Source organism: Trachypithecus francoisi, unplaced genomic scaffold, assembly GCF_009764315.1.
Source record: "Trachypithecus francoisi isolate TF-2019V2 unplaced genomic scaffold, Tfra_2.0 Lachesis_group16, whole genome shotgun sequence".
Taxonomy (NCBI): Eukaryota; Metazoa; Chordata; class Mammalia; order Primates; family Cercopithecidae; genus Trachypithecus; species Trachypithecus francoisi.
In genome coordinates, this window is record NW_022681461.1 from 24214254 (window position 1) to 24286342 (window position 72089).

The following is a 72089-nucleotide window of genomic DNA, read 5'->3' on the forward strand; positions in this document are numbered from 1 at the left end:
TATTTAACTTATTTCACATTTTCTTTTAACATTGTGAATTATATCAATTTATTTTACAAGGTTAAACTGAGATGATCACAATCATTCAATATATATCCTTTTATATATTGCTGGATTTATTTTTTAAAACTTACAATTTATGAGCTTTGCATCTACCTTCATCACTGACATTGATTTAACATTTTCTTTCTTCAATCTTTTTCATGTTGCATTATCTGTGTTATATTTGCATCATAACACAATTCAAGAAGCATTTACTGTCTATGTAAGAGTTACTTTTGTTCTTCCTCAAGCATTTAATAGAATATATTATTTAAATCATCTGAGAATAAAATTTTGTACATGAGATTTTAAAATGGTGATTAAATTTTTTAACAGATAAAAGGCTGTTAAGATATTTTATCACATTTTGTTCAATCTAAGAAAGTTACACATTTCAAGGAATTTATGCATTTTCTCTAATTCATTAAATTTTTGGCAAAAATTTGTTTATTATGTTGACTTATTTTTCTCTTAATATATGCATGAACTGTAATTGTGTTTCTTTTTTCACTTCTTCTGTCATCAAATTCCACTTTCATGTGTTTAGTTTTAGTAGACATTTATCAATTTTCTTATTTTTTTTAGAAAAGCAAATTGTTATTGCTCACTTTTTCTATTACTTATTAGCTTTTTATTTCATTGATTTCTAGTAATATTTTATTACTTATTTTTGTTTTATATTTTTTAGCTTTAAGTTGCTCTTCTGATGTGAAAGCTGTTTATTGATTTTAAATGTGTTTTCTTTTGTGATACATGTATCTAGAGTATACACTTCTTTCGGTACGATTTTAGATGCATCCAACATAAACTTATATGCTGTATTTTTATTAATATTTGGCTATAAGTATTTTCTATATTCATTGTATGTTTTTCTTTTATCCTTGGCTAATGCAGAACTATATTGTTTAGTTTCCAAATACAGGCATACCTCAGAATAATTGTGGGTTTTGTTCCAGACCACTGCAATAGAGTAAATAAATATCACAACAAAGTGAGTCACAGAAATTTTTTGGCTTCCCAGTGCATATAAGAGTTACGTTTACATTATACTGTAGTCTGTTAGGTGTGCAATAGCATTATGTCTACAAAAACAATTCACATACCTTAATTTAAACAACATTGTTTTAAAAGAATCTTATAATCTGAGCCTTCAGCAAGTTGTAATCTTCATGCTGGTGGAGGGTCTTGCTTTGATGTTGATGCCTGCTGACTTACCAGGGTGGTGATTGCTGAAGGCTGAAGTGACCGTGGCAGTTTCCTAAGACAACAAAGAAGTTTGTTGCATTGATTGACTTTTTGTAAAAGATTTCTCTGTAGCGTGTAATGCTGTTTGATAGCGTTTTACTCACCCACCATAGAATTTCCTTGAAATTTAGAATCACTTTGCTCAAACCTTGTACTGCCTTATCAACTAAATTTATGTAATTTTTTTTTTTTTTTTGAGATGGAGTCTTACTCTGTCACCTAGGCTGGAGTTCAGTGGCACAATCTTTGTCTGCTGCAATTTCCACTTCCCAGGTTCAAGGTATTCTCCTGCCTCAGCCTCCCAAGTAGTTGGGACTACAGGTGTGCACCACGATGCCCAGCTAATTTTTGTATTTTTAGTAGTGATGGGATTTCACCAGGTTGCCAGGCTGGTCTCAAACTCCAGACCTCAGGTGATCTATCCACCTAGGCCTCTCAGTTGCTGGGATTACAGGCGTAAGCTACTGCACCCAGTCAATTTATGTAATATTCTAAGTCCTTTATTGTCATTACAACAATGTTTATAGCATCTTCACCAGGAGTAGATTCCATTTCAATAATAAAACCATTCTTTGGCTCATTAATAAAAAGCACCTCCTCATTTATTTAAGTTTTATCAAGAGATTGGAACAATTCAATAACATCTTCAAGGTCACTTCAAGTTATCTTGCTGTTTCCACTATACCTGCAATTGCTTTCTCCACTGAAGTTTTGAATGCCTAAAATCATCCATGAAGGTTGAAATCAATTTCTCCCAAACTCCTATTAATGTTGATATTTTGACCTCCCATGAATCACAAATGTTCTTAATGACATATAGAATGCTGAATACTTTCCAGAGATTTTAACTTTCTTTTCCCAGATCCAGTAGAGGAATTACTATGACAGCTATAGCCTTATAACACATATTTCTTAAGTAATGAGACTTGACAGTCAAAATTAGCTGACCCATGAGCTGCAGATTGTTAGAAGCCATTAGAATACATTGATCTCCTTGTATATCTCCATCAGAGCTACTGGGTGACCAGGTGCATTGTCTATGAGCAGTAATATTTTGAAAGAAATTTTTTTTTTCTGAACAGTAGGTCTCAACAGTAGGCTTCAAATAGTCAGTAAACAATGCTGTAACATATTATATCATCTAGGCTTCCTTGTTCCATTTATAGAGCATAAGCAGAGTAGATTTAGCATAAATTTTAAGGGCTCTAGGACTTTTGGAATGGTAAATGAGCACTAGCTTCCACTTACAGTCACCATCTACATTAGTCCGTAATAAGAGTCAACTAGTCCTTTGAAGCTTTGAAGCCAGCCATTGACTTCTCTTTAGCTATGAAAGTCCTAGATAGCATCTTCTTCCAAAGTAAGCCTCTTTTGTTTACAACTAAAGTCTATTGTTTAGTATAGCCAGCTTCTTCAATCATCTTAGCTAGATCTGGATAACTCTGCAGCTTCTACATCAGCACTTGCTGCTTCATGTTGCACTTTTTTGTTATGGAGATAGCTTCTTTCCCTGAACTTTATGAGTTAACCTCTGCTAGATGCAAACTTTTCTTCTGCAGCTTCCTTACATCTCTCAGCCTTCACAGAATTGAAGAGAGTTAGGGCCTTGCTCTGACTTAGGCTTTGGTTTAAGGAAATGTGGTGCCTGGTTTGATCTTCTCTCTTGACCACTAGAACTTTCTTGCTGTCAGCAACAGGCTGTTTTTCTTTCCCATCATTCATGTCTTTACTGGAGTAGCACTGTCAATTTCCTTCAAGAACTTCTTTTTGCATTCACAACTAGGCTAGCTACTTTTCAATTTATGTCAGCTTTTGATGTGCCCTCTTAACTAAGCTTAATCACTTTTAGCTTTTGATTTAAAGTGAGAGATGTATGACTTTTTCACTTGAACACTTAAAGGACATTGTAGGGTTATTAATTGATCTAATTTCAATATTGTTGTGTCTCAAGGAATAGGAATGCCTGAGAAGTCAGCAAGAGATGGGGAATGGTCAGCAAGTGAAGCAGGCAGAACACATATAACATTTATTGATTAAATTCAGCATCTTATATGGGTTCAGTTTGTGGTGCCCCAGACAATTACAATAGCAACACCAAAGATCACTGACCACAGATCACCATAACAAATATGAGTAATTAAAATGTTTGCAATATTGAGATCATTACCAAAATTTGACACAGAGACATAATAGGAGCACATGTGATGTGTGAAATGGTGCCAACAGACTTGCTTGATGCAGAATTGCCACAAGCGCTCAATTTCTAAAAAATGCATTATCTATGATGCACAATAAAGTGAAGTGTAATAACATGAGGTGCGCCTATAGTTGGAGATGGCTTAAGTTGTTTTCTTGTCATTAAATACTAGTTAAAATGTATCATTATCATAGAATATACTTTAAAAATCATTTTCAATTTATTGAGATTCATTTTATGACAAAACATATGGTCTATTTTGATAAAAATACTATGTGAACATTAAAGTAATATATACTTTGAAGTTATTTGCCATAGTGTTTTATATATCTGAAGTTGGTTAATTTAGTTAATAGTCTTTTCTCATATTATATTTTATATGATAAAATAAATTATATAATTTATAATATATAATAACATATCTGTATTATTGGGGCTTGGAACACAGCACCCTAAAATATCGCACTTTGGCATACTGAACTAAAGAAGCTGCCTCAAGCTTTTCTGATACTCTGTCTCTCCCAAAGCACAGAATGTCGCTGTTCTTTAGAAACTAGATATGCCCCACAGCAACACAATTGCCTTCAATCACTTCCATGAAATTTTATTAACCAGAGAATATTAAAACTAATATCAGAAAGGAAGAAACTGAAAGTTAAACTCTATACCTAGAGCACAAAGAAACTTTGTCCAAAGGTACTATTTGTCCTCCAGTCCCATTCAGTTTACAAAGAGAATTATTAATATTGACAAGCAAATTTCTGTCTCTAAGGTGCATATATCTCTTTTAAAATCAGTTATTGCCCCTCCAAAATTGCTTACTTCCCCTTTCTTCTCTCCTTGTTATTAAGAGGGTATTTAAGCTTCAACTATCTGGCCCTTCTTTGAGTCTTATACATTGTATATGACTCCCATGTTTATGCACGTTAGTCAATTTGTATGCTATTTTGTTCCTGTTAATCTGTCTATTGTCAGTTTGTTTTAGAGACTTAAATTATTAAGCTTTCAGAAGGGAAAGGGAAAGAGATCCTCTTCATTTCTACAACTTCATGATAATATTGTTAATATTTCTCTTATTTTGATTTGTATCTTCTGTCACCAAAAAGTCATTTAAAATTCCAAGGGATAAAAGTCATTTTTTAATTTTCTTAATATCTACCTTGATTATATTATGAAATATAGCTTTGTTTGCATAACTATATAATTTTTACTAGATGGTAATTAATATTTTTTCTTTGTGACTAATACGTAGATGACTTTTGTGAATGTCATCACGCATTTTAAGAAAGGTATATTTTCTATCAAATGGTTAGAGTTCAAAATACTATAAGTCGACATTACTGTGTATCTTTTGTTTGTTTTTTTATTTACTCACCTATTTTTGGTCTTATGCCTTTTCCAGATCTGTCTTGTTTTGTTGTTACTGAAAAACTAGGGGTTTGGTATAGGTCCTGCTGCTCACTGCACAGAAAGCCAATCACTGAGACAATGAGTATTGCCAAGAAAGAAGGTTTTAATCGAGAAGGCTTTAATTGGGTGCTGCAGTTGAGGAGATGGTAGTTCAGTCTCAAATTCATCTCCCTGATAGACTAAAACTCAGGGTTTATATAGCAGGGAAGAACTGTAACATTGTGTAAGAAGACAGGAACTAAGAAGGGGCAAGGAAGCAGTCAGGATGAATGAGGACCCTGACATCTCATTGTCTGAATGTGGTGATCTGGTGAGTTTGTTCTTTGATAGTTTCTTTGAGAGTCCTGAAGGTCGATTTTTTGAGGAAGAAACTCAGATAAAACAAAAGTAAGGTTTAAGACTTAAGACTAGAAAGGTCAATTTCTATGTTTTTCCAAAAAAAAAAAAAAAAAAAAACTATCTATGGGACTGTTGGGTCGGTTTCAGTGTTAGAATTTACTATTACTAGTGTACTGCCTTTAATTTTTTCTTGTATCTCCTACCCTGCTGCTCACTTCACAGAAAGCCAATCACTGAGACAATGAATATTGCCAAGAAAGAAGGTTTTAATAGAGAAGGCTTTAGTTGGGTGCTGCAGCTAAGGAGATGGGAGTTCAGTCTCAAATTCATCTCCCTGATGACTAAAACTTGGGTTTATATAGCAGGAAGAACTGTAACATTGTGTAAGAAGACAGGAACTAAGAAGGGGCAAGGAAGCAGTCAGGATGAATGAGGACCCTGACATCTCATTGTCTGAATGTGGTGATCTGGTGAGTTTGTTCTTTGATAGTTTCTTTGAGAGTCCTGAAGGTCGATTTTTTGAGGAAGAAACTCAGATAAAACAAAAGTAAGGTTTAAGACTTAAGACTAGAAAGGTCAATTTCTATGTTTTTCCAAAAAAAAAAAAAAAAAAAAAACTATCTATGGGACTGTTGGGTCGGTTTCAGTGTTAGAATTTACTATTACTAGTGTACTGCCTTTAATTTTTTCTTGTATCTCCTACCCTGCTGCTCACTTCACAGAAAGCCAATCACTGAGACAATGAATATTGCCAAGAAAGAAGGTTTTAATAGAGAAGGCTTTAGTTGGGTGCTGCAGCTAAGGAGATGGGAGTTCAGTCTCAAATTCATCTCCCTGATAGACTAAAACTCAGGGTTTATATAGCAGGGAAGAACTGTAACATGTGTAAGAAGACAGGAACTAAGAAGGGGCAAGGAAGCAGTCATGATGAATGAGGAATCTAGCATCTCATTGTCTGGATGTGGCAATCTGGTGAGTTTCAGTTCTTTGATACTTTTTTTGAGAGTCCTGAAGGTTGATTTTTTGAGGAAGAAACTCAGATAAAACAAAAGTAAAGTTCAAGATTTAAGACCAGAAAGGTCAATTTCTATGTTTTTCCAAAATAAATAAATAAATAAAACTATCTATGGGATTATTGGGTTGGTTACAGTGTCAGAATTTAATATTGTTAGTACACTTCTTTTAATTGCTTCTTGTATCTCCTGCAGGTGTGTGCTGTGCACTCACTTTTCCTAGCATAATGAACTGCAGTTTCTTTAATCTACAATGCTATTTTTCATGAATTAAAGATTATAGCATCTTCTGATTATTTGACAGTCTTTTATTTCTGTAGCATCATTAACTTTCACTTTTTGCTCCTCATCCACATCCCATCCCCTGCTTTACCAGCAAGTGTCCAAGAAGTACATCTGCTTTCTACAAAAACATTTGTCTCTCAATACCATGCCTCTCCAAGAGCTATTTCTGTCCCATGCCCTGTCAAGCTTGTTTATTTCAATTCACAAGTAGCTAGTGATCTCATATGAATATTTTGTCGCTAGATTCCCATTCTCCCCTTCTTGAAACATTTGCCTACTTATTTCATCATGCATAACCTATCTGCTTTCCTGACTTCTTTGCTGCATCATCTTCCAACTCTATATGTCAATGTGGGTTGTGAAGTTAGTTCTACTGGAATGAGTGTTCATTTTTCTACTTAGATAAAATTTGGCATTTGTGCTATTTCTTGATTCTTAGTTACAAACATAGGTTATGCATGGTCTTATTTCATCTCTTTGTTAATCTGTATGTTGGGTTTTATTTTTTCTTCCTTTGAGAATGTATGAACAAATTTTACTCTAAGGGTCACTGTTATCTTACGGGTACTCAGAATTCCTGATTTAATTATTGTATTAAAGTATAAAAAATTACTACATTTTTCTATAGTCTGTATGTAATCCAAGTGCCACTTGATAACTCTGACTTAAGGTCTCTCCCAACATTATAGTAGAGTTGTCAGCCAGAACTGCAATCTTAACTAAAGGTTTGACTGTGAGAGAATCTGCCTCAAAGCTCACCCTTGTGCCTCATCACAGGCTATTATCCTCAAGTTCTCAGTTACTCACTGGTCGTTGGCTGAAGTTCCGCCTTGCTTCCTTGTCATGTGAGCCTTTCCATGAAATAGTTCACAATGTGGCAGCTAGTTTACCTCAGTGTGAGCAAGGTAAGAGAGTAAGAGAGAGCACCCAAGACAGAAGCCATGGTCTTTTCCTAACCTGCTCTCTTAGAAGTGGCATAGCATCACCTTTGCCACGCTCTATTTCCTAGAAGTGAATCACTAAATCAAGCTCATACTCAAGAGGAAAGGTTTAAACAAAGGTATAAATATCAATGGGCAGAGATTATTGGACGCCATCTTAAAAGACACTCACCCCAAATAATTTATTTTTCAAAATTCCTGCTCTTCCCAACTAAAGGGTTTAGAAGTAGTGATACACAAATACAATGTATTTGTTTCTAAATACCACTTGTTTACTTTTTATTATACTTTAAGTTCTAGGGCACATGTGCATAACATGCAGGTTTGTTACATGTGTATACATGTGCCATGTTGGTGTGCTGCACCTATTAACTCGTCATTTACATTAGGTATATCTCCTAATGCTATCCCTCCCCCCTTCCCCCACCCCACGACTGGCCCCAGCGTGTGATGTTCCCCTTCCTGTGTCCAAGTGTTCTCATTGTTCAATTCCCACCTATGAGTGAGAACATGCAGTGTTTGGCTTTCTGTTCTTGCGATAGTTTGCTGAGAATGATGGTTTCCAGCTACATCCATGTCCCTGCAAAGGACATGAACTCATCATTTTTTATGGCTGCATAGTATTCCATGGTGCATATGTGCTACATTTTCTTAATCCAGTCTGTCATTGATGGCCATTTGGGTTGGTTCCAAGTCTTTGCTATTGTGAATAGTGCCACAATAAACATATGGGTGCATGTGTCTTTATAGCAGCATGATTTATAATTCTTTGGGTATATACCCAGTAATGGGATGGCTGGGTCAAATGGTATTTCTAGTTCTAGATCCTTGAGGAATTGCCACACTGTCTTCCACAATGGTTGAACTAGTTTGCAGTCCCACCAACAATGTAAAAGTGTTCCTATTTCTCCACATCCTCTCCAACACCTGTTGTTCCCTGACTTTTTGATGATCACCATTCTAATTGGTGTGAGATGTTATCTCATTGTGGTTTTGATTTGCATTTCTCTGATGGCCAGTGATGATGAGCATTTTTTCATGTGTCTGTTGGCTGCATAAATGTCTTCTTTTGAGAAGTGTCCATTCATATCCTTTCCCCATTTTTTGACGGGGTTGTTTGTTTTTTTCTTGTAAATTTGTTTGAGTTCTTTGTAGGTTCTGGATATTAACCCTTTGTGAGATGAGTAGATTGCAAAAATGTTCTCCCATTCTGTAGGTTACCTGTTCACTCTGATGGTAGTTTCTTTTGCTGTGCAGAAGCTCTTTAGTTTACTTAGATCCCATTTGTCAATTTTGGCTTTTGTTCCCATTGCTTTTGGTGTTTTAGACATGAAGTCCTTGTCCATACCTATGTCCTAAATGGTATTGCCTAGGTTTTCTTCTAGGGTTTTTATGGTTTTACATTTAAGTCTCTAATCCACCTTGAATTAATTTTTGTATAATGTGTAAGGAAGGGATCCAGTTTCAGCTTTCTACATATGGCTAGCCAGTTTTCCCAGCACCATTTGTTAAATATGGAATCCTTTCCCCATTTCTTGTTTTAGTCAGGTTTGTCAAAGATCAGATGGTTGTAGATGTGTGGTATTATTTCTGAGGACTCTGTTCTGTTCCATTTGTCTATATCTCTGTTTTGGTACCAGTACCATGCTGTTTTGGTTACTGTAGCCTTGTAGTATAGTTTGAAGTCAGGTAGCGTGATGCCTCCAGCTTTGTTCTTTTGGCTTAGGATTGTCTTGGCAATATGGGCTCTTTTATGGTTCCATATGAACTTTAGAGTAGTTTTTTCCAATTCTGTGAAGAAAGTCATTGGTAGTTTAATGGGGATGTCATTGAATCTATAAATTACCTTGGGCAGGATGGTCATTTTCATGATATTGATTCTTCCTATCCATGAGCATGGAATGTTCTTCCATTTGTTTGTGCCCTCTTTTATTTCATTGAGCAGTGGTTTGTAGTTCTCCTTGAAGAGGTCCTTCACATCCCTTGTAAGTTGGATTCCTAGGTATTTTATTCTCTTTGAAGCAATTGTGAATGGGAGTTCACTCATGATTTGGCTCTCTGTGTGTCTTTTATTGGTGTATAAGAATACTTGTGATTTTTGCACATTGATTTTTTATCCTGAGACTTTGCTGAAGTTGCTTATCAGCTTAAGGAGATTTTTGGCTGAGATGATGGGGTTTTCTAAATATACAATCATGTCATCTGCAAACAGGGACAATTTGACTTCCTCTTTTCCTAATTGAATACCCTTTATTTCTCTCTCCTGCCTGATTGCCCTGGCCAGAACTTCCAACACTATGTTGAATAGGAGTGGTGAGAGAGGGCATCCCTGTCTTGTGCCACTTTTCAAAGGGAATGCTTCCAGTTTTTGCCCGTTTGGTATGATACTGACTGTGGGTTTGTCATAAATAGCTCTTATTATTTTGAGATACGTCCCATCAATACCTAGTTTATTGAGAGTTGTTAGCATGAAGGGCTGCTGAATTGTGTCCGAATAATTAATAGCCTACCAAGCAAAAAAAGTCCAGGACCAGATGGATTCACAGCCAAATTCTACCAGAGGTACAAAGAGGAACTGGTACCATTCCTCCTAAAACTATTCCAATCAATAGAAAAAGAGGGAATCCTCCCTAACTCATTTCATGAGGCCAACATCATCCTGATACCAAAGCCTGGCAGAGACACAACAAAAAACAGAGAATTTAGACCAATATGCCTGATGAACATCGATGCAAAAATCTTCAATAAAATCATGGCAAACCGAATCCAGTGGCACATCAAAAAAATGTATCCACCATGATCAAGTGGGCTCCATCCTTGGGATGCAAGGCTGGTTCAACATATAAAAATCAATAAACATAATCCAGCATACAGACAGAACCAAACACAAAAACTAAATACTACTTTTTATAATGTTCGTTACAGAAATGTTTTGTTCCAAACATGAGGCAAGAGAAATGCAAAGTGAGCCTCATATACCTTCTTTTGGTGTGTGACCAAAAAAGCAAGACTAATAGTAGCATGTCAAAAGGACACTGAAGCCAGTTTCAAAGGTCTGCCACTAGACAAATTTGGAACAATTTTGACTGGCAAAAGGGATGATGGTTCTAATGGATTATGCAATATTAATTTTTTTTTAAATAAATGAGTTTGCTATGATGTTACACAAAGTGGGAAGAGGAAGAGGAATGGAAAACTCTTCCTTCAAGAAAATGGCCAATTAATAAATATCAAATAAATAATAGAATGAGAAAGCATCATTTTTTTGAAACCAGTGTAATTGTTGGTTTAGGTAAATGTCATTGATGAATGTCTAAACCATCTGATGAAGTGTTGTTGGCCACAAGATTTATACAGTTTAAAATTATTACTTTAAGCTTATTTATTAATTCAAATAATTAATTCAACCTTATTATTAATTTCTTAAGTGTGAAAGATACAATTACAGTGTAGAGACTGAACAGACACCAACTTCACCAGATGATAAAGCTGAGTATCCCCAATGAGGAGACAACACCTGCCTCTGGATAGGATCTAACAGAAAATTTAATCAGAGGCACTTGACTTGTGGTACATCACATAAGAAAATCTGGAATCTTTAAAAATGTCCGTGAATGGAAGACAAGAAATATATTTTGTTGTTATTCCACACCAGGTGTCAACAAGTTACGGCAACACTTATTTGTAAGTAAAGTATTTTTGGGGTTTCTTCTTTGGTATAAATTTTAGGAGTAAGTCAAGAGTATATGGATAGTACCTGTAATGTTTTCTGAGATATTTTTATAGACATATATATTTCAAAAATAAAAAGTCAGGAGAGAAGAAAATAAAACTTTAAAACTCTTAGAATAAAATATAAGATTATAGGATTACAAAGAAAATACTAAACATAAAATAAAAGATGCATTAATTTGACTAACTTGATTATAGATAAGAACCTTTGTTGATCAAAATATATTAAAGTTATGCTAAAAGGGACAGATTGGGAGAAGATGGTTGCAACACTTATACCTAAAAAAGGATAATTATTCCAAATATAGAGAGAACTGGTAGACATCAAGTAGGAAAAACAATTGATTAATTAAATAAAATAAAAGTGGGTCATGCCTGGGCCTTTTTCCTACTGGAATGTATTTGGTTTAGGAGTAACAAAGAAGAGTTTACAAAGTATGTGTTCAATGTCATCTCAGAGGGCACACTTTAAGTTTGAAGTATATTGATTTTTACACTCCATTTGTTATGTAGAGAATTTATATTACCAACTTCTACTGTCCAGCCAGCTATATTTTATATGCTACACATTTCTAGTTATTCATAATAAACACCCTAATCACAACAAGTATATTTTGGAAAAAAAAAAAAACATGTTTAAATAAGAACTGCCCTGGTTATCTTCTTATCAGTAACTGCCAATGACATTTCACAAAGATGTCTACTAGAGGTCTGTAAGAGCTCAAATGCCCAGAGAAAGGGAGAATGTGTTACAAACCCACTGCTAACTTTTTTTTCCCAGAGTAAAATGGAAAAGAAAGTCCTTTTGATGGGATGATCATATTCTAGGAAAACTGATGTCTGCTATAGCAAAGATGAAAAAAACAAAAATATTTTAGAAAAATTGTTGAATCCTCAAGGACCATAATAATCTTCCATTTCCTTATATTTTCAGCTCCTATCCAGTTCTTGGCAGACTTAGGAGCTCCCTCAAGGCTTATTAACTAGATAAATAATTGAAAGGATAAACCATATGAGTGAACCATATGAATCTCTCCAGACAATGAAGACAGTGCTATCTTACTCTGAGGTATCTAAAAACAGCTTCCTCTTGTCTCCTATACAGGGACTCAAAACAAAGCTTCTTATAGGAATACCAAAAGTTCGAAGAGATTGTAGCACCTCCGCTTTAAAGTAGTTGTATAATTTGCTTCAGTCAAGTTTATTTATATTTGATTTTTAAATTAGTCTAAAAAGGTTGTATATGTAAGTTCCTATTTTGCCTACTAAATCTCCAGTCAAATATTCCTATGTTTGTACACAAAGGTATTAATCAGATTGAAAGTCATTTTTAAAAATATGATTTAAAGGCCGGGCGCGGTGGCTCAAGCCTGTAATCCCAGCACTTTGGGAGGCCGACACGGGCGGATCACGAGGTCAGGAGATCGAGACCATCCTGGCGAACACGGTGAAACCCCGTCTCTACTAAAAAATACAAAAAACTAGCCGGGCGAGGTGGCGGGCGCCTGTAGTCCCAGCTACTCGGGAGGCTGAGGCAGGAGAATGGCATAAACCCGGGAGGCGGAGCTTGCAGTGAGCTGAGATCCGGCCACTGCACTCCAGCCTGGGCGACAGAGCGAGACTCCGCCTCAAAAAAAAAAAAAAAAAAAAGATTTAAAATATCGATGTTAAGATTAATGTATGTTAAGCCAAAATAGGAGTTAAGTTAAACTTTTGATTTACAAACATCCTCTATAGAATTAGACATATTTTCTCAAATTTTCCCAGGGAAAATTAGACAGTTTTAATAATACCTTATTTATCCAGCCAGCTACTATCTATATTTCTCCTTTGGAACTTAGTTTTAAATTCTCCTCAAACAAAATCCTATTTTACAAAATTCAAATAGAGGTTGAGCCAATTTTCTGGCAATCGCCTTGGTAAGTTAAGAATATCACATCTTTAAGATTTGCAGACATAATGGATTCTTCTCGTCTTTTCTGAAGCCTGTAGAATTCATAGATTGTAATCAGTTGAAGACTGTGCACACCATTTATCCTTCAAATATTCTGCATGATACTTTGTTCTATTCTATTCTATTCTACTCTATTCTCTGCTATTCTATTCTGAGACAGGGTCTTGCTCTGTCACACCTGCTGGAGTGCAGTGGTGCAATCACAGCTCAGTGCAGCCTCAACCTCCCAAGCTCAAGTGGTCCACCTGCTTCAATTTCTCAAGTAGCTGGGACCACAAGTGTGCACCATCATGCCTGGCTAAATGTTTTATTTTTTGTGGAGACAGGGTCTTGCCATGTTGTCCAGGCTGGTCTCTAACTCCTAGGCTCAACTGATCATTCTTTCAGGGCCTTTTACATTTCTAGGATAAATTTCTAGACATGAGTTACCATGCCTGGCCTGGTATTTTGTATTCCTTAAGAAAAATATTCACAAAGGTATGCATGATATTTCTTCTTTTTCTCACTATAGAATGTAAACATGTCAGATGAGAAAATAGTGGCCTACAAAGCACTTTGTTTTGTTTCATGAGTTAGGTAAAACTTGTTTGTGTAAACGGCATGGTAATAAACACTTTAGACTTTGCAGGCTATGTGGTCCTCCTTGCAACTACTGGACTCTGTCAATGCAGTGTTAAGCAGCCATAAACAATATGTACATGCATGAGCCTGGCTATGGCTCAGTAAAACTTTGTTTATAAACATTGAAATTGTATTGCATATAATTTTGTAGGTCACAAAATAGTCTTCTGATTTTTTAACCACTTAAAAATGTAAAAACCATTCTTGGCTCTTCCAGGTTGGACCAAAAAGGCAGGTGGACAGGTTTGGCTCACAGGTCCTAGTTTTCCAAATGCTTTTCTGTAAATAAAAATATAGTGGTTGCTTATTTTTTCCTTGTAAAGGATGAGGTTGAGAATTTGGGGCTAATTAAGGAAAAAGACAGGACCAAGTGGTGGCAGGAGCACACACAAACTTTATTTGGGTGATAGGTTTATTTGCTTTGATAGGTTTGAATGAATGTAAAGGATGTCCCTCACAGCATGGGGGCCTCCATCCAGAAGGGAGGAGGGCAAGGGAACTGCCAAGAAAAAGGGGATTGGAGAGTGGAGTTACCTGCGTAGGTAACGTCACTCAGCAGCATAGTGGGGAAACTCTGGGTCAGAAAGCTCTGAAAGGCAGCAGCAGCTTAGTGACTATATTAGTCTGTCCTCACACTGCTATGAAGAAATAGCCGAGACTGGGTAATTTATAGAGAAAAGAAGTATAATGGACTCACAGTAAGGCCTCAGGAAACTTACAATCATGGCTTAAGGTGAAGGGGAAGAAAGGTACTTTCTTCGCAGAGTGGCAGGAAGGAGAAGTGCCAAGCAAAGGGGGAACAGCCCCTTATAAAACCATCATATCTTATGAGAATTCACTATCACGAGAACAGCATGGGTGTAACTGCCCCAATGATTCAATTACTTCCCACTAGGTCCCTCCCATAACATGTGGGGATTATGGGAACTACAATTCAGGTTGAGATTTGGTTGGGGACACAGCCAAACCCTATCAGTGGCTTTTATCGTTGTTGTTGTTGCTGCTGTTAATAGTTACAGAGTTTTATCTACAGCTAGCAGATGTTGGACATAGTTTCCAGAGGTATACAAAACAGGAAGATTATAAATGCCTAAAAGTCTGTATGTGTGGCTGTATTTTAAACATTTGGATGTGTAGAAAATTGAGTTTGACTATGGCAGGTCTCAGTGTCTCAGACTGCTTTGAAGATATAAACAACATACGGCCAACACAGAGGCCATCGTTGGCTCATTTTTATAGCATCGTTTCAATCATGTTAAGACATGAGAAAGAGTGAGATTCCTCACATGTTATAATCTATTAACACAGAAAAGTATATTCAATCCACCTTTGTCTTGCATGCTTCCAGGCCTATTCTTACTATTGGCAGGAACTAGGGTGTAGAAATGCTGGTTTCTGGCCTGTCCCTTGCTTCTCTTTTCTTTCACTTTTGGTCTCCATCCCTCATCATTCTGCCTGCATGTGGGGACTGTGGACAGCCCAGCATGCATGTCCAAGCTTTTCCGTGGCACCTACCCCTTACAAATAGCTAGGACTTGGCCACCTCTCAGGCCTAAAGATAGGCCGACGCTGCTGCCCTGTCAGATCTCAGAAGGGCAAAGCCAACTATTCAGGCCCTGGAAGTAGGCTCAGAGTGTTTAGACAGGGATTTAGGCTTCTGGGTACCCCTATTATGATCTAGGAGGGGAAGACACATTTCCTTTGCCCCACGGACACCTTACCTCTTAATGTACTAGGAACAGGAGCCCCTTCTTCCTGGGTCTAGGGAGAAGACTACTATTAGATCACGTGCCATGCAAAGACCCCCCCCGCAACACGTAATCATTGAATGAACCTGCCACACAAAGACCCTAACACATAATTATTTAATGAACAAGTGTGTTGTTGTTCAAGGGGATAAAGAAATACATGAACAAAAAGTCTGGGGGGAAATGATAGAATGTAGTACCTTGGTTTCATAAAGCATCGTAAAAAATGCAACTTAATAATTGTTGGGCATGGAGTGTGGTAGGAAGATATAAACAACATGGCTTTCTTTTCCCCTGCAGCAAGAGTGCTGAACATTTTCTAGTGATGAAAGTCACATTAGACAAATCAATGATCCATCATCCTATTTTAAATTACAAGTTCCAGAGTGCTATATTAAGAAATCGATCCATCCACCCTGGTATTTCTCCCTAGTAGGTATAGATCATCATTTCATTGTCCATGTCATAGTCTTCTAACATTATGTATATGTTTACAGGTTATTGTTATTCAGTAACTCTGTCTTCAGCATACAGGTCTAAAATATTAAACATATTGACAGATGAACACTAAAGATCAATTTTAACACAATTGATTTTTCACTTTGCAAACTTTTTGGTGGAAAAGAGTAAACATTCTACTGGGGAAGAAGCTAGACATTCTTTTTTTGTGTGTTTGGGGCATTCTTGATCTGAGAACATTCTTCCACTAAACCAGTCTGTAGCCTGAAAGAACTTTGAAAAAAGAGGAAGACATTTAACTTTCAGTCAACAAATTAATGACAAATGAAAGCTTGGATTTTGTGCCTGGGAGGATATTGTTGCATAGGAAGTTTTCTAATTCATCTTTAAATTGGAGTTTAAATTTTCTGGGGAAGACCGGGTACAGTAGCTCACACGTGTAATCCCAGCACTTTGGGAGGCCGAGGTGGGCAGATATCATGAGATCAGGAGTTCAAGACCAGCCTGGACAACATGGTGAAACCCTGTCTCTACCAAAAATGCAAAAATTAGCTGGGCATGCTGGTGTGTTCCTGTAATCCCAGCTACTTGGGAGGCTGAGGCAGGAGAATTGCTTGAGCAGGACCCGGGAGGCGGAGATTGCAGTGAGCCGAGATCGCACCATTGCACTCCAGCCTGGGCTACAGAGAAAGACTCTGTCTCAAAAAAAAAAAACAACAACAACAATATGGGGAAATGATATTTTGCAAATACTAGGTTGTAATCTTCATTGACTAGGTTTAAACATCCTTCTCTCTTTCACTAGTAAATAGAGAGTTTAAGTTTCAGGAGTTGAGATATATGGAAGATGTATTAACAGAAGATTCATTAAGAAGAGAGAGAAGTAACATATGCAGGATTCTACAAGAATAAAAAAAATAGAAGAAAGATGACGGAAAAAGGGTGAAAGGAGAAACCAGGAGAATAGTAATAGGTCTTTTATTTCCCCCCAGTAGATGACAACACTAGTAAGTAATGGGTCTTCGTGTAGTGAAAACACAAAATTGACAATATTTGCTATGGTGGAAACATGCTAGGAGCTAGGCATATTGTTTAGTTCTCCATCAGTTCTGTAAGTGTGGATACTAGATTTATTTAAAAGTTGAGAGGATGGATACTAAATAAGATTGTATAATTTGACCAAGATTTTTCAACCAGATCTGACTAAAATTTGTTATATTTTCAATTGTGCCAAAAGAGGGAATTTGGACGTATTCAACAGTGGTACACCTGGTCTTATTTTTATTTTTGGTCACTGTTACTTTTTCCTGTTCTTAAGCCATATTTCTGGGGCTGCTGTAACTCACAGTTCCATCTAGTGATTTCAGGAGCCTACAAATCTCTAAGACTGTTTCTCACATTTCAATGTGATAGACTCCAGTGGTCACTGTCCAGGCAACCAAGGATCTAAGGCAAGCCAAGAGATGAACCAGCTCTCACATTAAAGACTTTGACATTTTCATTCTACCATTTCTCAAATTAAACATCTATCATTTTTCCTGCTCTCATTGTTTCCCACTTCCTTTATTTTTTTTTCTCTTTCTTTGTTCCTATGCCAGTTTTTGTTTTTTGTTTTTTTTTTTTACTTTTTCATTGCAATGACAATAATTAGCCTTAAGTGTGTGTATTCCATTTGCAACAGCCAAAGCATTTAATAGATGTGGCACTTGATCTTGGATAGAGCAATTATTTTACACTCATTTTGCAAAGAAAAAAGCAGAAGCTAAGAAATGTAAGTGATTTGCCAAAGACACGTAAGTAGGAAAATGCAAAACCAGGACTGATTACAGTTCTCCTGATTCCAGCTCTGCGCCACTGCCTTTTCATGTACCTAAGGATTAAACAAGACCCTTCAGAGTTCCTTAATCCCACTGAAAACTTTCAAGACTATACAGGTGACTGAAACATACTCAAGCATCTGAGCCACCTTCACAGACCTGATGGGATTAAAAGCAAAACAAACAACAAGCCTATACCTCTTTTTAGTTGTGTATAATATTTCCAGATGGAACTCTCAAATGTATTCAAGCAAACTTAACCCATTTATGCCACAAGCTGCAAATAGTTTGTGTGAAAAATCAGACCTTGGCGATGACCTTGAGCAGTAGGATATAAATAACTCCCACAAGTTTAGTGTTCCGATAATGGAACACTAGGGATAAATGGGTTAAACAGTACTGTTGGCCAGGGACAATTCTAACTTCCCCCAATAGACATTGGATAGTCATACCTGGTTACAGTGGTGTGCAGAAGTTTTGTGGGAAAAAAATTCTTTTTAAAAAAATGTTAAAAGATTTCTTTCAGGAGGCATTTTGAAGAATTCGGGCAATTGGTTAGTGTGCATTTAACATTACACCAGAAGAAGAATCTTTCAGTATATCTCAGGTTCAAACTGATTTATAAGTGAATGTTAACAATAAAATCAGAAACCTACCATTCTAGACCCTAGCCAAAAGGCCACCATAACAATATATATTGGCAAGTTTGCCAAAAGGCAATAAAATCAGTTGAATAAGTTTTGATTCATGGACATTACAGGTTTGAACTATGCAGGTCCACTTATAAGTGAATTTTTTTCAGTAAATATATTTCAAATTGTTTGAGGCTTTGTGACAATTTGAAAAACCTGCACACAATCCATGTAACCTAGACATATTTTTAAAAAGAAAAATTGAGATATGACTGCATAAAATACACGTAAACACTAGTCTATTTTATAATTTACTACCATAAATTATACACAAATTTATTCTAATAGTTTAAAATTTACCAAAACTTATGCACACATCCAGGCACTATACAGGTGCCATTCTCCATCAAGAAAAATGTAAACAAAGTAAAGATACAATATTAAATCATAGCTGTATAAAATTAACTATAGAACACACTATACTGCTGTAATAATTTCATAGCCATATCTGGTTGCCATTGTAGTGAGTTCAAGTGTCGCGGGTATCTGCTTAAAATGCCATGTGGTAGAAATCATCTCCACATGAGCAGTTTGTCTCTTTGGTAAGTTACTTATCACAGCAAAATGTGATCTCTCAGCCAAGCGTGGTGGCTAATGCCTGTAATCCCAGCCCTTTGGGAGGCTGAGGCGGGAGAATCACTTGAATCCAGGAGTTCTAGACCAGCCTGAGCAACGTAGAGAGAGTCAGTCTCTACCTAAAGTAAACAAAATTAGCCAGGCCTGATGGCTCATGACTATAGTCTCAACTACTTGGGAGGCTGATGTAGGAGGATTACTTGAGCCCAGGAGTTCAAGGCTGCAGTGAGCCATGATCATGTCACTGCACTCCAGTCTGTGTGACAGAGCAAGATCCTGCCTCAAAAAAAAAAAAAAAAAAAGTGATCTCTCTTGGCTCTTGTGTATTTTTCATTGTGTTTAGTATAATACCATATATCTTGAATAACACCATGGGACCTATATGAAGTGCCACTAGTGATGATGGAAGTACTCCCAAAACAGCAGAGAAAAGTCATGACCTTGCAAGAAAAAGTTGAGTTGCTTGATATGTACCACAGATTGAGGTCTGCAGCTGTGGTTGCCTGCCTTTTCAAGATAAATGAATCCAGCACAAGGGCCGTTGTAAAACAAGAACATTCATAAAGCTGTCACTGTAGCTAGGCTGGCAGGCCCAAAACCTTGCATTTTTTACAAAGTACCCTTTTATTGTTGAAAATGCAGGGTTTTTTTGGGGGGGCGGGCATGGGATTGCTATAAGAGAGGCATTCCCATAAACTCCAATATGGTTTAAGAAAAAGTGAACTCATTGTATAACAACTTAAAGCATAAAGAAGGCAAAAGATCTAAAGCTGGAGAATTTAATGCCAGCAAAGGATGGTTTGATAATGTTAGAAAGAAGTTTGGCTTTAAAAAGTCAAGATAAAAGGAGAAGCAGCCTCTGTTGACCAAGAGGCAGCGGATGAGTTTCCTGATTTAGAAAAACATGGAGGAGAAAGGATGTCTGCCTGAATAAGTTTTTAATGCAGATGAAAGTGCCGTATTCTGGAAAAAAAAAAAAAAGATACAAAAGACACATTTATTATTAAGGAAGAGAAGCTAGCACCAGAATTTAAGGCAGGAAGGGACAGGCTAACTCTACTGTTTTGTGAAGATGCAGTTGGGTTTGTAATCAGGACTGCCCTTATCTATAAATCTGCTAAACTCTAAGCCTTGAAGGGCAATGATAAACACAAGCTGCCAGTCTTTTGGTTGTGCAAGTAGGTCTGGACAATGAGAACCTTTTTCTGGATTGGTTCCATTGATGCCTTTTCTCTGAAATCAGGAAGTATCTTGTTAGTAAGGGACTGACCTTTAAAGTTCTTTTGATATTGGACAATGTCCCTGGCCACCCAGAACCAATGAGTTCAACACCAAACAAGTTGAAGTTGTCACACCCCCAAACACAACGTCTCTACTTCAGGCCCTTGATTAGATGATCATAAGGATCTCTAAAGCTCATTGCACATGGTACTTTATAAAAAGGATTGTCAATGCTATGAAAGAAAACCTTGATAAAGATTCTACCATTGAAGATACCATCACTGTTACTGAAAAAACTGTGAATGCCATCAAGTCCGAAACAATAAATTCCTACTGGAGAAACTGTGTCCAGATGTTGTGCATGGCCCTACAGGATTATGACAGAGCCAATCAGGGGAATCATGAAAGAGATTATGAACATGGCAGAAAAGTTGGGAGGTAAAGGACTTCAGGATATGGATCCTGCAGAAATTCAAGAACTAAAGACACCATCACATCATAGGAATTAACAGAAGTGGTACTGATGAAGATGAGTGTATTTGAACCAGTGCCAGATGATGAGAAAGAAGGTGTATAAGAAGCAGTGCCAGAAAACAAACTGACATTAGACAGTCTGTCTGAAGGATTCCTGTTATTCAAGGCTGCTTTTGACTTCTTTTACACCATGGACTCTTCTATGATACAGGCATTGAAACTAAAACAAATGGTAAAACAAGGATTGGTAGAGAAATGAAAAAGCAAAAAGTCACACAGAAATTACAACATATGTCTGTTAAAATTACACCAAATGTGTCTGCCTCTCTTTCCACCTTCTCCACCTCTTTCAGCTCTGCCACACCTGAGACAAGACTAACTCCACCTCTTCCTCCTCTTCCTCAGCCTATTCAATGTGAAGATGATGGAGATAAAAATCTTTATAGTAATCCACTTCCACTTAATGAATTCAAAATATATTTTCTCTTCTTTATGATTTTTTTAAATAACATACAAAATATATATGTTAATCAGCTAGTTATGTTATTGATAAGGCTTCTGGTGAACAGTAGGATATTAGTAGTTAAGTTTTGGGGGAATCAAAAGTTATAAGGAGATATTTTACTGTGAGCAGAGCAATGGACTTAGCAACCCTACCTCCCACATTATTCAAGGGTGAACTGTACTTTCAACATTTTTATGCTATTTTACAAATTCTAAAATGCAACATTAGATACACATTATATTAGGTTAATTATTCCCTTCTCTAATGATCCTTCAAATCTTCATAACCAATTATTTTTTCCAACTTCTACTAAAAAATAAATTAATATCACAATCAAATCTTATCATTCCATTTTGTTGCTGTAAACATGTTTTATACCTAATTTAATATCTTATAATATTGTACATATTTATCATGTGTAAATTTGATTCATCTCAACTAATTCTTTGTGTCTATAAATCCTTGAGTTATAATAAACACCTAAGCTGTTGTTGAAGGAAGTTATCTGAACCAACTAGACCCAACTGTGGACTGTAGTCAGGAGATATCCAAAATCACATTAGTAGGAAACAGCAGAACCATTTCTCCTGATCTCAACTCTACATCACTGCTTTTTCATGTACCTAAGGCTTGAACCAGACCCTTCAGAGGTCCTTAATCCCAATGAAGGCTTTCAAGACTTTCAAAGCCCTCTCATCCATCACTTCCCAAAATGGTCCCTGAGCAAGGATATGTGCATATTTGAATGCTTCACCACTTATATATATGCTCACAAACTGCAAAATGTACACAAATATAAAATATGATTGTCATTATCACCTGTGTTTTTCTAGGTCCAAACCTGGAATTTTAAATCATGTTGTATTCATAGTATTCTTTTTCATTTCCCAGTATCTGAACCCTAACTATTTATGGCAGATCAACTGATGACATTCCACGTGTGCTAACAAATGTGTGGTTTTGGCTATTCATTTGGAGTTGGAGAAGGGAAGCAGTGACTAACATTTGCACCATACCTACAATAAACTGGGCATTTTATCAAGCAAAAAAGATACAAGGATCAAGTCTATGCCATCTTGGAAACTTGAGTTTAATAAGGAAATAGAAAAATAGATATACAATAAAAGAGTGTTATAAGCAATATGGCAGGGAAGAACAGGGTGCAGTGAGATTCCATAGGAGGAACAGTTAGCCTAGACAGTGAATCAGAAGAGTTATCAAAAGTGACATGTAAACTGGGAACAGAAGGATGACTTGTGGAAATGAAAGGGGACATATTCCAGGCAGATAGAGAAATGCATGGCACACTTAAGTCTCCCAGTCCCCAAATGGTACAGCTTTCAATATATCCACTATTTTGTTCTCTTGTCTCTTTAGGTGGTATGGTCTTTAAGTTTTGACTGGCCTGTGAAACTGCAATAAAGGCAAATTGCTTCTCCTTTCAAAGTTTACAGTTCATCACCACCATCACACCACTATACCAATCGGCAATACCAACCTCTACGCTGCTCTAAATATGCTAAACCCCCTCAGACATCACACTGTTGTGGCAGTAATGACAAGTGTAGCAAGAAAATCAAACTAACTCATGATATTGTCAGGACCAACTGGTTTTACTCTGACAACGACTACATTCTGAGACTGATGGCAATGTAAAACTCAGTAGAGGTGGAGTAATCACCTAGATTCTGATTTCCTCTGGCTCTCTGAAAATAGTATACTCAGTATTTTTCACCCGTGTCTCTTTTTCGTATGTAACATATCTGGAGGCAGCAAAACTAATAAACCAATATTAACATAGTTGAGGTTCTTATAATGTGAAGTTAGGCAAAGTGTTGGTTTGAAACAACATGAACTTATATTCTGATATTATTCCTTTAAACATATGTGTGGGTACTGTGTTTCAGCATCACTAATACAGCTTAGAAAGTTATTGTTACATATGAGTGCATGATTATCTATTTAAAGTATACATTTATATTTTTGACATATCCTGTATACTATGCTTGATTCTTGAAATAAGTAAACATTTCGTGTTTTTTCTATAATAAGACATTTTGAAAATGATACTTCTAGACTAACAAGTTCTATCAATACCAAACAATATAGCAGGACACCCACCAAGAATCTGATGCTTGTGTTTCTAAAAGACATCATTCAGTTAATGACATGTTCTGCATGAAGGCTGGGATCCAAGCAGCCCACTTAAAAAAGAGTCTCTAAGATTTGAAGCCCGTATTATTTCTCATAGGCTTGGTTTGCCTGCCATTTATAATTTCCAGTTATTGCTTCCTTAATTGCCTGGGCATAACCTTATATTTGGTAACATTTTCCTTTTTCTCTTTAGGGCTTTAAATGATTTTCACATATCATCTTTAATTGACACCTCAGTGTGAAATCAGCAAAATAGAAAAGATGGATAGCACAATCCACAAAACATTTTCCTTACAACTACATTTCTAATACTTTGTAAAACAGATTAGCCGGACATACTTGGTTTTCAGCTTTCCTTGGCAGTATTTTCCAAGAAGCTGATTCTAGTGTTCAAATTGGCTGGTGTACTAAATCAATAAACAGATTTTTAACTTCCATCTAAAAATCAGCAAATGAGGTTCACACAGGGAACACTTTTCTTTATGCGAATTTTGATAGTAAGTGGCAGAAGCTGAGAAAGTATAACCCATCTCACATTTTGGAGATAATTGAGATAGAGAGCCGATATTAGCATCATGTAGTTTTAGAGCTTCTAGCAAACTTAGATAGCAAAAGACCAGTACTCTCCTACTTAGTATAGAATACCCTGAAGCCTGATAACTTTCTCAAAATCATAGTATTTCTAATGGTATAGTTGAGGCAACAATTCAGGTATTTCAACTGCTGATCTTGTGGGTTTTTCACCACATCAAGCTCTTTTGTTTCAGACCTCAATCTAATATAATTAAGGCAGATGTTATAAATATATGATTGCCAGATAACCGCATCACACCATTTTCTTATGAGAGAAGGATACTGAATGATTAAGCTGTTTTACAGAATAAAAGAAAGGAGAAAAGACAGTTTAGGTTATCAAACAGGTAAGAGAGACTATAAAGGTAACTTAAATCACTAATCTCCCCCATTCCTTGTTCCCCATTCATCTGATGTTTGCATCCCTTCTACTATAAAATGAATATGTAGTCATGGAAGTTATACTTGAATACCTCTGGTGATGGAGAACTTAATATTTTGCAGACATGTATTTCCATCTGACAACCCAAATCAATTTCCTTGAAATTTCTTTCCTTGCAGCAACAAACTTGTAGGTTATGTAATGTGAAATGGAGATAACCACTTAATGTTTAGTTTTTTTACTCCTTCTGTAATAGAAAAATATGTCAAAATCAGATATAAGGACAAATAATTTATTATCCTTTATGATAAAACATGCAAACCCAAAAAGCAAATGAAAATTTGTTTTAACTTTTAAGTATAGCAATTGCATTAGACATTCTATTAGTCTTACATGATAGCCTTGAAACATATATACTTGTGGAGATATATATGTATGCAATCAAATTAAATAAGCATCTCACAGCAACAGTAGAATTTAGAACTAAAGCTGAAGTTCTTTTGTAACAGTACAATGTCACTTACCTTTAATAGTTTTGGACCAAATAATAATTACTTCAGTGTAAGAAAAATTCAAGAGTCTTATTTACCTCCCAGTAAAGCATCATTTATCTTGATCTGTTCAATGGTAAAATAAGGCATTCTATAGAAGTTACAGACAGATGAACGATAAGTGTTAGCGTGAATGAAAACCATCTCAAGGCAAAAATGCAGAAGCCATACATAATAGAACAGGTTGTTTATGGAACACAATCAATGACCTTGTCTTGAATTCTGTGTTTGAAAGAGAAATGTTTTTAGCAGAAGCTTCAACCAAAGACCATTATTTGTCTATTGCCACCACGAAACTTTCCATGGATGCAGAGTTGGATTTAACTTCGAGTGAATCAGATTTTACCCTTTAGTTAGCACTGATACATGCAGTATCATAAATACAAAGTCTTCAAGTACTTTCTAATATTACCTTCTATGGCAATACTTTTTAAAATTTAACTTATTCTCCTAAATTTATTTTTTCTATATCTAAATATAAATACACACATGTAGATCAATTGATAGAAATGCTCTTTTCATATATGTGTGAGTGCATGGGTATATGTAATGATACATAACACTTCAATATTATAAATTCACTTCATTATCCTATGTACAACAATGGGCTATCGTTCTGACTTTAAAAATGAGCAAAGTAATCCACCATATCTAAAAACAAGCAAACAAACCAAAAGCTATCTTCTCTTCTTCAAAATGATAAAGCAATATGCAATATGATGTGCAAGGGTTTTCTTTCCTTCCTTCCTTCCTTCCTTCCTTCCTTCCTTCCTTCCTTCTTTCTTTTTTTTTGACAGGGTCTTACTCTGTCTCCCAGGCTGGAGTGCAATTGCAATGGCTCAATCAGCTCACTGCAGCCTGGGCTCAAGCAATCATCATTCCTCAGCCTCCTGAGTAGCTGGGACCACAGGCACTTGCCACCACACCTGGTTAACATTTTTATTTATTGTAGAGACAGGGGTCTTGTTATGTTGCCCAGGCTGGTCTCGAACTCCTGGCCTCAAACAAGCCTCCCGTTTTGGCCTCCCTCCCAAAGGGCATGGATTGCAGACATGAACCCCCGCACTTGGCCTACTCTGCAGGTATTTTAATAAGCAAAACCAATTTATAGCTATGAGTATTTTTTGTATCCCCAAACTACAGGTAGAGCAAAAACACTCATGACTAACTCCTGTAGTGTACTAAAGCCAACTCATACCAGATTATATGAGGTGATTGCCACATTTTGAGAAATCTAGGGGGCCTATTTCTAAACACAGATATTATTAAAAATTAAATTATAGAAACTTACAACTAAATAACATTAAAAACACAGGAAAGAAATGCTCAGAACTCATAATTTTTAATTATTTTCCTACCATTTACTGTTGCTTAGTGCTTCTGGTTATTAATGTCTATCTTACCTGCATAGTGGAAACCCTATATAATGATGTGCTTCGGCCCAATCTTCCCAATATCTCTTGCATGGACATCAATTGATGTCTTAAAATAAACTACAGTGGGTATATTTACAACACAAAAATCAACTACAATTTATGTCTCCTATCCTCAGTTCTAGCTGTCTCTTGCTAAACATTTATCAACACATCACTGATAACTCTGAATGTAAGGAAATGTAGCTTAATGGCTCACAATGCAGGCCTCCAAATTTGTGTGCTCTTGTTCATTTTTCTTTAAACTTGTAGTGGCATCAGTTTCTTCATCTGTAAAGTGGTTTACAAGTCTCTTGGCAGCACTTAACACTGTGTCTCTACTGGAACATAAAGTGACCGATGAATGCTAATTGTAATCGCTATCAACCATGAGAGGCAGAAATTAATTATAGAATGGACTGTGTTGGAGTTAGTTTTATGTTCAAGAGATTCAGCAAAATAGACAAATTATATTTTTTCAAAATTTGATTTTTTTTACATATAATTATGTCTCAGCATCCAAATTAGAGGCAGAACCTAGTTGCATGCTGAGAAAATTATGGAAAGTAGTGTTTTCATATTTATAGAAGGCTAACATTTGCTTTCCTAATATTGAATTCTTTATTTCTTTCATAGTTATTTTTTACTTTGATAAATACTTTGTGCAAATATAATTTGATCAAATATTCAGCATGATCCAGTGGAAACATTTTGTCATTGGGAAGAACTAAAATTTGATATCAATTCTGTCTGAGCTTACTGCATCTACCAAGTCAAACTGTTTAAGTAATCTGGCCTCCATTTTCCTTATATTTTCGTTGAATAAGTTTGGATTAGCAGCTGAATAATTTTTTTTGAATAAAATCTTCTGTAGAAACTTACTACATTCAGTTTGGATAGTGCTTAAGATGATGGACCAGGTACATGTACCTACTTTCTCTCTCTCAAAATCCCAGAAAAGAATATAAAAATGTAAGTATACATGAAAAGTAATGGAAAATATAAAAGCAACATCAGCACATTAGAAATTTAGAGAAATCTTATAAAGTAGAAAACATAGAGGGACAGTAATCCAATCAGAGAATAACATAGCCAAAAACATGCAGAAGCCAACTGTACAGATAGGAACACAAAGCTCATGGTAAATAAGTGCAATGAACAGAATGTTCAACAACAAATTCTGCAAAAATTCACTGGAAACCCCATTTTAAACAAATGTATCCTTCTGAGAGTGCTTGCAGCTTAATGGTTAAGGCTTAAGCTCTGAGCATTATTCATTCATTCATTCATTTATTCTGGTCTTTTTTGAGAGTTTTTTTTTTTTTTCTTTTTAAGAGGAAGTCTAAGTTTAGTAATTGTTTCAGGCATCTTCCTTGTCTCTGGCATACATCCTGTAATGATTCTAAAAGGGAAGGTCTGTGGGCAGCGAATATTCCGTGTCCTTGCATGTCTGACACTATCTTATTTCTCATTCAGATTTGGATAACACTTTTGTTATATCCAGACTCAAAGTCATTTTTCCTCAAAACACCGAGGACATTGTTCCCTTGTCTTTGTGCATCTGGGCTGTCAATAAGAAATATGATATATCAATCTGATTCTTATCCACTTGTAGCTACCTTTTTTTCTCTCTTTCTGGAAGATTACAGGATTTTCTACTTTTCTTGATTTTAGTTCTTACTATTATTTTTCTATCGGTGGGACTTTTTATCCCGTTGAGCTCTCAGCACTAGTTTCAGTATGAGGGCTCAGTTTGCTTTCTTCCATCTGTCATACTACCATATTATATACTATTTCTTTAAATATTGTTTCTCCTCCATTTGTTTTATTCTTTCCTTGTAGAATGTCTCTTCAGTACGTGTCAGAATTCCCTTATATAATTTCCATATCTCTTAACTTTAATTTTAGACAATTTTATTGTTAAATATAACATATAAGAAAAAGTAAGAAGAACTCATGTCCTTGCTTTTTTTTAGTTCTGCTACCCATGTGTGCATTCCTAAACGGGATAGCTTAATTTTTCCTCTTTCTGCACTTTATATAAATAGAAACAAATGGAATATATCATTTTGTTTTTTCCTTTATTTACTTAATAATATGTTGTAAGATTCATCCATATTGTTGTGTGTTCACCTTCATTTATTTGCATTGCTTTATAGCCTACCATTGTTGGCTACAATTTACTGTTGACTGGCTTCTGCGTGGTTTTTAGTTTGGGATGACAAGCAACGCTGCTTGTATCATGCACAAGAGTATTCACACCTCTAGATCAGTAATTCTCAAACTCTAGCATATAAGAATCACCAGAAGGACTTAACTCATTGCTAGGCCCTGCCCTCACAATTTCTGTTTAAGTAGCTCTGGGGTGAGACCCCAAAAATCTGTATTTCTATGAAGTTTGCTAGTAATGCTGATTCTGTGTGAACTGCCTCATACAATGAGGCTCCATTTATTTAGCTTATCTTTAATGTAGCACAAAAATTCTATAATTGGACACATGTTGTTGAGTTTATTTCTAGATAGTTGGCACTTTTAATGCAATTGTAGATGGTGGCAGCTTTTAAGTTTAATATTCTGTTTTCTAAGGGTATATAGAAAAATAATTGCTTTATTTATATATTGATTTTGTATCCATCAACCTTGTTACACTGTTATTAATTTGAATTCATTTATCATAGATTTTTAAATAGTTCTAACATGCCAACTATATCATCTGTGGATAATGGCATTTGAATATTTTTTCATCATTTACACATTTTTTTTCTTTGTTGGACTAACTTCAATATTCAATAAAATGTTAAATAGAAATGATTATTGCAGACACTCTCGTCTTGTTGCTGTGTTGTTGTGTTTCCATTCATTTATTTGTACTGCTTTACAGCAATGTCATATAATGAAACAAAATGCATGTTTCACCAGTAAGTATGATGATTACCATAGTGTGTTTGTTTGTTTATAGATACATTTTGTTTTAGGCTAAGAAAGTAAATTTTACTTCTGATTTTTAACTAATTATTTTTTAAACTATGAATTGATAATTGATTTTTTTCTAACTATTTTTCACCTATTAATACAATGATTTTTATCTGGTAATCTATTAAAGCAGTGGAAAATGTTTGCTGATCTTTTAATGTTGAACTCGTCTTCATAATTAAATTTGTACACACACGTGTACAAATACACAATTTAGATTTAGCTGACTATTGTGTTGCTCAAAGAAATGCATAGAAACTCATGAATAAAAAATAATTGGCCAACAGTTACTTCTTCAAATGTTATCTTTGACAGGTTTTTGTATCAAGGATATGCAGGTAAAATAAACATTAGTTGAGGAAAGTGCTCTGTGTTTCTAATCTTAGGAAAACTATGAAACTCTGAGTAAGATTGGAAATATGCTTTCCTTAATGCTTGGTTGATTTCACTAAAGAGTGACTTTAGGGTGTGTGTGTGCACATCTGTGTATGTGCTTATGTACAAAAATTTTATGCTGACATTTTAATTATTATACATTTCAAGCATACGAAGTTGAAAATTCTTACAGTGACTACCCTTCTACCACTTAAAATATTACTGTACTTGTTGTATTATGTATTTTTAAACGCTTTTGAACTATTTAAGTTTTCTAATTTTCTAGAGTTAGATTTGGTAAATTATAGGTTTTTGATTTTATTCAAATCTTTAAAAGTTTTGTAAAACCTTTTTTATGACAATGTTTTATTAACTGTTAAATATATACAAAACCTGTAATATCTACAGTAATATTTGATTTTTAAATTTTTCTTGTGGCTTTTATTTCCACTCTTTCTCTCTTCCTTTTTTTTCTTTCTGTCTTTCCTTATCTTTCCCAGTCTCTCCAGAATTTTCTTAATTTTGATATTTGTTTAGAAGTACCAATGTTTGGCATTGTTAATCTTCTACTGTATATATATTTTATTTCATTGCTTTATTATGTTATCTTTATTATCATCTTCCTTTAGCTCTTTTTTGAACTTACTTTGCACATCTTTTTCTACTGTATTAAGATAAATTCTGAGCTCATTTTTATCAACCATTCTACTTTTCTTTCATATGTATTTAAGTCTATGGGTTATCTTTTATGTATTGCTTTACCTGCACTAAACAATTTTGAATAGCATTTATTATAATTCACTTCAAATTATTTCCTATTATCTATTATCATCTCTTCCTAGATATATTGTTTCTATGGTTTAAGTTGGACACTTAATCCCTAAATCCATATGTAAATGGCATTTGGAGGTGGAGCCTTTGGAAGGTAATTAGGATTAGATAAGGTCATAAGGATGGGGTTTCTTTTGTCTGTTTTAGTTTCTTTCTTTCTTTTTTTTTTTTGAGATGGAGTCTCGCTCTGTCGCCAGGCTAGAGCACAGTAGCGCAATCTCGGCTCACTGCAACCTAAACCTCCTGAAGTCAAGTGATTCTCCTGCCTCAGCCTTCCAAGTAGCTGGGACTACAGGCACCCGCCACCACACCCAGCTAATTTTTGTATTTTTAGTGGAGACGGGGTTTCACCACGTTGACCAGGATGGTCTCCATCTCTTGACCTCGTGATCCACCCTCCTTGGCCTCCCAAAGTGCTGGGATTACAGGCGTGAGCCACTGTGCCTGGCCCTTCTTTTGTATTTGTTGAGATAATTTATGTAAATTTCAGAGTGTAAAGCCACCATGATAACATTGGTAACTCCAGTACCATATGAAAACTACAAAACTGATGTTGATGCAACTCGTAAAATTACTTCTATGCCTTCTTATCCCAGATGTTGATTAGTGTAACCACCCTTGCAATCAAGATACAGAAACTGTCCATCAAGGAATGAAAAATCACTTCATTACTGATCCCAGTGTTTATTGATACCACAGTGTGTATGTGTGTAAGAGATGGGGAGCTTCTTAATTCCAGGCTGGGTTGAATATCCTACCTTCCCTCTTTGCCTTTTATGATCACCTTGAAGAAAGAAGGTAGGTACCACATAACTGTGAGATAAACATAAAAATCTGAGCTGTCTACTTGGCCTTTACTAGTGGAGTTCGGGATGCAGTCCATGGAATTTGGTTAAAGCAGGGCAATTACTATATAAAGTTTTCTGTCTTGTTACGGTTTTTCTTTTCCTGGACCTTTGGCGAGAGAGAACAGACTTTCCTTGGGGCTTTGTTTGCACCCTTTTACGTTTGCAGGTTTCCATGTGCTACAGCAGGTAGTCTGGGATATATTCAACCAAAATAATAATAGTTATAATAATCTGCATTCTTTTCTTCACCTTTCAGAGTGTTCTCATGTTTGTTTTATATATCATGTCCTTAGTTTTTAGTTGGACTTAGTAGAAAGAATAAAGTTGATCCACTCTATTTTTTCCTGGAACTGAAAGTCCACATACATTTGTTTATAAAATGTATTTCTTGTGTTAACCAGGTAAATAAGCCCAGAAAAAAAAAATTATAATAAAAAGCATGCTTGTTAGGAAAAAATAAAGAATGAAAACTGCCCATCCACAGACAACATGATTATCTATGTAGAAAATCCCAACGAATCTATAAAGAAATGAATTCCTAGAACTAGTCGGTTTAGCTAGTTCTCAAGTACAAGGTCAATACATGAAAACCAATCTTATCTTTATGCACTACCTATGTAAAATTAGAATCTAAAAATTACTTAAAAATGAAATATCACACAATTTCATATAAATACAATAACCTCCAAAAAATGTGTAGTTAAACTTCTCACAAAACATGTATGCTATCTGGATGCTGAAAATTACAAAATGCCTATGAAAGAAACAAATGAATATCTAAATATAAGGAGCATTTTATCATTTTAATTGATTGGAGACTCAATTTGTTAAAGATACTAATTCTTTTCAAAATGTTTTATGGATTTAATGTAATATCTATCAAAATTTAAGCAAATTTTTTTCAGATATAGACAAGCTGATTCTAAATTTATAAGGAAAGGCAAAAGAACTAGAATAGCTAAATGAATTCAGAAAGATAAGAATAAAGTTGAAGGAATCATACTGCCCATTTTAAGACTTACTAAAAATCTGCAGTAATCAAGTCAGTGTTGTGAAAAGAAAATAAATCTTGGGGCCCCAAAACCACTAAGCTAAAGGGCAAAGTCAAGTTCAAGCTGGGAACTGCATAGGGTAAACCTGCCTTTAATTCTATTCCAAGTCATCCCTCTGTTCACTGAGATAAATGCTTATCTGATTGCCTACTTTGGAAAGGCAAATTGGAAACTCAAAAGAATGCAACCGTTTGTCCCTTATCTACCTATGACTTGAAAGCCCCCTCCCCTCTTCAAGTTGTTCCACCTTTCCGGACTGAACCAACATTCATCTTAGATGTATTGACTGATGTCTCATGTCTTAAGGATTACATGTTAAACCTTAAGTCTTGTTATGGTTTTTCGTTTCCTGTTAAACTCTTTGGCTAGAGAGTTTAACAAAAAGGTTTAACAAAAAGGTTTAAAACCAAGCTATGCTCAGAACACCTTGGACACACGTTGTCAGGATCTCCTGAGGCTGTGTCCCAAGTGTGAATCCTTAACTTTGGCAAAAAAAACTTCATAAATTGACTGAGATCTCTCTCAGATATTCGGGGTTCATAGTGTGGTGTTGGTGAAGGCATAAACATATAGATAAAAGAAGGACAATAGCGATTAAAGAAAGAGCCACACAAATGTGACTGATTAATCTGACAAAGTTAAAAAAGCCATTCAATGAATAAATAACAAAGGCTTTTCAACAAATGGTATTGGAACAATAGACATCCATAAGTAAAAGAAATGAATCTCACTCTAAACTTTACACCTTATAGAGAAATTATATCAAAAAATATAAAAGAAATTAATTCAAAAATCTAAAAGTAAATTGCAAAAATGTAAAGTGAAAGGGACATGGGAGAATATCTATGTGACCTTGAGTTTGGTTGATGAGTTCTTAGACATAAAATCAAAACCATAATTCATAAAAGATTAAAATGGTCAATTGAACTTCACCAATTTTTCTAAACTATTGCGCTGTGAAAGACTCTGATAAAAAATTTAAATGGCAAGGCACAGAATGAGATAAAATATTTTTATTCTACTTATGCACAAAGAATTGAAATTTACTGTATATAAAGAATATTCAAAACTCAACAATAAGAAAATACACAATCCAATTTAAAAATCAGCAAAAAATATGAGCAGCCACTTTGGCAAAGAAGAAATAAGATTAACAAAGAAGAAGTTCAGCATTAATAGTCATTAGATAAATGTAAAATGAAACCATGATGATATTCCATTGTACACCCATTAGAATGGCTTACATTTAAAAAAACAAAACAAAACAAAAAATTAAAAATATAAAGTGCTGTCAAAGATGCAGAACAATTGTAGCTCTCAAAACATGGCTGACAGGAATGCAAAATGGTACAATCTTTCTGGAAAGGTTTGGTAGTTTCCTAGACTGGCAAATGTATAATTACCATATGACCCAGCAATCCATCTTCTGGATATCTACCCTAAGAGTTGAAAAATTATGTTTACAAAATAACCTCTACATAAATGTCCACTATTCATAATTGCCAAAAAGTAGAAACAATCCAAATGTCCTCCAAGGGCAGATAAACGAATTGTGGCTTGTGTATTCATACAATAGAACAGTATTCAGCAAGGCGAAGAAATCTGCTTTTGAAATACACAAGACTTTGGATGAATCTTAAAAGCATACTGTGTAAAAGAAGTCAATCTCAAGACGTTACATACTATGTGATTCCATTTATATGTCATTCTTGAAAAGTTAAATCTGCAAGAACTCAGAAGCAGTCAGAGGTTGTCAGGAGTTATGAGAGATAGAACAGGGAAAGTTTGGAGGGAGATTAAAATGTTTTGTATTTCACTATGATGGTGATAACATTAATCCACATATGTACTAAACAAAAAACTGTGATGCCACAGGAGGAAAAAGTCAATTCTATTACAAGATGCTTTTTAAAAGTAATAAAATATTTATTTCTTAATTCTCAAATATACTGGGATATTTTTAGTTATCTCTTTTTATTAGCTTAATTAAATTGTGATCAGGGGACATATTTTATAATGAAATCTGTTCATTAAAATTAATGGAGATATCCTTTATGGCCACTATATTATTAATAGTTTTAAATAATCTGTGTATATTGAAAAAATGCCTATTTATAAATGTTAAATACAGGGATCTGGGTCTTTCATTAGATCAATTTTGTTACTTAGGTTGATCAATGAATGTCTTTATTGATTTTGTTGTTGTTGCCTCTCCTAACATTTACTGCGAAAGGTAGTATAATTTTGTATAATTATGTTCTTTTGCAAGTATTTTAGGCAATGCTATTAAGTGGCATACACAGGTAAAATTGTATGGCTATGTGACATATGGAACCTTTTATAATTAGAGTAATCCTTTTGTATCTAGTTTTATAATTTAAAGTTTTTTGTATTAAAATATTTGCACTAGCATTATTTTATTAGGGTTTACATGGTATATATTTTTCTGTGTTTTTACTTTCAGCCATTCTATTTTAAATGACTTACATAAGTAGCATATATTTAGTTTTTTTTTTTTCAACCTGCTAATATTGTCATTTAACTGGAGAATTTAGGCCTTTCATATTCAATGTAAGTTTTAATATATTTAGACTTACATCTGCCTCTTTTGGTATTTGTTGATATACATATTCTAGCCTGCTTTTCTCTTGTTTTTTAACTTTTATGGCTGATTATTTTAATCATCTCATTTTCCTTTTCTTGTGCAGAATTTATGTATTCTATTCCTTTTGTTTTAGTGATGATCCTTGAAATTGCAATACACATAATTAAATTATCAAATGTACATATGCTTTGACCAGGAAATATTATTATCAAGAATTTATTTTCAGGATTAAGAACAGAGGTACAATAAAATCTTCATCACCATACTCTTCAATATGCTAAAAAATTGAAAAAAATTAAATATTCAACATCAGGTTGTTGGTTGTAAATAAAACTATGCAATAAAGTAATCTGCAGTCATTTAAAGTAATACTTCAAGAGAAAAATTAATGACATAACTACTTTCACAATACAGCATTAAGCAAAAAAGAAAAGGAAAAATCCAATAATCATTGCATATGGACATGCACATATATATATGTGAATATACTTGAGTATATATGTATTCATCACAAAAAGATCATATAAAATATTGCTAATAGTAATTATAGCATGGTGATGAGATTATAAGCAAAAGCAAATTTATTTAGTTTATCAGTATTTCATATATTTCAAATGAAATTTTTGTATCAGCAGAAACATAGAACAATATTATGAGGATATTCAGAATACAGTGTTTACAGTAACAATTTAAATGAAAAAATTAATTCTAGTGTCTCTGCTATGATTATAGCAAACTAGAAATTGCATATACATATGAAAATATATTCTAAAGAATGTAGAAGAATTAAAACAGTTAATTTGTTATAGTTTTCAATTGTGTAACCATTTTTTTCAAAAACAATTGTTTTTTCTTTAAAAGATGAAAGCATAAACTTCACTGAGAGAGACTCTGATGGCAGGTCAAGCAATAGAAGAGGAAATTATATAGATCCAGTATAATTTGTGTTCAAATATAGTTTCTCACTGCACATATCCAGTTGTGTCTGTCAGATACAAACTGTTATTGCTATCATTAGCCAACAAGTAAATCCCTGATAAATGAGCATGCCAGAGGGTGCCCCTTCAGTCATCTTTGGCACGGCCCTGCCATTAATCTAAGGCAAACTTTTTCTGTGATCTTGCAGCCTTACTCATATTTTGTGACCTTGAGCTATAGGCTCCGACATTGCACTAAGACCAAGGAGTTGAGGGTTTCCTCACTGACTTTGACTTCAGGCCGACACACCGTTGCAAATTATTTCACCTGCCACCATGTAAGTTCCTTTTCTGTTATAAGCACACTCTCCTATACACACAAATGTAAACACACCCAAATTATTCTCAGAAGTAAAAAAATATATGGAAAGAAAATAGAAAGAAAAATTCTTTGGGAAATAGATGTCACATGAAACAACCTTTTTCAGTTACTTTTGTGCTTTTGCTCATTGGTATGAAAGATGGTGGTGTGGAGGTAGACTACTTCTAACATTCCGATTCGAGATCTGCTTGTTAAAATAATAATAATAAAAAGAGCTTACTCATGGATTTCTTGTTTATCCTCAGAATTACCAGTTCATTATTTAAAAGAAGTACATCCTAATTTTTTAGCAGAAATTGACTGATAAAAAACGTTGTCCATCAGTGCACATTATTATCTATACATTACTTATCTGATAAAAAAAAAAATTAAGCTGGGAGGATGACGTCCCTGCAGCCCTGACCTCGGCAACTGCTCTTTCCCATGTCCCCTCTCTTCCATATCAGGGAATTATCACCTATTTCTATGGGAATCGTACCATGGAAGATGGCAAACTGGCCCAGGACTTTCTGGACTCACAGAACCTCAGTGCCTACAACACCCGGCTCTTCAAAGAGTCGACAGAGAAGTGAAGCCCCACTACAAGGTGCGGCTGGCTTCCATGCTCGCCACAGAGCCTTCCCTGGACTCCGACGTGACTTCCAAGCTGAAGAGCTACGAATTCCGGAAAGTCCTTTCCAGGTGACCCGGGGGAACTACGTGCCCATCCTCCAGAAGGTGGTGGAGCAGCTGGAGAAAGCCAAGGCGTATGCAGCCAACAGCCACCAGGAGTAGATGCTGGCCCAGTACATAGAGAGCTTCACCCAGGACTCCACAGAGGCCCACAAGAGGGGCTCCCGCTTCTGGATCCAGGACAAAGGCCCCATCGTGGAGAGTTATATCGGGTTCATCCAGAGCTACCGTGACTCCTTTGGTTCCCGAGGAGAATTTGAAGGCCTCGTAGCTGTGGTGAATAAGGCCATGAGTGCCAAGTTTGAGCGGCTGGTGGCGAGGGCAGAGCAGCTGCTGAAGGAGTTGCCCTGGCCCCCAGCCTTTGAGAAAGACAAGTTCCTCACCCCCGACTTCACCTCCCTGAATGTTCTCACCTTCGCTGGCTCTGGCATCCCTGCCGGCATCAACATCTCCAACTACAGTGACCTGAGGCAGAAGGAAGGCTTTAAGAACGTGTCACTGGGGAAAGTGCTGGCTGTGGCCTGCGCCACGCAGTGGGAGAAGCTCACCGTTCTGGAGGAGAATAACAATCCTCTGGAAGGGGCCCTCCTTCGATGTGCAGTTGGACCTGCATGAGCTGCTGGGCTATGGCAGCGGCAAGCTCTTCGTGCAGGATGAAAAAGGAGCATTCAGCTTTGACCAGGAGACAGTGATCAACCCAGAGATGGGAGAGCAGATTCAGAGCTGGTATGGAGCGGGAAGACCTGGGATTGCAAGTTCAGCACCATTGCCTCCAGCTACGAAGAGTGCCAGGCTGGGAGCGTGGGCCTCTACCTCTGTCTCCACCCGCAAGTGCTGGAGACCCTTGGCTTTGAGGGGGCTGATGCGGAGGAGGTGATGTGCCTGTACTGGCTCAACATGGCTCAGGCTGGGCTTCTCGCTCTGGAGTTCTACACACGTGAGGCCTCCAATTGGCTGCAGGCCCGTATGCAGGCCCAGATTGTGATCCTGAGAGTCTTACTGGAGGCTGGCGAGGGACTTGGTACCATCACTCCCACCGCAGGCTCCGACGGGTGCCTGGATGCCCGGGTCCGTCTCGACCGCAGCAAAATCCAGTCTGTGGGCAAGCCTGCCCTAGAGCGCTTCCTGCAGACACTTCAGGTGCTGAAGTCCACAGGGAATGCAGCTGGAGGATGGGTCCTGTACGAGAGGTATGCGGCTGTCACTGATGGGCCCCTCCGAGGGCTTCCTCACCCTCAGGGACATGGTGCTGCTGCGTAAGGAATCTCGGAAGCTCATGGTTCAGCCCAATATTCACCTTGAAGGCTCAGACGTGCAGCTTCTGGAATACGAGGCCTCAGCTGCTGACCTCATCCGATCCTTCTCTGAGCGTTTCCCAGAGGATGGACTCGAGTTGCAGGACATCCTCACACAGCTGGCAACAGTCGACGCCCGATTCTGAAAGGGCCCCAGTGAGGCCCCATCTGGCCAGGCTTGTGGAAGATGTGTGTGGCCTCTCCCCCAACTCCATCAAACCAAGGCTGCAAGTGGCCCTCCATTCGTGTGTGTATTTAGGGGCTAGGGGAGGGGGAGGGGCAGAGGCAGGAGCTTGGACCTTGGTACTACCTCAGCTGAGGGTGGTGACATTAACCCCTTCCATTTGTCAGCACCTTCCAGCTTGCCAAGTGCTTCCCCTCTGTGATCTCATTTCATATGCACTGCCATATGTGGCGTGAGCAAGACAGGGCTCACCAGACTGCCTACCAGATGAGGAAATGGCAGTTCTGAAAAGTCACCGGTCTAGATCCTACAGGTGGCATGTGACAGCTAGGGTTCAAAACATTCTCCCCAAATCCAATGCTCCTCATGTATTACTTTTATAACCAGACAAATAAATATTAGAGACAACCACCCAAAAAAATTAAAAATAAATAAAAAAAGAAATACCTTCCTTGGTGAAAAGGCTCCAAGGAGATGCCAGTGATTTTCCATGTCTTAGTGTTCACTGATTTTTGTAATTCCCTCCCTGTGATGATTAGATTTATGTGTCTAGGCTATAGTGCCCCACTACTTAACCAAACATCAATCTAGATATTGCTATAAAGGTATTTTGTAGATGTGGTTAACGTTTATAATTAGTGGCCTTTGAGTAAAGGAGATTACTGTGGACAACATGAGTTGGTTTTGTTCAATCAGCTGAATGTGTTGAGAACAAAAAGCAGAGATGTCTCAGAGAAGAAAAAAATTCTACTTCAAGACTGAAGCTTCAACTTCTGCCTGAGTTTCCAGCTCACCAAACTACCTATGGGTTTCAGGTTTAGAAACCCACACCATTTTTTGAGCTAATCCTTAAGGTAAATCTTGTGTATGTTCTATTGTCTCTGGAGAACATTGGCTGATAAACTCCCCTTGAGCGTGGGAGAGACTTGTATCTTAATTCTGACTGATAGAATATGGGAAAGGTGATAGCATGTCACTCCAGTGATTGCATTGTATTTTATAAGATCCTGTCATAGCAGACTAGAAACAAAGTCTTCCCTTGTGGGCTTAATGAATTTATGGTTATGTTGAAGAGGCCCACATAACAAGTAATTTCAGTGGAGTTTATTAATCATGGGCAATTCTGGGACCCGAGAGTGGCCTCCATATGGCAACCAGTAATGACAGGGCCCTAAATTGCATCATCATACCTTCTACTAATAACCCAAATGAGGGAGGAAGTTCATTCTTCCTCAGTTGAGCCTTCAGATGAGCATACATGTTGGCTCTCATTTTGACTGCAAACTTGTGAGACCCTGAGAAGATGACCATGCTAAGCTGTGCCTTGCCTCCTGATCCATGGAAACTAGGAGATAATGCTATCAGCTGCTAAGTTTGAGACAATTTGTTATGCAGCAATAACAAAAAATTAATCCACTTTCCAACACAGAAGAGATATTTTTATGAATAGAATCTATTAGTGTTAATCAGTTTTGATACTTTTTTAACAAAGAACCCCCTTTTTATAATATATAATAATATTAACATAGGGCTTTAACTTAGTTTTCAAATGCCATAAAAATATGTGTGTATGTTGTGCTATAAAAGAGGGTGATAAGAGAGACACGGAGATAGGAAGATGTAGCAAGAAAGATGCAGATGGAGGATGCAGAAAGAGGAAAGGATAATTAGTAAATGTGAAATTAATCATGTCAGACTAAAGAAATGACTTTATATACGACAACTCAGACCAAAATGGCATTTAATTGACATAGATTCTGTAAAATATTCTGTTGAGAAATGTTATTACTTTAGCAAATGAGCCAAAATATGTGGTCCAGAAAAGTAAAATTTTCAAAAATTAACAACAAAAACATGTAAGTGTGCTGGGTGCAGTGGCTCATGCCTGTAATTCCAGCACTTAGGGCAGCCAAGAAGGGTGGATTGCTTGAGCCCAGGAATCTGAGACCAACCTGGGCAACATGGTGAAATTCCATCTCTAAAAAAAAAAAAAAAAAACTCCAAAAATTATCAAGGCATCGTGGCACACTTCTGTAATCCCAGATACCAGGAAGGCTGAGGATCACCTGAGCTTGGGACGTCAAGGCTGCAGTGAGCTGTGATCTTGCACTGTTATCTAGCCTGGGTGATGGAGTAAAACGCTCTCTCAAAAAAAAAAAAAAAAATGTAAGGAAAGAAGGAAAGTATACACCTTAGCTTTTTGGAAAAGATTTATATGTACTTAAAAAAAAATTTGTTGAATTTTGTTTTTCATTTAGAACTATATATAATCATAAGTAAGCAAAACAATCCAGTGTCAAATAGACTTATTAAAGAATCTTACTTTATTTTATTTTTAAGAATTTTTTCTTAGGGATGGGGTGATATAGTTTGGATATGTGTTCTCACTCAAATCTCATGCTGAATTTTAATCTCCAGTATTGGAGGTTGGGAGTGGTGGGAAATGATGAAATCATCGGTGTGGATTTCTCATGAATAGTTTACCACCATCCTTTTGGTGCTGTTCTTGCGATAGTGGTAACTTATCATGAGGTCTGACTGTTTAAAAGTCTATGGCATCTTGCTGTCTCTGTTGCTCCCCATGTGACAGGCCTACTCCCCCTCTGCCTTCCATGATGATTGGAAGCTTCCTGAAACTTCCCCAGAAGCAGATACCGCTCTGTATAGCATGCAGAACTGCAAGCCAATTAAACCTCTTTTCTTTATAAATTATCTGATACCAGGTATTTCTTTCTAGCAGTGCAAGAATGGCGACTAGAACCTTCTCTGGAAAAATGGTGGATAGGAAGTGGGACTAACTTATAGTTCTCCCTGGGATGGACAGAGTAGCATATGGGGATTCACATCGTGAACTTTTGTTCCAAGAACTACCACAGGAACATGTCAGAAAAGCCAAGAGAATCACTGAAGGAAGCAGCTTGCCACTGCAGGCTCTATGAGACCTCTGAAAACCAGTGAGTGTGCAAAGTGTGAGGGGGAATGTTCACCCCCAAGCACACATCCTCACTGGGGAACCTGAATATCCAGATCACAAGAGAAGGATTTGGCCTTGCCTGGAGCTGAGATAAATGTAGAGAGCCAAATGAACTATACGGGTAGAGGAAGCACAGGAAGAGCCCTGTGGGCACTCACAATCCCCAGGGAAGCCATTCCTGACTTTGTCTCACAGTGGTCCTTGGGGAGGGCTTCCAGCCAGTGAAATTGAGGAAAAAACACAGGGAGAAGAAAACTTCCAGCTAAAGTTTGCAACAACTTCAAGCAAACATGAAGTTTTCTAGACAGAATCCCAGGGAGGAGGTAAACAGGGAGTGCAGATACAAGCACAGAAACTGCAGCAGGCAGGGAGGCATGAAACCTGAAAGCCCTGCTTGCCTTCTCAGAGGGGAGCCTTGTATCTTGGGGCAAGTTTTCAGCCCTGCTCACTGGCTGCCTGGAAATAAACTAGGTGCTGCTGGGGGGACATGATGGCAGTGAGACTGGCCTTCTGGGCTGCATGGAAGATGGGTGACGCCTGTAATTGGCGGCTTTTCCCCACTCTCCTGGTGACCTGTATGAAGCAGCAGAAGCAACTATGAGTCCCCTGGGAACATAACTCCCTTGGCCTCAGAACTACACCCCCATCCCCCACGGCATCCACAGCAAGCCCTACCATGTTTGAGTCTGAGCTCAAACATGCCTAACCCTGCCCCCATCTGATGGTCTTTCTCTCCTCACCCTGGTAGCTGGAAATAAAGGACATAATCTCTTGGGAGCTCTATGGCACTGGCCACTGCCTGAGAAACCAGAATACTTATCCAGGTGATCCTAGGGCAAGCTTGTGTCCTCTCTACATTACCACAACTGATGTTCTCTTGAAAGCACCACCTCCTGGCTGGAGGCCAACCAACACAAAACTAGCTCACTAAGCAAACATAAAGCCAAGGACCTCCACAGAGTCCACTTCACTCCCCTGCTACCTCAACTGGAGCAGGTACTGGTATCCATGGCTGAGAGACCTGAAGAAACATCACATCACAGGACTCTTTGCAGACACTCCCCAGTACTAACCAGAAGTCCTTTAGCCTGATTGAGTGGCTAGACCCAGAAGAGAAATAATGATCACTGCAGTTCAGATTTTAGGAAACTCCATCCCTAGGGGAAGGGGGAGAGCATTACAAAAAGAGAGTACCCCACGTGACAAAAGAATCTGAACAATAGCCCTTGAGCCCCAGATCTTCTCTCTGACATACTCTACCCACCTGAGAAGGAACCAGAAAAGCAATTATGGTAATATGACAAAACAAGGTTATATAACACATAGAAAAGATCACACTAGCTCACCAGCAATGGATTCAAACCAAGAAGAACTCCCTGAATTTTCAGAAAAAGAATTCAGAAGATCTATTAAACTACTCAAAAAGCACCAGAGAAAGGTAAATACCAACTTAAAGAAATAAAAAAAAATACAGGATATGGACAAAAAAAAAAAAAACTCCAGAGAAATAGATAGCATAAATAAAAAACAATCACAGCTTCTGGAAATGAAGGACACACATTAGAGAACTGCAAAATACTCTGGAATGTCTCAGCAATGGAAATGAATAACTAGGAGAAAGAACTTCAGAACTTGAAGACAAAGCTTTTGGATTAACTGAATCCAACAAAGACAAAATAAAAAGAACCCAATCTGACAAAGCCAAAGAAAAAATGAACAAAATCTCCAACAAATTTGGGATTATGCTAAATGACCAAACCTAAGAGTAATTGGTGCTCCGGAGGAAAAAGAGAAATCTAAAAGTTTGGAAAACATCCTTGAAGGAATAATTGCGGAAAACTTCCTTGGCCTTGCTAGAGATGTAGATATCCAAATACAAAAAGCTCAAAGTGCCCAGGCAATTCATTGCAAAATGATTATCATCTAGGCACATAATCACCAGGTTATCTAAACACAAGATGAAGGAAAAAATCGTAAGCGCTCTGAGGCAAAACCATCAAGTAACCTTTAAAAGAAAACCTATCATATTAACAGTAGATTTTTCAGAAGAAACTGCAAGCTAGAAGGGATTGTGGTCCTATCCTAGCCTCCTTAAAAAAAGAATTATCAGCCAAGAATTTTGTATCCAATCAAATTAAGCTTCATGAGGAAAAATACAGTCTTTTTCAAATAAACAAATGCGAAGAAAATTTGCTACTAGCAACACAGCACTACAAAAACTGCTAAAAGGAGCTCTAAATATTGAAACAAATCCTAAAAGTACACCAAAATAGAACCTCCTTAGGGCATAAATCTCACAGAACTTATAAAACAATAACACAATGAAAAAAAAAATAAGGTATTCAGGCAACAACTAGCACAATGAATAGAATAGTACCTCAATTCTCAATACTAATGCTGAATGTAAATGATCTAAATGCTCCACTTAAAAAATATAGAATGGCAGAATGAATAGTGATTCGCTAGCCAAATATCTGCTGCATTTATGAGACTCATCGAACACATAAATACTCACATAAACTTAAAGGGGTGGAAAAAGATATTCCATGCAAATGGACATCAAAAGAGAGCAGGAGTAGTCATTCTTATATCAAACAAAAGATACTTTAAAGCAACAACAGTTAAAAAAAAGACATTATATAATGAATAAAGAACTAGTCCAACAGCAAAACATCATAATCCTAAATATACATGCACCTAACCCTGTAGCCCCCAAATTTATAAAACAGTTACTACCAGACCTAAGAAATTAGATAGCCAGCAACACAATAATAGCAGGGAATTTGAATACTCCATTGACAGCACTAGACAGGTTATCAAGACAGAAAGTCAACAAAGAAACAATGGTTTAAAAGTATGTACTAGAACAAATGGACTTAACAAATATTTACAGAATATTCTACCCAACAACTGCAGAATATATATTTTATTTACCAACACATGGAACATTATCCAAGCTAGACCATATGGTAGGCCACAGAACAGGTCTCAAGAAATTTAAGAAAATCAAAATTATATCAAGTACTCTCTCAGACTACAGTGGAATAAAATTGTAAATCAATTCCAAAAGGACCATCAAGCCCAGGCAAATACATGGAAATTAAATAACTTGGTCTTAAATGATTGTTGGGTCAACAATGAAATCAAGGTGGAAATTTAAAAATTCTTTGAACTGGATGATAATAGTGACACAACCCATCAAATCTTCTGGGATACAGCAAAAGCAGTGCTAAGAGAAAAGTTTATAGCATTATACTACCTACATCAAAAAGTCTGAAAGAGCACAAATAGACAATCAAGTTCACACCTGAAGGAACAGAGAAAGAAGAACAAATAAAACCTAAACCCAACAGAAGAAAATAAATAACGAAGATTAGAGAAGAACTAAATGAAATCGAAACAAACAAAAAAATACAGAAGATAAATGAAACAAAAAGCTGGTTCTTTGAAAAGATAAACAAAATCGATAGATCATTAGCAAGATTAACCAAGGAAAAAAAGATCCAAACAATCTCAATCAGAAAGGAAATGGGAGCTATTACAACTGATACCACAGAAATACAGAGGATCTTCAAGGCTACTATGGATACCTTTATACATTCAAGCTAGAAAACCTAGAGGAGATGGCTACATTCCTGGAATTATACAACCCTCCTGGATTAAACTAGGAAGAAATAGAAACTGAACAGATCAATAACAAGCAGCAAAATTAAAATGGTTATTTTTAAATTGCCAATAAAAAAAGTCCAGGATCAGACAGATTCACAGCTGAATTCTATCAGACATTCAAAGAAGAATTGGTACCAATCCTATAGACACTATTCAAAAGATAAAGAGGAAATCCTCCCTAAACCATTCTATGAAGCTAGTATCACTCTAATACCAAAAACCAGGAGCAGACACAACAACAACAAAAAAAAAAAAAAGAAAGAAAGAAAAGAAAACTACAGACCAATATCTCTGATGAAAATAGGTGCAAAAATCCTCAACGAAATACTAGTGAACCAAATTCAACAGCATATCAAAAAGATAATCCACCATGATCAGGTGGGTTTCATGCCAGGAATGCAGGGAGGGTTTAACATATGCAAGTCAATAAATGTGATACAATTCATAAAGAGAATTAAAAACAAAAATCACATGATCATCTCAACAGATGCAGAAAAAGCAGCACTTGACAAACTCCAGGATCCTTTTATGATTAAAACCCTCAGAAAAATTGGCATAAAAGAGACATTCCTTAAGGTAATAAAAGCCATCTATGACAGACCCACAGCCAACATTATACTGAACCCTTGGAAAAGTTGAAAGTGTTCCCCCTGAAAAGTGGAATGATAAAAGGATGCCCACTTCTATTCAACGTAGTACTGCAAGTCCTAGCTAGTGCTATCAGACAAGGGAAAGAAATTAAGGGCATCCAAATCAGTAAAGAGGAAATCAAATTGTTGCTGTTTGCTGATGATATGATTGTACACCTAGAAAACAGTAAAGACTACTCCAAAAAGCTCCTAGAACTGATAAATAAATTAAGCAAAGTTTCAGATAAAAATTTAATGTACACAAATCAGTAGCTTTCCTGTAAACCAACAGTGACAAAGCTGAAAGTCAAATCAAGAACTCAACCCCACTTTATAAAAGCTGCAAAAAAAAAAAAAAAAACTTAGGAATATACCTAACCAAGGAGCTGAAAGACCTCTACAAGTATAACTACAAAACACTGCTGAAAGAAATCATAGATGACATAAACAAATGAAAACACATCCCATGCTCATGGATGCATAGGATCAATATTGTGAAGATGACCATACTGCCAAAAGCAATCTACAAATTCAATGCAATTCCCATCAAAATGCCACCATCATTCTTCAAAGAACTAGAAAAAACAATCCTAAAATTCATCTGGAACGAAAAATTAGCCTTCATAGCCAAAGCAAGAGTAACCAAAAAAAAAACAAACAAATCTGGAGGCATCACACATTACCTGATTTCAAAGTATTCTATAAGGTCACAGTCACCAAAACAGCATGGTACTGGTATAAAAATAGGCACATAGACCAATGGAACAGAATAAAGAACTCAGAAATAAACCCAAATGCTTACAGCCAACTGATCTTTGACAAAGCAAACAAAAACATAAAGTGAGGAAAAAACACCTTATTCAACAAATGGTGATGGAATAATTGGTAAGCCACATGTAGGAGAAGGAAACTAGATCCTCATCTCTCACCTTATACAAAAATCAACTCAAGATGGATCAGGGACTTAAATCTAAGAAATGAAACTATAAAAATTCTAGAAGGTAACATCTAGAAAAACCCTTCTAGACATTGACTTAGTCAAGGATTTTATGACTAAGAACTCTAAAGCAAATGCAATGAAAACAAAGGTAAATAGGTGGGACTTAAGTAAACTAAAGAGCTTTTGCAGGGCAAAAGGAACAGTCAGCAGAGTAAATAGACAACCCACAGAGTGGGAGATAACCTTCACAATCTATACATCTGACAAAGACTAATATCCAGAATCTACAACAAACTTAGGCTGAGGCAAAGTCTTCATGCCCAAGAACCTAAAAGCAAATTCAACAAAACAAAGATAAATAGATAGGGCTTTATTAAACTAAAAAAGCTTCTGTATAACTAAAGAAATAATTAGTAAACAGATAACCCACAAAGTAGGAGAAAATCTTTATGAACTATGCATCTGACAAAGGTCTAATATCCAGAGTCTACAGGAAATTCAAACAAATCAGCAAGAAAAAAATAATTCCATAAAAAATTGGACTAAGGACATGAATAGACAATTCTCAAAAGAAGATGTACAAATTGCCAACAAACATATGAAAAAATGCTCCACATCACTAATTATCAGGGAAACGCAAATCAAAACCATAATGTGATACCACCCTACTCCCTCAAGAATGGCCACAATAAAAAAATAATAGACGTTAGTATGGATGTGGTGAAATGGGAATACTTTTACATTGCTGGTGGGAATGTAAACTAGTACAAACACTATGGAAAACAGTGTGGAAATTCCTTAAAGAATTATCAAACAAAAGTAGATATACCATTTGATACAGCAATCCCACTTTTGGGTATCTACCCAGAGGAAAAGAAGTTATACAAAAAAGACACTTGTATATGCGTGTTTATAGCAGCACAATCCACAATTACAAAAACATGGAATCAACCCAAATGCCCATCAATCAACGTGTGGATAGAGAGAAAAAATGTGGCATATATATACCATGGAATACTACTCAGATATTAAAAAAAATGAAATAATGCAACCTGCATGGAATTGGAGACCATTATTCTAAGTGAAATCACTCAGGAATGGAAAACCAAACTTTGTATGTTCTCGCTCGTAAGTAGGAGCTAAGCTATGTGGATGCAAAGGCATTAGTATGATACTTTGGACTTTGGGGGACTTGTGGGAAAAGGTGGGAAGGGGTTGAGGGATATAAGACTACACACTGGGTACAGTGTACACCGCATGGGTGAGGGGTGCACCAAATTTTCAGAAATTGCCACTAAAGAACCTATCCATGTAACCAAACACCACCTGTTTCCCAAAAGCCTATTGAAATAAAAAATGAAAATAGAAAGAGGAATGAGAATTCGAACTAACAAAAGAAAAATATAGAGTGTGAAACTTAAAAAATAAAAAAAGAATGGTCTAATACAACGGGGGGGTCTCACTATATTGCCCAGGCTGGTCTCGAACTCCTGGTCTTAAGCAATTGTCCTGCAGTGGCCTCCCAAAATGCTAGGATTATAGGTATAAGCCACCACTCCTAGTCAAGAATTCTATTTTAAACCATCATAAAACAGTACATGCACTTGGTAATTTCTGACATGCACTTGGGTAGGAAATTCAAAAATAAAAAGAAAGTGACGGAACTGAAAGAAAAGACCTCCTTCTCCCAAAATCTTTCCCAAAGGTCAGGCCAGGGCAATAAACAATATTTTTTAAACATCTAAATAGTGATCCAGGGCCATAGGGAATAACATCACAGGAGAAAGAAAATGTATTCCAGAGTATACCATAGAGCAAATATATGCTTATATGTATCGCCATGATTAATTCCATGTATTAACTCTGTGGATTTTTGATGTGACAGACCCCATAATTGTGACTCAAATTCTTTAAATTCTTTCTCTCATATTCTCTCTCTATATATATACACACACACACACAATTATATAGGATTCTATATGTGTATATATACATATATAATTATATGTATTATATGTAATTGCACATATATGTGTGTTTATATGTACAATATACATATATAATCCTATATAATTATCCATATATAATCTATCTACCTGTAAAGAGACAGTGGGAGAGACAGATTTTGTGCATACATCTCTCTCTCTCACACACACACACGCACACACACACACATGCAAACACAAACAATATTGGTTCTGTTCCTTTGGACAGTGTTGACTAATACAATGTATATAAAATTACATCTATTTACATAAATGGCATTGTAATATGTAACACATTAACGTATCACGTCTTCTTATTTACTAATGATAGTGTAGACATTTTTATGTTCATAATGTACAAATACCCCTTATTCTCTTGACATTCAATGACTGTCATATATACAAACCATGATTACCCAGCCAGGAGCATGAATTAAAATCATTTGTTTGCTTCTGAAGTATATGTAGATTCTATTCATCAGCTATTTCCACCACACTGCTGTTGACAAAATGTCTCATAATTCAGTGGGTTACATCAGCATTATTCCCATGTTCATGGAACCGGTGGCTCTGCCTCAGGCTTTGTGTTGTCTAGCTTAAATCCAGATTGTAGGAACGGTTCAGGTCTCTCTCCATTTATGTCTGTTTTGGAACCCTGGCTGAAAAGGCCAAAGTTATGTTTGAGCATGCTCTTCTCATAGAGGATCACAGGCTTAAAGGACACAACGTTTAAGCACATTTAAGACCTCTGTTCTTCACATATAGTCTACTGATCAATACAAATCAGATGTCTAAGGGCAACATCAAGAGAGCAAAAATACACGCTCTTCCCATAACAGTATACAGGTTGAGTATCCCTTATCTGAAAGCTTGGGACCAAAAGTGTTTCAAATTTCAGCTTTTTTTTCTTCAGATTTTGAAATCTTTGCATATTCACAGTGAAATATCTTGGAGATGGGATGGGACCCAAGCCTAAACAAAAACATATATTTATATTTCATATACACCTTATATACGTAGCCTAAATATTATTTTATACAATATTTCAAATAATTTTGTTCATGAAAAAACTTTGTGTACATTGAACCATCAGGAAGCAACAGTGTCACTATTTTAGACAATCTGGTTGCTTGACATCAACGTCATTCCTGACTCTGAATGTATATGCTACAATAAGCAATCATTTTCTTATACTTAGTTACATATAAGTACTCAACATTAAAAAATATGACATTCCATTGATACAGTGAAAAATTAATGTGTTCAGAGTAACTAAGAAGCACAGTAGCATTATCAGAATACTTGTATCAGTTGTTAATTTCAAATGTTTCTTCCAGATTCATCTGCCTCATTAATAATAGTTTTTGTCTTAGAACTCTGTTTGATTTTACAAACTATAATGGTTTCTTTTTCTGTTATGAATATATGCTGTTCTAGTCCTTCAATATGCGCATCACATTTTCACCACGTCGTCTATAGGCGCTTTTTCTGTAGTGTTAACAATGTCATCTTCATCATCATTATTTTCAACATCACCTTGATTCAGGACTATTTTAACTATTTTACCATTGGCCAATGAAAGAACAACTGGAGCATCATTATCGATGTTAAAAAATGTCTTCCATACCCACTTCTTTCAGCTTACAGATGGATTCTGAAGGTATATATATATTTTTTCTCAAGTGACATACCCAATCTTTCAAAGTCACCACTCCGTGCATCATCACTATTGAACATGCTCGCAGGCCATAGGTTGTGCCAGGCATGGGCAACTTTAGTCACTGTGTTCCAAGTGTTGACAACAGCATATATACAGCATCCTTCATGCTAAACTCCTTTAGAAAACTTTCCACACCCACGCCTCTGTTCATTCCTGCTAGCATGCTTTTCAACAAAGTGTTTTTATATTTATTCTTCATTAATTTAAGGATACCCTGATCACAAGGCTAAATTAATGAAGTAATATTTGAGAGAAAGTGTGTGGCATAAACATTATTTTTGATGAGAATTTCAGCTGGAGGATGACCAAAACAACTGTCAAAGAATAACAAAATATTTCAGTTGTGTTTTAGTTCAGCTTCTCTGTGATGAGCATGAGCCACCAGTACAAAATACTTGAAACACAATAAGAAAGGATACCCTGGTGATCCATGCCATTTTATTGCATAGTAATGGACTAGTAAGAAATCTACTCCTAGAAAACAGTGAGGATGCAAACTTTTACCTATCACAGCAAGTTTACGCCTATGTCAACCTGTACCTGCTGTATTAGTGCATCCAGCACAGTTATCTTCTCTTTGGCATCTTTAATTCCTGTAGGGGCTGTCTCACCAGCAGTCGTCAATGTCTTTCTGGGGCAATAACACCAAAACAATCACATTTTAATCAACATATAGACTTGTTCTGGTGCCAGATTTTATTGATGATGACCTTGATAAACTTGTTTTCTATTGTTTCCTGATCAGCAATGCTTTATTAACACAAATTTTAAAAATGTAATGCCATGCATTTTCTTAAATGTCTTCCACTAATCTCAAATATTCACAGTTCCCTTCCATTTTCAGTTCATTTTAACATACCTTTGTTTTATAAACTTAAGTGGGATGTGTTCACTGCAATGTTGATGAATCCTCTCTTTCAATACGCAACCAAGATCTTCATTTTCAGATTTATACAGAGTTTTTATATTTTTGTAAATTTCTGTTCATCACTGTCAGCACAGGACATCAGGAGTTTATCCTTTTGTTTCTTCAGGTCATATATGGTGGTCATTCTACCACCATACTCTTCTGTAAACTGTTTCACATTTACATTGCTATCCAGTTTCTCCAACAGTTTAACTTTCCATGCTATAGATAAATGTAAATACTTTCTCTTTTTCTTATTACTGTTATCCACAGAAGTATCTGCAGGTCTTTTTGGCATTTTCAAAATCTTTACAACACAGAGCAGAGAATAAACAACATCAACAAATCACATGAGTAATACACATAAGTCTTGGGGATCATGGGGAAACCTGACATTGGCATGTTTGGTTTGCACACAAGCCATTGTATTACCTTTTGTAGGCCTGCTTGTGTGTGGAAATTTGGGCATGTGTGGAAAAGATATATCATAAACGAAGGGGGCTCAAGGGTCTCTCTTCCCTTGGGGGATGCTGAAAAAACTGTTGTGTACCTGCGTTTTGACTGAGACACTTCACATGAGATCAGTTGTAGAATTTTCCACTTGTGGTGTCAATATCATAGCTCAAAAAAAGTTTTGGATTTGGAGAACCCAGGATTTCAAATTTGGGGGTTAGGGTTGCTCAGCCTGTACTTCAAGATCACTTGGAAGAAGGAAGACTTGAAAACTGAGAACAATTAGTTAAGCTCCCACATCTATGGTCACAACTGCTGGAATTAAGAAGAGTCATAGATTAATTTATATTGAGTAATAGAATATTTGGATATTTTTCAAGTATTTTGTACCAGTGAAATAGATTAATTTCAAACTAGGAAAGAATATTGTATGTTATTTCTTTTTGAATTTTTAAATTAATTTTAGAAAAAAATAAAAGTTAATATTTCTATATGAAAGCTAGCTGAAAGTAATACCGGAGTTGAAGCAAAAATAACTAATTTTAAATGTCATGTGCACCTTGTACTCAATACTGACCCTCAATACTGACAGTTAATGTCCTTAGTCATTTCTTTAATTATTAAAAAAATACAAAATACAATGGCTGTGAAAAATAATGCCTATGAGGGCATTTTAATAACTTTTAATGATAGGGTTATGCTTTGTTATATTAACATTGGTTTTATTCAGCCTGAATTAAATTTTTATTTATCTCCTAATTTCCCAGGAGTAATCAAGCTTTGTGTTCTTTTTCACGTGCCTGATTTTAGCTCCATGGCTAAATCCAGGAATTGACTTCAGAAATTTATGACCATTTTTTTTCTTGAAAAAGTGGCTAGTGCCAAGAAAAAGGGCAGTATAAACATAAAAAATATGAATTGTTTTAAATTCCTATGCTCTGACAAAATTAAAGGGAGACCACAGTAACTCAGAGTCTGAAATCAGTGCATGACACTTCTAGGGAGATTGAGTTCAGGCACTTGGGGCTCTCAGCCTTAACAAAAACCTCACGGCTAAGTGAGGCACAGAAGTAATGGAATTATTCACCTTCAGAGACCACTAAGGTTTGGACAACAGGCATAATAGTAGAGATCTGAGAGCTTCACCAAATGTTCTACTCTGCTTAAAGCCCTTGGATCTTTGCACAACCAAGGATGTGGGAGTGAATCCTAATAAAGGCTGAGATTAAAATCTTGGTCAGCTCAGTAAGATGTAAACTCAAACGTGGATGCCGTTTAAGTTTTGGAAGATAACATTTACTTTACAATGGAGTTTAGGTACAAAATGTATACTTGTTTTATGAGGAAATATTGCATATTACAGGAATTTCAAGAATATTTACTCAAAGCCCTCATTGCCCAGCTTCACCAGGGTCAACAAGAGATTACCTTGACTATCACCAAGAACATAGTCTTAATATTTGTATAGGTTCAGAAGGTTGATCTAATCATTGCTCAGAACTGGTATCAGCAATTTTTAAATTTTCAGTGAAACCTGTAACATTTGACATAACCAGTGACTTATCTCTTTAGAGTAGAAAAACTCTAAAGCTAAACAGAACCATAGGCAGAATTTGCTTCATGACTACAGAACGAAGCAGGAAAAGTTACAATAGGAATGTGATGTTTAATGGCATCAGTCTTGTTAGCACAATAACGGATTTGTCTTCCAGTATCTGGATTTTTGTTTCCTATTTAAAGGTACACTTTACCCTGTGAGGCTCCTGGTGGTACCCTGGCCTTAAGCTCTTTTTTTTTTTCTAATGTCCACTTTTGATTCTCATCCTCTTGTTTACTTCTGACCCTCGTCCGTTCAGACATTCTTATTGATTCATATTAATCAATTATTTTACGACTAATACTAATTACTTTGCAGCCATTCTGTCTCTTCAAAATGATTTTGCACATCTCTGCTCCAAAATACTGGTTTCATGGCTTAATTTTAAGGAGACAACTTTACTTCCTCTATGTCCGGGGTTATCATGAATGCCTCACTGTTGCCACTAAGTTAACAAATACACATGCCATCTCAAAATTAGTTCACAAAATCCTTTTTATCATTTGTGTCTAGTCTCATTTTGCCAAATATGTAATATATTAGGATGGTCAAGGATTATGCATTTAAAAGCCCAAAATGTGGAATTAAGTATCATTATACAATGTATCTTTCTTTGAATATTAGACAGAGTAACACAATTTCTAATGAGTTTAGTAGGTTTTTCAGCTTTTCCTTGTCAGTTTTAAATCTTCATTATGATTTAACTAATCCAATGAGAGCTGAAAGTTTGGATATGGTATGCTTAAAGTTTCAAAATGGCTAACATGGAATAATTCAATTTCAGTGATGCTCTCTGGGTTTCAACTCTCCCAGAGCAAAGTAGAAGCCAGACGTTTTTCTGGGAGGGCTGAAGATTTTCCCTCTTTTGTCACCATCTCCCAGGAAATGTCTAGTCCAGAAGATCTTTGCATTGCAAACACTTGCTTTGGTCTGCAAAAAGTTATAGTTTCTTTATCACCAAGATCTGTATTCTTATGCTGTTAAGACTAAGTATAAGGTTTTATGGATATCACTTATGTCATCTCTTTCTCCAAATATTATTGTGTAAAAGATGAAAATAGTTTTCAAAAAACATGATTTTAAAATTAGAGAATTATATTATAGCTAGGATTAAAAAACTAAAATAATCTTAGATAATTAGGAATGGCATAGCTCAAAGAATGCAGTTTAAGATGGTGACATTTCAAAGTAAAACAAAAATTGAGTTAAAAAAATAGAATAAGTTTCAAATTTGTAAATGAACATCTTCCAAGATACAAATTTACTACATGTTGAAACTAGAACTACCATATCATGGATAAAGTTCTACATGCAGCACTCTTATCACTGTATTATCTTTCATTTCTTTTTTTTCTTTGTTTTTTGTTTTGTTTTGTTTTTTGAGATGGAGTCTTGCTCTGTTGCCAGGCTGGAGTGCAGTGGCACGATCTCGGCTCACTGCAACCCCCCACCTCCTGAGTTCAAGCAATTCTCGTGTTTCAGCCTCCCAAGTAGCTGGGATTACAGGCACACACCAGCACATCCAGCTAATTTTTGTATTTTTAGTGGAGATGGGGTTTCACCATGTTGGCCGGGATGGTCTCAATCTCCTGACCTTGTGATCTGCCCACCTCGGCCTCCCAAAGTGCTGGGATTACAGGCATGAGCCACCGTGCCTGGCCAGTATTATCTTTCTTACCAAGAAATTCCATTTTTATATTTGAATTTCAGAGTCAAAAGGACTGTTATGTATGAAATCCAGTTTCTCGAGTGTTCTGAAATCCATTTGTTATAAAAGGCAATATAATACTGAGAATTATAATATAAATGCTATAGTCTCCTTATCTTGGGTATGAGATGGTGTCCTTGAGTTCCCTATGGTACAGCTTTGTGATGCGGCAAAGTGAAGCAGACCAAGTCACCTTCCCTGAAAATCCTAAACCTGGCCACCCCAGGATCCCAGTTCTGTATCTCTCTATAGGCAGTGTCAATGGTACTTGTGTATTCAGAGTAGAGAAGAGGTTTAATAAGTCTAAGTTTTCAAGTGTAAGATTAGATGTAGAAGGGATTTTTTTCCAAGTGATTTTGGGAGATGCTGCCTAACAGGTAGCAAAATTAGTCAATAAAAAGTCAAAGTCACAAGTGGGAAAGCAATGATGTGCATCTAATTAGAAAAACAAAGAATAGATTTAAAGGGAATAAATGGTAATAGAGTTTGTGGATAAGACATGAGAGAATAGCCAACTTGCAGAATGGAGTTTGTTTTGATGATTTAGAAATTCGTTGGCAAGGTTTATCTGCTGATCAACAGTGGTGAAAGGTGGATAGTACTGCTTACAAGATCTGTATCAAAAAAAAAACCAAAAATCCACTCTTTATCCTGTTTCCTCATTTTTGAGATCTATCTCAAACCTAAATAGCTTTAAAACAATGAAGACTTTTAAAAATCTATTTCCAAGATACCATCTGTGTCACATGGTGCCTGGGATGTAAGAGTTATCCATTAAATGTTTACTGTGTAAATTTTTACTAAAGTGTTAATGACTCATAACTAAATTCCTGAGAGATTTCTACAATTAAAAGAATACAGAATATGAAACAGATCTGAAGTTTTCAAATTCTATAAGTATGCATTGTTCTCACAGTAAAATCTCAGATATTCAGAAGCAGATAGTCAGTATATACTTTGAGCTGAAAGATCACTAATTTACCTCTTTAGCTAAGACATAAGTGGTAGGTCACTGCACGGACTTCATCCAGCCAATATTATTTTCTGTCAGAAGATAACATATATTGCAAATAGGAACTCTGGATCAGTCTGATTGCTTGTGGTCTCAGACAGGTATTATAATTTCCATCTATACAGATAGATAAATAATACATTCATATTCAAATTTAAAGGTATGCTCCTTCCACTACACCATGTTACTCCCTTAATCTCAAGGGAAAGAAAGGGGAAAGGATATAGAATATTTTTATCAGAAGCAGCAGATTCTCTTTAACCTTCTGAGAGCAGTCTTTGCATTAGATGCCTTTTACATACACCCAAGAGCCAAGTAATGTGCCCTCAAAGGCATAACTCAGGGAAAGAGAGGTGCACATTTAGCTATTCATGCCAAAAAATGATAGAAGACTAGCAGGCAAAGACAGTCAAATGATAAAAGTCTATGGAAGTTCAATATCTCCATGGCTCTGCAAGATGACAAGATAAAGTCACTAGGCTTTATATTATTAGTCATGAATGATCAGCATAGTTTTAAGAATACATTTCAACAAAGCAACTTCATTTTTTTTTTAGACACTTTTTTGCCACTACCTTAACAAGTGGAAGTCTCTGGATATGTACGCATATAAGTTGCATCCCTCTCTATATATAGCTTTCCACACAGTACATGTAGATATACATTTGAATGACTCATGTATATATTCATTAATGTTGCCTGAACTAGCTTTATCACTCTTTGAACTATGAATCTTAAATGTTAAAGTGCTTACGATTTAGCCAAAATGCATTTTTGAAAACAAATATTACTTATTAAGTCCATTATATTCCACCGAGAAAAATCACCTTTGTTTCCTAAACTATTCATAAAACTGATGAAAAGGCATTTCCCAAACTACAAATAAACAAACAGCTCATTGGAGATAAAACAGAAATTTCCCCAAATTAAGAAACACCAAGAAAAATTCAACTAAAACAATATATAGGTACTGTTTAATTTTAATATGTTGAAATAAAATGGAAACCTCTAGTACCATAGAAAATTGCTACTTCTCCTTCAAGTCGCCCTGTCAAAAGTCAGCACTGTACAGTCTCCATTGTGCATATTCTTCGTATGGGTATTGCCATGAATTTGAAAATTCAGCACTTGGTTTAATTATATCATTTAATTATATCAACTCTTGAAAGACTGTTAGAGTACTTTTTAGCATTAAAGTTATTAATTTTAAAATTTACATTTTTCAAAGAGTAAATGCCCATCTTGCCTGAGTCTTAGAACAACCTCGTGAAGATGGCAGATAAGAAGCAATATCAGTATTTTAAAGAGGCAAATAAAAACTCAAGGCACAAATCTGTGAAGTGACTTGAAAAAATGAAGTTAAGAATTTGCTTCATATGTTAGTGGATCTATTTTTTTTCCCAAACAGATTGTGCAAATTTGCTTTCCTCAAAATCTTGGGCATTTGTAGATGTCAAAATAATACCTGAGCAATAAAAATAACCTTCAAGCACAGACAGTAAAACCATACCAATCTTCAAATTAATATAAAATAACACTAAGCTCATATAGGTGTAGGGGCCAAAATTATAGCAAACTGTCACACTTTCAAAAACAAATGCTAAAGATGTATGCTTTCTCAGTTCATTGAATGTTCTTTACAGAAAGCCTAAGTTTAGGATATTACTTGGCCCTAAACTGGTAATTATCCACAAAAATATTGATTTATTCTGAGAGTAATAACAAAATAAAGATCTTAGCTTTCTGCATGTATGCTTGATGCTATAACCATTGGGTTTTTGCCCATCTAATAATATGAACAATTATTTAAATTATTCATTTATTCTTCTTAATTTGTATCCAGCAGGTAACACTGGAGTAGTTATTTATAGGGTTTTAATTAATTTGAGACTTTTACTATTTTTGTATTCCCACTTAGGATTCTGGAAATGTGAGAGAACATTAAAAGTTTATTTCTGTATATTTCAGATTGATCCCTTGAAAACATACATTCACCATTATTTATTAACTAAAATAAATAGGTGGGTGAGTTTGAAAATGAATGTTGGTATCTTCAGAGGTACAGAAACCTTGGTAACATATACAATAAAGGGCTTAGAAAATACTTATAAGTCAAATGGTAATAAAATCAATATACGAATGAGTGAAGATATGTGATAAAGATTAGCCTACGTAATACATTATAAGGCTGAAAGAATTATATTATCTCATGTAAGAATCTCTCAAGCATGCACTTTAACATGAACACCTCCCCATCCATGCAAACATACCAATATCTAGTGAACAGAATAATTTTTAAAAATAATAAGAAAATAGTAGAATCTAAATACATCAGAAAAATAGGAAAACAACAAAAATATCTGTTTAATTATAATGGACACAAAGAGAACTTCAAGGCTTAACAATAGAAACAGTTAATATGAATTAAGGTATTTATTTAATTGTTTATGTGTTCATTGAGCAGTATTTACTAGCCACTGTATTTCACGCACTCTGCCTACCCGGTGCAAGAATATTAAAGTGAATTAATTATGGCCCTTGACTTGAGAAACCAAGATTCTAGCCAGGGCCCAGTTAAAACAAAACCAAGAACACCTAGTCGCAATAAAAGGTGATTTCCTGTTAAAATTACATAGAACCCATAAGGTGGGAGAAAACACATATGAGATGGACACAGGAACATGGGAACAATTGGCATTAGTAACTTCCTGTAAGAACCACATCAGGGGCTTGCATAAGAAAAAAAAAAGAGAGAGGGAGGGAGGAAGTGATGGAAAGATGAAACAAAGAGAGATAAAGAGAAAGAGAGGAAGCAAGAAAAAGAGAAAGAAAAGAAAGAAAGGGAAGGCAAGGGAAGGCAAGGGAGGGGAGGGGAGGGGAAGGAGGGGATGGGGAGGAAAAAATACCATTTTTCTGGTATTAAAGAAGAATAGGAAGGACTGGATGGACTCACTTTGGACTTTCTGTACTGTACTGTACTGTTTAATAACCCCATTTTGTGTTAACATGAGGCTGTATTAGTTTGCTCAGATTACCATTAAAAAATGCCATAAATTGTATGGCTGAAAAATTAGAAGTTTATTGATTCACATTTTTGAAAGCTAGAAGTCTGAAATCACCATGTCATCAGGATTGACTTCTTCTGAAGGCCGTGAGTGAAGAATCTATTCCAGGTCTCTTTTATGGGCTTATAGATGGTCGTCTACTTTCTATGTCTGTCTATTCACATCATCTTTCTTCTATGTGCATCTGTATCTATCTAAGTTGCCCCTTTACATAAGGACAGTAGTTATATTGGATTAGGGACCACCTTAATGATCTCATTTTAATTTGATTACCTCAGTAAAGATGCAGACTCCAAATAATGTCACAATCTGAGGGTACTAGGAATTATAAAATCATATTTTGAGGGATACAATGCAACCCATGATAAAAAGTATGGAATAATTGAATTAGACACTGGCCCCCTCACCACACACACACACACACACACACACACACACACACACAGTGTATGGATATTGACATAAAAAACTGATACTACTCTTAAGTCAGTTGAGCCAATCATTTTCCTCACCCCCAGGCCAAAAATGTAATCTGTATTAAGATTTACAGATAGGCTAGGGAAGTATTTTCCTGATTAACAGTCATTTAAAAATACAAAAATTATACATTAACCAAAATTATTTGATCTTATGCACCCAATGGTTTTGTGCTCAAGATATTAGATGGAGAGTTGGAGGCCCCAGCAGTAGAAGGGTAGAAGATATTCTCAATTAAGATTATTCCTCAACCTTTTAACTTGATAATATTGCTACTGTCTGATTCTGGTGTTATAATTTATGTTCCCAAGGCTTATTCTATCCCTTTTCATAAACTGAAGAAATATAGCCTAGGCCTTCATGGGCAGAAATATATGTGTATAAAAGTATAAAATATAGCTTGGTACCTAGGATGTTTCTTTTTGTGTTTTCCTGATTATTTGATATTTGAATAGATAGCTTTAGAAGCTAAATCTGAAGCAAACTCAATTGCATATATCATTAGAGAGACCCGAAGAGCTTAGCCACTTAACTTCCACCTCCTTTGGACTAAATAAGGAAGTCTTCCTGACACTCCAATATATACCGAAGAGCAATTCTTTTTATGGCAAAGCTTTTGAACTTTGTTTGATGCCTGCTTGCCTTTCACATGCTTAATAAATATTCATCAGTCACATCAGCAGGATAGGGAAGCATGCCCCAAGAAGTGGTTGAGAATCACTGTTTAATATAGTGATAGTAATATATCACATGGATGCAATTATTAACTATCATCTGAATGAGACAAGCACAATGATCAGTATTTCTCTTCTGTCTCTATTTCATTGCTGAAAGTATATGATTATTTAAACCCCACCTGATTCTTAAAAAAATGATTTGAGGTAGCTTATACAATAAATTCAGTCCAGCAATATAAAGGTAGTCTGAAGAAACTGGACTAAAGTAAAGGTAAGATTAGTAAAATAGTATAAATTTTATAGTGTACTTACTATGTAAAATACATGACAATACATTACACTAAACGAAGAAAAATGTTTTAGAAACAGAGCAAATGAGAAAAAATGCTCTGCAGATGAGTCTTGTACAAAGCCACCATGGAAACCAGTGTTTCTATGTGTTATTGTAAGGGTAAAAAGCAGAGAAGAAAATTCAGTTTTAAAAGATTTTCAAGTTAAAATTCTGGCTGCATTGGAGAAACTGGTACCAGAAAGTTCCTCAAGCTATAAACAAATTAAAAACTGGACAACATAAGTGAAACAGTCATTTTCAGAAATTAGAAAAGAGGCAGCATGGGATGGTGATATCTGAATCCAGAAAACAAGATGTTACAGCTATGGGGATCTCCATCTTTCTGGATTATGGCACTGGGAAGATAAATTGAAGGAGAATAGAATTGTCTCACTGGACTGAGAAAACTGAAATTGTGTTGGGAATTTCCTAAACCAGCTGGTATATGAACAGCAGAGAATGGAGTCAGGCAGTCAATGAGCAACAGTAATCTGCATAAGGATACGTTTGAATCTTTGGCTACATATTAAACCATGCACATAAAAGATTTAAAAAATTCTGGGGCACTCTAAACAGAGTAAATTCAGAGATCACAGGGGAATGGGAGTCATTTGAGTTCCAACCACTCAAAGTGAAAGAATCTTGTCAGATAACTGGGGTATTCAGGAGAGGCACACAAAGGTTTTAGAAGCAGGGATGAACTAACCTACAGTAAAGGCTACTCTACATCTGCCCTAACAAAGCTTAAAAAGAAGTGTCAAATGGATTACAGTAGTCAAGGTTAAAATGTACTTTATCCCACAAACTCTACTGATTAAATCAATTTCAATCAAATTCCCAGAAGATATTTGCAGAAACTGAAAAATACATTCTAAATACATGTGGAAATGCAAAGAACTTATAATAGCAAAAATAACTTTGAAAAAAAAAAGAGTGAATTTGGAGGATTTGAACCACTTAATGTCAAAATGTATTATAAAGGTCAATAATCTTGACAGTGTAGCATTGGCATAAAGGTAGACATATAAGTGAATGAAATAGAATAGGGAGTCCAGAAATAGAAACATATACATATAGCCAATTGACAATTACCAAGGAAATTCAAGGATGGTAAAGAGAATCTTTTCAACAAACTGTGCTGGAAATATGGGCTAAGCATATACATATAATTTAAAATGAATATCAACCTTTACCTCAGATCATACACAAATCTTACTGAAAATGTATCTTAGATCTAAATACAAAGGCCAAAACTATAAACTTTTAGAATAAAACAAAAGAATCTTATTTGCTTTCTGTTGGGTAAGTATTTTGTAAATTGGATTTAAAAACCCACAAATACAAAAAAAAAAAAAAAAAAGACAACATCAGAAATCGTTATCCTGAAAAATACACTGATAAAAAAATTAATTCTGGACAACATAGTGAGACTTCATGTCTACAAAAAACGAACAAAATTAGCCGGTTGTGATGGGCATGCCTGTAGTTTCCTCAAGATGCTGAGGCAGGAGGATTGTTTGAGCCTGGGAGGTCAAGGCTGCAACGAACCGAGATCGTGCCATGGCATTCCAGCCTGGGCTACAGAGCAAGACCTTATCTTAAAAAAAAAAAAAAATAGAAAAATTAAAAACAATGCATAGTCTGGAGAAAATATTTACAAAACATACAACCCCAAAAGAACATGTATCCAGAACATATAAAGAATCTTTCTAATATAGTATTAAGATATGCAAATTTAAAATAGTCAAAAGATTTTAATGACACATCAACAGAAAGATATGCAGATGATAAATAGGTACATAAAATATGTTCACCAGCATTAGTCATCAGGGAAATGCAAATTAAAATCACAATGTAATAATACTATATAGTCGTTAGAATAACTAAGGTTAAAAAGACTGATAGTACCAAGTATCTGAGAGAATATGGGTCTACCGGAACTCACAAACAGTGTAGGTAGGAGTGTAAAATGGCTCTACCACTTTGAGAACTATTATGACAGCTTAAGTTATATATAAAACTACAAATTCCAAGAAATATAATCGATCAAGTCCAAGAAATACAAAGGCATGTCTACCGAACATCTTGTACCTGAATTTTTAAATAACTTTACTTGAAATAGTCAAAAACTGGAAATAAGCCAAATGTTCCATCAGTTGGTTAATGGATAAACAAATTGTGGCATATCCATACAATGAATAATAATCCATTATTTACTCAGTTAAAAAAAAAGTAAAGGTATAAAGAAATGACATATACAATATAGCAAATAAATTTCAAAGCATTATGTTAAGTAAAGAAATCCAAGTACAAAAGACTAGATATTATATTATTCCATTTATATGACAAACTAGGAAAGATAAAATTTTAGAGATGAAAAGAAGATTAATTGTTGCCGGGGCAAGCAGATGGGAAGAGAGTATTGACTACAAAGGAGCACAAAAGAACTTTTTCAGTGACAGGAATATGGTCTATGACATTTGTGGTGGTGGTTATACAACTGTAGACACTTGTCAAAATTCATCAAACTATGCAATTAACATTCAATAAAGCTACCTCCCCCAATAGAAAACACAGATGTTTTAAAATAAACAACAGCTGAGCTAATTCTCTTTTGGAGAACTGCACTACAAGAAATGTTGTGGGAAAATTTTCTGGCAAAATAAAAATGATAAGAAATGGACACCCAGGTCTACACAGAAGAATGAAAAACATTTGATGTTTATCCATGATAAATATACATGCTAAGTATAAATAGTAAACATACATATATATAAATTATTTTATTCACTTCTTTCAGATACTTACTTGTTTAAAGCAAAGGTAATAGCTATTTACTTGATGATTACAGTACATGAAGAAGTAAAATATATGACAACAGTAACACAATGAATGGAGTAGAATAAAAGTATACTGTAACAAGAGTCTTACATTTTTCATTGTTTTATAATATTATTTATAGGTAGACTGTGCTGAGTCAAAGATAAATTTTGTAAGCCCTTTCAGCTTCCACTAGTGCCAATAATGGAGATAACACGGAAAAACTAAAAAAATTCTCAGCCCAAATGAAGCTGAGAAAGACAAAAAAAGGAGCACATAGAGATAGGGAAAACAGAAAAACCAACAGCAAAATGAAATGCTTAAAGCTAAGCTTACTGATAAATTACATGTGAATTATCTAAGTTTGTCCTTTAAAAGGCAGAGATTATCATTAAATAAAAAACAAAACCCAACTACAACCATCCCTTGGTATACGTAGGGATTGGTTCCAGGAATTTCGCATATAGCAAAATCCATTAATACTTAAGTCCCACGGTAGGCCCCGTGGAACCATGTATACAAAAAGTCTGCCCTACCTATGTATGGATTTCTTGTCCCATAAATACTGTATTTTAGACCCACATTTGTTTGAAAAAATATTCACCTAGAAGCGGACCTCCACAGTTCAAACTCATGTTGTTTAGGGGTCAACTGTCAATGACACTCTCTAGGAAGAAGCAGAGATAAGTTAAAATCTGAAGGATGGAAAAAGATACCATGTAATCAATATTAAAAAAACAAACTAACTAACTAACGGAGGTGGTTATGATAACATCAAAGTACTTCAGTACAAAGAATATCATCAGAAATATTTCAAAATAAAAAAGGGAAAATAATACTAAACTATATGCAATGTATATGAGAGGTTCAAAAGATATTCGTTTAAAAAACTGAAGGACTTGAAAAAATAGATAAATTCATAATTATGAGATTTTAACATACTTCTTAATTTTTTGAAATATTAGGAATATTGAAGACTTGAGCAACACTCTTAACTAAAATGGTATTTTAGAGTATTATGCTTAACAACAACAATTTATGCATTCTGTTGACTGAACATAGAATATTTATTAAGAAGGGCCAAACTGGGAGTAAATTTAAAAATATTAAAATCAGAGAGGGTTACCTGACCCCAATGAAATTAAATTTGAAAAAAAAAAAAGAAGATATTTGGAAAATCTCCAAATATTTGAAAATTAAACAAAGTACTTCTAAATAACTTACTAAGATGTGTCAAGAAGCAATAACAAGACATATTGGAAAATATTTTGAATGGAATGAATATAAAAACCTCCCCAAACAGAACATGTGTGATGTAATTAAAGCTTGAAATTCTCACAGCACAATATAAGAAACATCTAATATCAATGTTCTTGGATCCCTCATTTGCTAATGGCTGATTAGCTCTTATCGAACCAATTTTTACACAGATAATTGTAAACAACAGTAGATAATCTAAAATAAAGTTTTTTTTGAAGTTATCAGAGACTGACCAAAATCAGGCAGATGTTAAAGGTGACAACACTTTGTAGAAAGGAGCAGTACTGAGTAGGCTCCCTGGTTTCACCACTTTTAGTCTGAGTACAGATATTGATGCAGCTAAAATGTGGAAGTGAGGAAATCTTCTTACTGGAGTGATGAACCAGAGGGCAGAGGCAGAATATTTTACAATCACACAGAAGAAGGGTAGGGTTGCGAGGCTATCTCCAAAACGAAAGATAAAGTAGAAACACTATGTTATACCTAACTATCTGGCTTAAGTCTAACCAAAACACATGGATAAGACTACAAACAGAGGAATATAATAGAATCCAGAATCTCTGCAATATGTAATTCACAATATCTAGAATATAAATCCAAAGTACTCAGATTTCTAAGAAACTAGAAATTTCTAAAAATGCCACATTCAAGAGAAAAACAATCAATAGAGGTAAAACTGAAGGTGTTGAAGATGTTGGAATTACAGCACCAATTTTAAACCAGCTGTTGTAATTATCTTCAAAGACTTTGGAAATATATTGATAATGTATGAAAAAATAGTGAACTTCAGCAAAGGAACAGAAACTATAAAAGAACAAATCAGAATTAAAAACTAAAAAATACAATATCTGAAATAAAAATTAACAACATATTAGAGATGACCAAAGATACAGTGAATGAAATTAAAAATAGATCAATAGGAATAACCTACACTGAATAATAGAGATAATAAATTGGGTGTAAGAGTTACAGAAAGAGGAAAGAAACATGAAAAGTTGCTCAACAGTCAAAAACAGGTTTATTTCGGAGAATAAATCAGAGAGGGACTTCTGGCTGACTTCGGTCAGGAGCATTCTCTCTTACAGACTAAGAGTATTTAAAGGTTCAGGACAAGAGAACTTACCACAAGCTTGGAATGTTTCTGTGTGGAGGAGAAGTTTATTGTGGGGTTGGAATGTCTCTGGCCAGAGGGGAGGTTATCTTGGGCTGTCATGTCTCTGGTCAGGGAAGGGTTTATCTTAGGGTTGGAATGTTTCTTGTCAGAGATGTTATTTGTGGTTTACGGTCATGCTGAAATTAGTCATTAGGCTGATGCCCTGTGGGGCTATTTTTGATCAAGGGGAACTTTAAGATAGCGGTGCTTGTCCAAGGTGGTAATGCTCCTTCTCTGTCAATGGGGAAAATGAACAGAGGCTCAAGGACTTGTGCAACGATATAAAAGTATTTAATTAAGGATAACTGAAGTCACAACAGAGAAAAACATAAAGGGACAAAATATGTAAATAAATTTGGCTTAAAATTTATTTAATTTGGTAAAAACATACATTTATAGAGTTAAAAGGCTCACTGAAACTCAGGGATGATAAACACAAAAAGAAAACACACCTAATCCCAATCAAACTGCTGAAAATCAATAATAAATAGTCTTGAAAGCAGCCAGAGAAAAACAACACATAACATATAGAAGACCAAAATATGGTTAAGTTTAGTGAAGGTAATTGTTATATCACCACTATGTAACACGGAGCTTAAGCCATATTAGGTACTTAGTAAATATTTACTGAGTATATAAAAGATTTATTGAGATGTCCAAATAAAGCAAAACATATGTTGAGTCAGCACAGGTAGTGTAAACAGCACGAGTTGGGGTAAAAGAGCTTCATTTAAAATTCACATCTACCTTCAACTAGCTAAGTGATTCTGAGTAAATTCCTTAGTTTCTGTACGTCTCATCTCCTCATCTTTGAATAATTGCATAATTACTCCATAAAGTTACTGTGAACATTGCATAGGACAGCCCATGCAAAAATGCCTGGGTTTTAACATAAACAAGATATATTGTACAATTTAGTTGATTCTAAATATTTCTTAGTGAGATTTTATGTTGTAAATATTTCTTCATGGAGATATACTATACTGTTTAATTTCTGCGAGAGAAGGCCATATTTGATGTGCTGTTTTGCATGCAAATGTAATATGAACTATAAAGAGTTTCCTGTTGTAAAGACAAGTAACTTGTTGGCATCTGCAAAATGATGAAACTTTTGTCCATGCACCTTCTCAGTCCCTAGAAAGGTGATGAAAATTTTGGTTTAATGCTTCTACTTCTTAAGTTTTTATAATTGACCATATGCTAGACTTTCTTTAAATGGACCAACTAATAAAAAATATCTGTTATATTAAAGTTTCTAATAAATGAATTGAAATTTAAAAATTTTTTTCACACATGATAATTTTATATTGTATTTACCATTTCAACTCTTAAAACATTACTATCTAATATGTACCTTCAAATTCCTACTAGTAGTCCGGGCATGGTGGCTCATGTCTGTAATCCCAGCATTTTGGGAGGCCGTGGCAGGGGGATCACTTGAGGTCAGAAGTTCAAGACCAGTCTGGCCAACATGGAGAAACCCTGTCTCTACTAAGTTATCTTAAAAAGAAAGAAAGAAAGAAAGAAAGAAAGAAAGAAAGAAAGAAAGAAATTATTGCTAGTGTTTTTAACATTTGCAACACAAGAAAGTTTGGTGACTTAATAGTTTTAAAGGTGTGTTACAATGTTTAGCAATGTTTAGCTCTACTACCATTACATATATTAACAGAATTTACTGAAAGCATATCAAATACACACAAATATGTATTTTTTGTCTAGTCAAATTAAACTTAGTAAAGGTAGACTGATAACTTTTTTTGGTTATATTTTAACATAAAAAATGAAGAACAAACAAAAAAACATGTTTTCTGTAACATTAAAGGCAAATATATGGAAAAATCCTGTTTTTTTTTTCCTATGGATTCACATTTCCAAAACAGATTTCTTATTTGACAATGTATCCTTCCACAAAGGTGAGGAGGTGGTCAAAATGACAAAATGTTACTAAATCATTAATAACACTGTGTTTCCCAGAGATTAAAAAAATACACTATACTTTAAGCTATGTTAGGTTGGGATTATTATCCTAATACTGTGAAGACAAATTTTCATTAAGTCACACATTTTTATGTGTGAAGTACAAACAGTGAATTATCTTTATAAAATGGAAGAAAATTGCAACTACTTTTCAAATGTAACCTTGACATTTTGAAAAGTGCGGTAATGGATCTGTCCCCATGGAGACAAATATTTTACCCCTTATTTCTGCAACCAAAATTCAGCACATTATATCCCGATCCGATCCAGTCTTTATACTCTGTCTTGGGGATTTATATGATTACAAAAATGTGTCCAAGATAATAGTAAAGATTTGCAATGAATGTTTTCATTCTCCACCCTTCCAATTGATACTGTATGTTATCTTTTTTTTTTCTTTAACCTCAGGTTTTTCAAGATAAAATTTGTTTTTATTCAATAAAAAATAAGATTCAGTATAAAGGAAAAGTATGTGAGACCTCAAAAGTGGTCGCAAGTCCTGGGACTAGGAATTGTATCCAATGGTTCTCTCTGCCAGCAGGACACATTTCTGGAGATAAAGATCACTTACAAATATTCAGAGTTTCCCTGCATTTTATTATTGACAACCACAAAATGGAAGAAATGTTTAGATTCATAAAAATGCACATTTGTCACTATGTACCATTATTTTCTTTTTTTGTTGTTATTTACATTAACGGAGATAATATATAAAAACATGCTTTACTCAGTGTCTAAAAAATTAGTTGTTCAATAGATATTCATTCAGTTTTGTAAGGTTTTATTTGTTCATTAGTTTATTTTTTCCCTTTACATTTTGAAAAATATATTAACTTAAAAATTCTAATTAATGTTGTTAAAAACCAGACCTCATATTTATCATGCATAGTACTTTGTAAATCTCTAGAAGAAATTTCAATGAATCTAACCACTGGCATGTATATTGTTATTGGTAGCTTTAAACATGTGATTCATCAAAAATTTTTAAAAATGTGTGTGTGTGTGTCGAGGGATGGGAGAATTTAGACTTTTTTCATAACCATGACAATATACTTGACGTAAGCACATTTTTTTCTTATGTTTCAATGTCCTCTGTCTTAGGACCTGGCTTTTTAGGGCACTATAGAACTCTCTGAAATATCTCTGCAAACCCTGAGTAATTTCACCTCAACCCCTCATAACAAGACATCTAAACAGCAGAACCACATAGTTAACACAATTTATTTCATGTATCTTTTTTTTTAACCTAACTTATTTTTCCTCATTGAAATTTGTGGTATAATCAGAAATGTATTTGGTTTTTGTCTCCAGTTTCAGGCATTAAGGTTCTGAAACCCTTGGAATTTCCTGAGTCACAGGAGTGTCTTTTGTTATTCATCTTGAAGCCCTCTGGATCACACAAGAGGTTTTGCTAATGAGGTGGCTTAGGATGGGGCCCCTAGAGAACCTCAGGTTGGGGCTGCTCACCAGAAAGACAAATGAAGTGATCAGAATCCTGTACTTTTTATCCATATTCACTGCCTTCCCAGAAAGCTGCTGGTGGTAAAGCTATACAATTCTTGAACAAGGAGATTTGAAGAGCTTGTGGATTGGTGAAGGTATCCACATTCTTGGAGAGTGGTGCTCCTCACCTCCACAAGGACTAATGCCCCTGTGCTGGGGACCCCTCCAGAGCTTACCCTATGTACCCCTTCATCTAGCTGTTCCTCTGGATTCTTTAAAATCATCTTTATAAAAAGCTGACAAACATGAGTAAAGTGTTTTCCTGAGTTCTGTAAGCCATTCTAGTAGAATTATTAAACCCCAAGGATAGTTGTGGGAACCCCCAATTTATAGCCAGTGGTCAGAAGCATAGGCGACCCTGACCTGTGACTGGCATCTGAAGTGGCTCCAGTCTTGTGGGACTGAGCCCTTTTACTTGTAAGATCTGAGGGTAATTCCAGGAAGATAGTGTCACAATTGAATTGAATTGTAGGACCGCCAACTGGTTTTAGAGAATCGATTGGTGTGAGGGAAAATATATCACAAATTTTGGTGATCGAAGGTGAAGCATAGAAGTGTGTGAGTATAGAAGAAAAAACAGCTTGTTTTCTCAGAAAATTATCAGCACTTGGTAAAAATAATTTATGGGAGGCATTTGTTTTAGACTGAGCTCCTGAATTAGACCCTAACAGATCATACCAAACCAAAATGGAGGCACTCATGCTAAGCAACACATAATCAAATTGAAACATTTAATTACCAGGTAGATTCCCAAACTGACCAATTTTTCTTGAAAACAGAAGACTCCCAGCAACCCATCAGAGAGTCCACTGTACCTGAGTCAGCATAAAAAAGTTCTCTCTGCTTTAATGCTTATTAAGAAAAGTAAGCTAAAGTAAGCTGATGCTAACCAATCAGCTTTTTTTCTATTTTGTTTCCTTGTTACCTCTTACAAAAAAAACACACTTCAGGCATTTCCCGGTGGATGCTCTCATTCTATTTAGCAAAATGGAGGCTACTTCAATTCATGAATTGTGAATAAAAGGCAACTAGATTTTTGACTAAATTTATTGTAATTTTGTTTCTTGACACACCTAAAGTTATATAGTGCATTTGCCTGTTTACTTATGTCCCTCTCCACTAGAATATAAGTTTTATGAAATCAGTAACTGTGTCTCTGCTGCTATATTCTCTGCACCGAAACTACACCTGACACATCTAGATGCCCCACAAGTACTTGTTGAATTAATGAGTAAATAAGCTAATAAATAATAAATGTCTTCCTGTACTTTATTAATCGTACAGGTGCTAAAAATGTTTACAATATCAGGGAGGAATACACACATATACATATACAATACTTATACATGAATATATTCATATCCATTTTGTATTTCATTAAAGTCCTACTATAAAATCTTTGCTTAGCTTCTTACACAGAAAACACAGACATCCTGTGTACCTTATCAAACATATAAAGCCACCAGTAGAAAAAAGGTATTTGAATGAACATTTTGTGAGTCATACAAGATAAGTTAACGAATACACTGAATTTTCATCAAGTTTTCTGGTACTTTTAACAGGAAAATTACACTGCTACATTATGTGTACACATTTAGCAAATAAATTTACACATATTCCCTTTAAAATCTGTAATAAAAGATGCTGCTATTACAAATAATTATTAACCTTGTATGAGAGATCTTATTACAGGATAAGAAAATACAAAAACAAGGGTTCTGTGCATCAGTGACTGCTTAAAATGCTTCCAAGTGTCTAAGTAAGAAATAGCTCTTCTCCTTGTCAAGAGTAAACTTAGCACCTGATATTGACCCTTCAGATCTAGTTTAAGATGATGACCATGATGATCACTATCATCATCATCACCTTTTTTTTTTTTTTTTTTTTTGAGACGGAGTCTCACTGTGTCATCAGACTGGAGTACAGTGGCACCATCTCGGCTCACTGCAACCTCCGCCTCCTAGATTCAAGCAATTCTGCCTCAGCTTCTCGAGTAACCAGGACCACAGGCACGTGCCACCACACCCGGCTAATTTTTGTATTGTAGTAGAGATGGGGTTTCACCATGTTGGCCAGGATGCTCTCGATCTCTTGACCTCGTGATCTGCCCACCTTGGCCTCCCAAAGTGCTGGGATTACAGGTGTGAGCCACCGCGCCCAGCCCATCATCATCTTTTATGGACAAATAGTCGTCATTATCATCATCACCATCATCACCCCTTTTATGGACAAATCATGTTTCCAAAAATCTCTGAAAATTGAAATTGTGTGTGTGTGTGTGTGTAATTTCAGTTGGTAGTAAAATCCTCTCCTGACCAGATCTTATTTGTCACTAACACCTGAAATGAAACTCAGATGAAGCTATTTATATCCTTTATTCTGTTTTGTATGAAAGTTAAACTAATTTGCCTCATATTCATGTGGGCCTCCCCAGAACTCATGAGAGATATTATGTAACATATCATATATGATTCTATTACCCAAATTGTGAATTCCATGGGACATATTACCCTGAGGGTATCATGTATGTGACCTGTTAACACAAACACTTATTGATAATATGTTTTATCATATAATCTTTACAATGGTACTAGGAGATAGATACTATTATTATTCCCAGTTTTTGTCCTTACATAGAGACTTTATTTGAATTTTGAATTTTGTCAATTTTTCCTTTGACTTCCTTTCTAGGGGAAAACAAAAGTTTTTTTCTTGTCCAGGGATTCAAACCTTTATTACAAGTTCCATTTATTTG

At 35.6% G+C, this 72089-nt stretch overlaps 1 pseudogene; it reads left to right on the plus strand.

Moving 5' to 3' along the window:
* Positions 1-27443: 27443 nt before the first annotated feature.
* LOC117099227 lies at positions 27444-38890 on the plus strand (annotated as a pseudogene).
* Positions 38891-72089: the final 33199 nt, after the last annotated feature.